At 45.6% G+C, this 72,089-nt stretch overlaps 1 protein-coding gene across 1 annotated transcript; it reads left to right on the top strand.

Moving 5' to 3' along the window:
- Window positions 1-54,235: 54,235 nt before the first annotated feature.
- On the top strand, window positions 54,236-55,118 carry LOC123141070 (ribosomal large subunit pseudouridine synthase B-like). Its single transcript, XM_044560305.1, has one exon. It carries the CDS (start codon window positions 54,384-54,386, stop codon window positions 54,771-54,773), a length of 390 nt encoding a protein of 129 aa, XP_044416240.1. The 5' UTR covers window positions 54,236-54,383; the 3' UTR covers window positions 54,774-55,118.
- Window positions 55,119-72,089: the final 16,971 nt, after the last annotated feature.

The raw sequence follows: 72,089 nt of genomic DNA, 5'->3' as shown, positions 1-72,089 counted from the left end.
CTCGTCATGTCTGTGATCATATCCGGGATTCCGAACTACCTTTGGTACATCAAAACACAAAAACTCATAATACCGATCGTCACCGAACTTTAAGCGTGCGGACCCTACGGGTTCCAGAACTATGTAGACATGACCGAGACACGTCTCCGGTCAATAACCAATAGCGGAACCTGGATGCTCATATTGGCTCCTACATATTCTACGAAGATCTTTATCGGTCAAACCGCATAACAAGATACGTTGTTCCCTTTGTCATCGGTATGTTACTTGCCCGAGATTCGATCGTCGGTATCTCAATACCTAGCTCAATCTCGTTACCGGCAAGTCTCTTTACTCGTTACGTAAAGCATCATCCCGTAACTAACTCATTAGTCACATTGCTTGCAAGGCTTATTGTGATGTGCATTACCGAGAGGGCCCAGAGATACCTCTCCGATAATCGGAGTGACAAATCCTAGTCTCGATCTATGCCAACTCAACAAGTACCATCGGAGACACCTGTAGAGCACCTTTATAATCACCCAGTTACGTTGTGACGTTTGGTAGCACACAAAGTGTTCCTCTGGTAATCGGGAGTTGCATAATCTCATAGTCATAGGAACATGTATAAGTGATGAAGAAAGCAATAGCAGTAAATTAAACGATCAAGTGCTAAGCTAACGGAATGAGTCAAGTCAATCACATCATTCTCCTAATGATGTGATCCCGTTAATCAAATGACAACTCATGTCTATGGCTAGGAAACTCAACCATCTTTGATCAACGAGCTAGTCAAGTAGAGGCATACTAGTGACACTATGTTTGTCTATGTATTCACACATGTATTATGTTTCCGGTTAATACAATTCTAGCATGAATAATAAACATTTATCATGATATGAGGAAATAAATAATAACTTTATTATTGCCTCTAGGGCATATTTCCTTCAGTCTCCCACTTGCACTAGAGTCAATAATCTAGATTACACAGTAATGATTCTAACACCCATGGAGTCTTGGTGCTGATCATGTTTTGCTCGTGGAAGAGGCTTAGTCAACAGGTCTGCAACATTCAGATCCGTATGTATCTTGCAAATCTCTATGTCTCCCACCTGGACTTGATCCCAGATGGAATTGAGGCGTCTCTTGATGTGCTTGGTTCTCTTCTGAAATCTGGATTCCTTTGCCAAGGCAATTGCACCAGTATTGTCACAAAAGATTTTCATTGGTCCCGATGCACTAGATATGATACCTAGATCGGATATGAACTCCTTCATCCACACTCCTTCATTTGCTGCTTTCGAAGCAGCTATGTACTCTGCTTCACACGTAGATCCCGCCACGACGCTTTGTTTAGAACTGCACCAACTGACAGCTCCACCGTTCAATGTAAACACGTATCCGGTTTGCGATTTAGAATCGTCCGGATCAGTGTCAAAGCATGCATCGACGTAACCATTTACGACGAGCTCTTTGTCACCTCCATAAACGAGAAACATATCCTTAGTCCTTTTCAGGTATTTCAGGATGTTCTTGACCGCTGTCCAGTGATTCACTCCTGGATTACTTTGGTACCTCCCTGCTAAGCTAATAGCAAGGCACCCATCAGGTCTGGTACACAGCATTGCATACATGATAGAGCCTATGGCTGAAGCATAGGGAACATCTTTCATTTTCTCTCTATCTTCTGCAGTGGTCGGGCACTGAGTCTGACTCAACTTCACACCTTGTAACACAGGCAAGAACCCTTTCTTTGCTTGATCCATTTTGAACTTTTTCAAAACTTTGTCAAGGTATGTGCTTTTTGAAAGTCCTATCAAGCGTCTTGATCTATCTCTATAGATCTTGATGCCCAATATGTAAGCAGCTTCACCGAGGTCTTTCATTGAAAAACTCTTATTCAAGTATCCTTTTATGCTATCCAGAAATTCTATATCATTTCTAATTAACAATATGTCATCCACATATAATATTAGAAATGCTACAGAGCTCCCACTCACTTTCCTGTAAATACAGGCTTCTCCAAAAGTCTGTATAAATCAATATGCTTTGATCACACTATCAAAACATTTATTCCAACTCCGAGAGGCTTGTACCAGTCCATAAATGGATCGCTGGAGCTTGCACACTTTGTTAGCTCCCTTTGGATCGACAAAACCTTATGGTTGCATCATATACAACTCTTCTTCCAGAAATCCATTCAGGAATGCAGTTTTGACATCCATTTGCCAAATTTCATAATCATAAAATGCGGCAATTGCTAACATGATTCAGACAGACTTAAGCATCGCTACGGGTGAGAAAGTATCATCGTAGTCAACTCCTTGAACTTGTCGAAAACCTTTCGCAACAAGTCGAGCTTGGTAGACAGTAACATTACCATCAGCATCAGTCTTCTTCTTGAAGATCCATTTATTCTCTATGGCTTGCCGATCATCGGGCAAGTCAACCAAAGTCCACACTTTGTTCTCATACATGGATCCCATCTCAGATTTCATGGCTTCAAGCCATTTTGCGGAATCTGGGCTCACCATCGCTTCTTCATAGTTCGTAGGTTCGCCTTGGTCAAGTACATGACCTCCAGAACAGGATTACCGTACCACTCTGGTGCGGATCTTACTCTGGTTGACCTACGAGGTTCGGTAGTAACTTGATCTGAAGTTTCATGATCAATATCATTAGCTTCTTCACTGATTGGTGTAGGTGTCACAGGAACCGGTTTCTGTGATGAACTACTTTCCAATAAGGGAGCAGGTACAGTTACCTCATCAAGTTCTACTTTCCTCCCACTCACTTCTTTCGAGAAAAACTCCTTCTCTAGAAAGGATCCATTCTTAGCAACGAATGTTTTGCCTTCGGATCTGTGATAGAAGGTGTACCCAACAGTCTCCTTTGGGTATCCTATGAAGACACACTTCTCCGATTTGGGTTCGAGCTTATCAGGTTGAAGCTTTTTCACATAAGCATCGCAGCCCCAAACTTTAAGAAACGACAACTTTAGTTTCTTGCCAAACCACAGTTCATAAGGCGTCGTCTCAACGGATTTTAAGAGACATCATAGATCGCACCATATCTAGTAAAGTACGATTACGATGTTCAGACACATCATTACGCTGTGGTGTTCTGGGTGGCGTGAGTTGTGAAACTATTCCACATTGTTTCAAATGAAGACCAAACTCATAACTCAAATATTCTCCTCCATGATCAGATCGTACAAACTTTATTTTCTTGTTACGATGATTTTCCACTTCACTCTGAAATTCTTTGAACTTTTCAAATGTTTCAGACTTATGTTTCATGAAGTAGATATACCCATATCTGCTCAAATCATTTGTGAAGGTGAGAAAATAACGATACCCGCCGCGAGCCTCAATATTCATCGGACCACATACATCAGTATCTATGATCTCCAACAAATCTGTTGCTCGCTCCATTGTTCCGGAGAACGGCGTTTTAGTCATCTTGCCCATGAGGCATGGTTCGCAAGTACCAAGTGATTCATAATCAAGTGATTCCAAAAGTCCATCAGTATGGAGTTTCTTCATGCGCTTTACACCAATATGACCTAAACGGCAGTGCCACAAATAAGTTGCACTATCATTATCAACTCTGCATCTTTTGGCTTCAATATTATGAATATGTGTATCACTACTATCGAGATTTAATAAAAATAGACCACTCTTCAAGGGTGATGACGAAAAGATATTACTCATATAAATAGAACAACCATTATTCTCTGATTTAAATGAATAACCGTCTCACATCAAACAAGATCCAGATATAATGTTCATGCTTAACGCTGGCACCAAATAACAATTATTCAGGTCTAAAACTAATCGCGAAGGTAGATGTAGAGGTAGCGTGCCAACCGCGATCACATCGACTTTGGAACCATTTCCCACGCGCATCGTCACCTCGTCCTTAGCCAATCTTCGCTTACCCCGTAGTCCCTGTTTCGAGTTGCAAATATTAGCAACAGAACCAGTATCAAATACCCACAGTACTAGGAAAAGGCCTACTAGTGGCGCACCAGTTTTGCCTACTAATGGCGCACTACTGGTGCGCCACTAGTACCACGCCACTAGTATTAAATACTAATGGCGCACCACTCATGCGCCATTAGTATCTGGTATACTAATGGCGCATCACGCACTACTAGGAAAAGGCCTAATAGTGGCGCACCAGTTTTGCCTACTAATGACGCACTACTGGTGTGCCACTAGTACCACGCCACTAGTATTAAATACTAATGGCGCACCACCGGTGCGCCATTAGTATCTGGTATACTAATGGCGCATCATGCCGTGCGCCATTTGTATAGACCAACATGCGCCATTAGTGTGCCTCCCAGGGGGCGATATGTACACATGTGCTTTGCCATACTAATGGCGCACTGCGGGGTGATGCGCCATTAGTATCCTTTGGCATACTAATGACGCACGTTGGGGTGATGCGCCATTAGTATGTATATTAGGGATTTTTTTTCTTTTCTGATATTTGCACAGATTACAAAATATATTATTGGACAGAATATAGACAGCACCACACAGCAACAGCAGATTCATCGAATACAATAGAAGATTAGTCTCCGAATACAATTCATCATATTAGTCTCCGAATTCAAAAGACCGAACAAAGATAGAACATTACAAGTCTCGAGACCGCGAGTAGCGAGTTTGTCTTCACATTACAAGTCGATATCGATCATCTAAACTACCATCACATAGAAGAGAGCTGCGGTCATCACGATGAGCATCATCGCGATGAAACTGGTCTTCATCCGGTTCCTCCAACGCTCCCTCCTCTCTCCCGCTAGATAGCGCGCGTATCTAGATTCCGCCTCCGCCCTAGTGGTGTACCCTTTGTAACTGTTACCGCTGAAACGGTGAACCTGTCTCCGACACTCCTCCCAGTCGTCGTAGACTCCGGGAACCTTACCCTTGTACACGACATACGACGGCATCTCTATGCACTAGCCAAACAACAGACAATACATAAGCAATATATAAGTATGCAACAAAAGGATCGGAAGAGAAAAGCAAGACATTAATAGCACGATTCATGGTCCTACTAATAAATAGCATCGATTACATCTAAGTTGAACGACTGTCCAAACCAAAGAGACATACAAGTTCATTAAAGTTTAATTACAACATGAGCTAATCGATGTTTCAGAACTACACATAGCATCACTACTTTCGACTCGACTCATGGGACCGGAGCGTGGATGAAGCCGCCGTCTGTCGTGATGGTCATGAAGTCGCGGGCGTTGTCAGCCTGCATTTGTAGCGTTGTGTCTATCTCACTGTTGGACGGTTGATATTTGAGGTAGAACTGCCCCGAGGTACGAAGGACATCTTGATGGATGATTTCTGCAAACTCCGACTGGATGCGAAAGAATTCTTGTCGGATGTCCGCGTCCTGGATTGCCGCCAAGCTTGCGGCCCAATCTTTGAGATTATTTGGTAGCAGAAGGTGATTATGGTCCCGTACGATCGCCCGCATGTGATGGAGGGCGTAGTAGGCATCCTTCTGACCGCCAGGCGGCTGCTTGACGCAGGGGAACGTCGTATTGTGGGTGAACACGTGCCTGCCGTACCTACGAGCTGGCCTCTTAAAGGTGCCTCCAGATGCGGCGTAGCCGGGGAGAGCATCATCAAGAACTTTCTTGATATTTGTGTAGTCTATCTTGGAGTCACGGTCCGGGTCGAAATACGTGGCCATGGAATATTTCGGGCTTAAGAGGATGAGTGTGCAATGTGTGTCACTGCACAGAACACGGAATGTTAGAAAAAAAAGAACGATCGAAATCTAAGAAATCATATGTTACGGGGCGGTTAGGGGATGACTTACTCGGGAAAGTAAGGCACGAGGAAGTTATCCTTATCTGGGTTTGCCAGAATGACGCCTTCGAGGTGTGAACTCGCGACTTGCCGGTCCCCAGCGCTGCCCAAGATCTTGGCACGCATGTAGAAGGGGTCGACTATCACAATGTCCGGGGTCTTGTCTCTAATGATCCGCATCTCCATACTCAGCGAAAACAGCCGAACGAAGGTGTAGTGCAGCGGATGAAGGTTAAACATAGCAAAGATGTCATCAAACCGCAGGACGATCGTACCCCCGACGGCGCTATCCACAAAGCCCTTGCCCTCTGGCACCTTGGCCACGAAAACCGGGTATGCCACATCATTCTCTCTGAGACGCCGCTTCTCCAAAGAAAGAACACTGTCATGCAGACTCCGCATAGCACCGGTTGCAGCATTGAGCATATTTGTCGGTAGCATCGCCCTACCCGCCACATGCACCCTCCTCGAGATATCCTTAGGTGAAGGTGGCCCGTCCTGAGCACGGATCGTACTCGGTGCCGGCTGGCTCGCACAGGCGCCCTTGTTAGTCTTTCGTTTCCGTCCCTTCTTCCTGATCTGCTGTAATGGGATCGAGTTCTGCTCACAGACCGCCTTCTTGAGCGTGTTGGGGCTGATAATATTTCGCACCTCAGCTATCTGAGGCTTGGTGAAGGCGGCAGCTGGAGGCGTCTCCTGAGAACTGAACGCCAGACGACGCCTGTTGCAATTGGGTTTCTCCGCCGTACCAGCTAGATCGCGGTCGTCTTTTTCAGGGTTGGGTTCTTGAGAAGGAGGCCCGCAGAACTCGTCACCGTACCCATGTTCGGCAAAGTACTTATCGACGTTGGAAAATGTACCGTCGTCGTTGTCGTCCGGATCCTGTGCCATATGCATGTCCGGATCCTATGCCATAGGGATGTCTGGCATGTCCGGTAGCGTTGCGGCGTTCTTGCCATGGCTTGGCACTGGCACGACTGGCGGTCTTGTCTGTGGGGTGGTGTCCCCCGCCCCCAAACGAATCTGGCTCTTCGGCCAAAGCAGGGGCCAGCTTACGCAGGCGCTGAGGGTCATCACATCATCTTCGTCGGCCCCAGCGGGTCGAATCGGAGGTAACAACTCGTCGCAGCCTGGCAGCACCCGAACCAGTTCAACCCTATACAAGGTGGGTGGCATCGGATTACTGTCGAACACGCGGTTGCCCGGTTGAACGATTCTGCCCTTGGCGACATCGACCAACTCGCCGCCCACGAAGTGCAGGAGAGTGCAAGGAACGTCGGCGGCACCCTGCGAAAACATGTAGGGCGTCAGGGATGCCCAGTCAAAGGCAAGGAGATGAAGTCATCGGCCGAGAGGCTTAGTTACCGTGATGCCGTCGAGCTCGGCTAATGTCGAGGCACCGCCAACGGCGGGCGTGCAACTGACGGAGGGGCCGCTTGCTAGCGAGGTGCCGGCCGGCGTACACCCGGGTGCATTAAGCTCCAATGCCCGTGCCGGCGCCGGAGACATGAATACCGCCTCCGCCGGAGACACCAATGGCGCTGTCTGCGCGTTGTGCGAGTTGTTGGCCGTGAAGCTGGGAACCGGGGGAGGCCCCTGTTGGCCGCCCGCAATCCACGTCGTCAGCCCCTGAATCAAGGTAGGCACAATGGCAGTTAGCGTCGTTCCCAGTTGTTGTTGCACTTGCTCTTGTACAATCTCCGGAATCCGCGCCACTTGTGCCTTGAGTTCTTGAACCTCGGGCGACTGGCTTTCTGAGCTGGTCTTTTCTCCTTTCGCCCACCAGCGGTATAGTATGACGACCATTTTGTGGACAAGCCTTTGCCGGCCACACGACCAGCTGACGACGGCTTACTGAGCTTATCGTTGTTTTTCATTACGTTCAACGCCCTATTTAAAGGGGTGTCAAAAGCCCTCTGAGACGACCCCGCGCTACTGTTTTCAGCCTCCTGCGGAAGGAATGTGAACCATTTAGAAATTTGGCTTCATTAATTAGAATGCAACCATATGGAGCTAATTACGCGGGGGTGTATTCCTTACCAGAACAAGCTCAAGCACCCTGGTCTTCGAATCCGTGGTAAGCTCCTTCGTTACCAGGTCCTCCTTGTACCGGGCCCTGACAAAGTTCCTGGTCTGCTTGTCACGGAATTTCTCGAAGCGGGGCGGTAGGCCTTGCTCGGCACGCTCCGCGTCCTCCTTGTCCCATATAGGCTCCGCCACTCTGTAACCGCCGGGACCGAGTTGGTGGACCCCTAAGTTCAACTGCCGCATTTCTTTCCCCCACTGACTTGATTCGGAGGTTGCGCTGCTCTCGCACTTGATCTTGAACTCCTTGTAGTCATCTTCGCTCATCAAAGGATATTTCGCCTTGATCTTCTCATAACTATCACCTTTTTCAATCATTGCCTTCACCGTGCTTCTCCATGTAGACAGGGCCGTGCTCATCCTCGTGAGGGCGGCACTGTTCACTTTATTCCCTGAGAGGCGTGTGTTTGCAAACTCAGCGGGGAACTTGTATCGTTCGTGCAGCTTCGTGAAGAGGAGGCTGCGCAAATTCCCTCGGTCCTTATGCCTTAGGTTCTCGGTGTTGATCGAGACGGTGCTCCGGAGAATGCACCCGAGCTGAACCGAGTACCCCTTGACTACTTGTTTGGGCGCCGTTGGATGCCCGTCGGAGTTCACTTCAGTAAATTCCTCCTTGACGGTGCCGAGCACGCTCGGGCGCCGGTCCTTCCGTTGCCTCTTCGGTTGGCTGCCATCTGTGCGTGCGCCGCCATCATCAGTGGTGGCATCCTCGGCGGCACCATCAGTGGTGTCATCCCCGACGGTGTCTTCCGCGGCGTCGTCCTCATAGCGGTGAGGTTCTTCCTCCAGCTCCTGGGACAGCTCCCAGAATTGCTTGCCGCCCGAACCGCCGGCCTCATCGTTGTGGGCCATGTTTCGCTCTAAATAGGAAAAAAGTTTGGTCAAAAAGTTGGTTATTGTCAAGGAACAAGATCTCTAAGTTGACCAAATAACCTAATTCTCGAGGAATGTCGCCAAAAAGTTGGTTATTGTCAAGGAACAATTGAGAGATGTTTGTGATATTGCCTAGGTGTTTTGGGATGGAACCTGTTAGTGTGTTGTTGCTAGGTGTTGTGGGATGGAACCAGTAGCTTCCTTGCAACCCACAAAAGACAAAGGAAAAGGGGTGAAAAGGGGGAGATGGTTAGCTTTGATGAGCAGGCAGCATCTTCCTAACCCCCTTCTTCTTGTCTCCTCTCACTATCTCTCTCACACACATGGCAAGCAAGGGTGTCTGAGTGTGTGAAAAAATACTAAACTAATCCAACCACTAAAGCACTAGATCACTACTATTGGTTGATGTCAAGATACATGCTGATTAATTTTTGTTTCGGTTGAGAATCGGGCACCTTCTAGGTCAAGAAAATTGGGCATGACCTTTGCTAATTTTCTTGACCTAGGAGGGCCCCAATCTCAACTGAAACGGAAATTAATCAACATTTCAGGAGAAAGGGGCAACGAAGTGATGGGGCAAATGTGCCAGGCACCACAATGTGATCACAGAAACAAAGCAGCACCACTGGTGTTGGATTCACAGTGTAAATGATGGATGAAAAGGCCACAGACCATATGGTCCTCTGCTTTCATATGGACAAAATAAAAGTTCACATGAATGGCTACATGACTGAATGGTGCCAGGTAAACAGCAAAGTCCACTAGCAGATCCAAGATCTAATTCTATTACACACAACATAGCAATTTAAGAGAATTAGAATAAGGGTAGTAGGAAATGAAAAAGAATTATGCTCAAAGAACAATGGTTACAGCAAAATATTGAAACCTTTGGTAAGCATTATATTACAAAAAACAAGATATGTAGTACTATACAATATCCATAACCAGAAAACAAGACATGCATATTCTTAGGCAGAGTAAAATAGTCCTGCATTCTTGGCAGTTGCCAGAGCGTGTAAACCTTCCGCCGTTTGGTTCTACAGGAAATTTCACTACCAAAACTAAGGGAGAAACAAAACAATGCAACAGAAATGAAAGACCATGTGGATTTTCTCAGAACTTTAAGCGCAAATGTCAAGAGCACAGAGTACACATTCTCAAAGAGAAGTTCAGTTCTGCAATCGACAAACCAGACACTTTAATTTTTATCAAGGAAGGGTTTACCCCTCCGATTTCCATTAAGAGAAACCAACAGCAAACTACAAGAACCAGTTATCTTACAAAGATAAAACCAAAAGCTACTTAGGAACCGCACCAGGCAACGCAGCAAATCCCGCAAGCCGCAAGCGCAAAACCCAACAAGGGGGGAATTGTCACCGCAACATCCAACCGCACACATGAAGACTAGGAGCAGGTCTATTACAAGTTTTATCGCAGGACCACCAAAAGCAATATCCAAAGTAGACAAACGCAAAGCCTACAAGACTGCTACTGCTTCGAGGCGGAGGATGCAACCATGCCCTGCCTGACAGACAAACCAGACACATGATAAAAGAAAATCAATATAGGTTCTGCTCATACTCCTGACGGTGGCGCGACCCTCTCTAAAATGTCCATCATAATCCATGGGCAGCTTGCTGTGAGATGCTTGAATCCATCAGTCTCCTTGACATGCATATTCTTGGCAGAGAAAAATAAATCTAGGCTTTCTATATGTGCCACTCAGACAGGATTTCAGATTGCACAACTTTCTGTCCCTTACTATCTGGCCAGATTCTAATTGCCCAAATGTTAAACTTGTTAATTCTTTTTCCTTCTCTTTTCACCAATGCACACATACAGAATGATCCATCCATGTCTCGAACTAATGGTCAGAGCTCAGAACAGTGTGTCTACAACTGGTAAATTGTAGTACAATACATTTGTTGTATGAATTGGTGGTTCTGATCTTCACAATTAGAAAGAGCTATCCTAGAGAGATACACGCTCCTAGAGAGATACACTATCCTGGGGCAACAATGCAGCACACAAGAGACACAGAACAGGGCAACAGGTCAATGGCCTGCGGGGTGGTGCTGCTGGAGATGCTGTCGGGGCGGCGGGCGCTGGACAAGAAGGAGGAAGGAGGAAGGAGGAGAGGTACCTGGGCGGGCGCGGCCGGTCGCCGGAGGGGTCGGGGTCGGGTTGGGGTCGGGGTCGGCGGCGGGCGTCGAAGGGATGGCTCGAGGGCGTCCGAGCTCGTCCGGGTCCTCGTAGTCGAAGAGGAAGACGGCGGCGGTCCTCCTGGGCGCCTCGGTTGGTCGTGGGGAGGCCGGCGGCCACGTGCTTCGCGGGTCGGCGCGGGGCGGCGGCGCGGGGAGCTGCAGTGGTGGGGGCGCGGGGGCGGCGGCGCGGGGAGCTGCAGTGGTGGGGGCGCGGGGGCGGCGGGGGTGGAGTCCGGCGGGGGTCGGGGCGGCGGCGTCGTGGGTCAGGTGAGCGCGCGGGTGGACTGGCGAGGGAGAGGGACGAAGGGGATCTGGCGAGGGAGAGGGAGGAATTAGCTAGGGGGAAACTTACTAATGGCGCACCCCGAAGCGGTGCGCCATTAGAATGTTTTTTTAGATAGCAATGGCGCACCCACGATCGGTGCGCCATTAGTAATCTTTTTTTATATAGCAATGGCGCACCAGCCAGAGGTGCGCCATTAGTAATCTTTTTTTATATAGCAATGGCGCACCAGCCAGAGGTGCGCCATAAGTAATTTATTATTATTATTTTTGTTGCATCTAATAATTTTTTAGAAAATGAATATGAATATGAAACAGTAATAATTTTTATAAAAACAGTAATAATTTTTTAAAAATATCATCAAATTTGTTATTTGAAAATATTTATTAATATGAAAAAATATCATCAAATTTATTATTAGAAAATATCATCAAATTTGTTATTTGAAAATATAATCAAATTTGTTTTTTTTTGCAATTTTAGTTGCATTCATTTGTGACGGTGGAGCGGGCCGGGGAGGGTGCGGGGGGTCGTCGGCGGCGGTGGAGCGGGCCGGGGAGGGTGCGGTGGGTCGTCGGCGGCGGTGGAGCAGGGGAGGGTGCGGTGGGTCGTCGGCGGCGGTGGAGCGGGGGAGGGTGCGGGGGGTCGGCGGCGGCGGCCGGTGGAGCGGGGTAGAGGGTGCGGGGGGGTGCTCGGCGGCGAGGGGGACCGGATCTGGCGAGGTGGGATAGCGATCGAGATGGAGGGGGATCGAGATCGAGTGTCCATGAAATTTAAAAATATTCATGAGTTCAAAAAGTGCCCATGAAATACAATCGAGAAATGAAGGCTACAATTTAAATACAATCGATCTTAGCTAGCTATCTGTTCACAATCTTCTTGCCCTTATTTTTCGTAAATGGAGTTCTTCTCTTGAACGGACGTCCTTTAGGTAGGGTGGTCCTGCTTCTTCTTGTGGTGTATGCTGATACTTCATCGTCGTCGTCATGTTCCATCTTCGGGTCGCCGTACTTGTCGAAGTCTTGCTCATTGGCGACTCCATCCATTCCGATGATCTTCCTTTTGCCTCTCCTCACGACAACACGACTGGGCTTTGACGGGTCGGTAATGAAGAAGCATTGGTCCACTTGGGAAGCCAGTACCCATGGCTCATTTTTCGCGGTGACGTTCGCGCCTGCGGTCTTGGATTTGGCTTCGGGTATAACCATGGTGGTGAAATACCGGTCTTCTTTTATGACGCTCTTGGCCCATCTGACACGGAACATCGGGACCTTCTCTCCAGCGTAGCTCAGCTCCCAGATCTCCTCGATCCTTCCGTAGTATCTGTCCTTGTCGTTACCGGTGTAGGATTCCATCGTTACCCCGGAGTTCTGATAACCATCGCTCTTCATGTCCTTGTCCTCGGTGTAGAATGTGTAGCCGTTGATATCGTACGCCTCATACGTCATCAGGTTGTGCTCGGCGCCCTGTGACAAGGCGAATATGAGTTGTTCTTCCGCGGAAGAATCCTCATGTAAAGGGTACGACAGAAGCTTCTGCTTGAACCAACGCGTGAAACATGAGTTGTGCTCTTTGATTATATCTCCGTCCGTCCTCTGTTGGCCTCGGTCATTGTACGTCTTCTCAATAAAGGTTTTGTGCTCTACCACCCAAGGATCGACCACGTCTATGTGTTGTAGCGCGACTAGGTTTGCTCTTTCAAAGTCGGCGAGTCGACCCTCGAAGTCGACATGCATTTCGCGGCGACCCTCACGGTGACCCCATCCAGCGAGCCTGCCGAGGTGCCTGTTGACGGGCAGACCAACGGGGTTCTCGATGCCTAGATAATTCGTGCAGTAGGAGATGCACTCTTCGGTCAGAAAGCCCCTGGCTATGCTTCCCTCTGGACGTGACATGTTGCGAACGTATCCTTTGATGACACCATTCATCCTTTCGAACGGCATCATGCTGTGCAGGAACGTCGGCCCGAGTTGGATGATATCCTCCACGATATGGACCAGCAGATGCACCATAACGTCGAAGAATGCGGGCGGGAAGTACATCTCAAGCTCGCATAGTATCACCACGATCTCTTCCTGTAGCCTTCTGAGTTGCCTCACGCCAACCGACTTCCGAGAGATGACGTCGAAAAAGTTGCATAGGCCAAATAGCGTTTCACGGACGTGCGCGTCCATGATCCCACGGATTGCAACTGGAAGTATCTGCGTCATCAGCACGTGACAGTCGTGAGACTTCATCCCGCTGAACTTCTGCTTCGCTGAGTCTAGGTATCTGCTTATCTTCCCCGCGTAACCGTAAGGAAGTTTTACTCCTACGAGGCAGGTGAAAAACTGATCGATCTCCTCCTGACTTAGAGTGAAGCACGCGGGAGGGAAGTCATTTCCGGTCTTCTTGGCCTTTTTGCCTTTGCGACGACTTTCCGTGTCCTGCTTCGCCTCTCATCATCATCATTAGCGTGAAGCTCCTCCCTGATGCCCATTGATTTCAAGTCTGCCCTTGCTTTCGGCCCATCTTTGGTCCTCTCTGGCATGTTGAGCAGGGTACCAAGCAGACTCTCGCACACGTTCTTCGTGATATGCATGACATCAAGGCTGTGAGGCACACGGTGGATCTTCCAGTACGGCAAGTCCCAGAAAACAGACCTCGTTTTCCATACCTTCAGCAGCGGCTCTGGCGCCTTTCGCTTCTTTCCCGGCTCTGGCGCCTTTTGCTTCTTTCCCGGCAGTGGGCAATCTTTCCAATTTTTCAACAGCTCGTCTATTTCCTCGCCGCTCCTCGTACGCGGGCGTCTTCGGGGTTCGGTTTCACCATCGAACAGATCCTTGCGTTTCCTCCACGGGTCATCGTCGCGAAGCCACCTTCGATGTCCCATGAACACGGTTTTCGAAGACCCGGGATCTCTATCTAGCTGGCGATACGTTGTGTCATCCATGCACCTGACGCATCCAGAAAATCCGTGGACCACCTGCCCCGCGAGATATCCGTAACCGAGATAGTCGTGCACCGTCGTGAGCAGTGCGGCTCTCATAGGGAAATATTCTTTCTCTGCGGCGTCCCACGTATTGGCTGGCGTTTTCCACAGCGTGTCTAGCTCCTCTTTCAGCAGCCCCAGATACAGATTGATGTCGTTCCCTGGTTGTTTCGGCCCTTCAATTAGCATACTCATGTGAATGTACTTCCTCTTCATGCACAACCAGGGGGGAAGGTTGTACATCCACACAAACACAGGCCAGGTGCTATGTGTGCTTCTCTGGCTGCCAAACGGATTGACTCCATCGGTGCTCGCGCCCAGCACGATGTTCCTTGGATCCTTCCCAAATTCTGGGTGTTCGAAGTTCAACGCTTGCCACTGGCTCCCATCCTTAGGGTGACTCAGCATCTTGTCTTTTTTATTTATCTCCGGATCATTTGCGTCATCTTCTCGCTTCTTCTCCTCCCTATCCGCGTGCCAACGCAGGAGCTTTGCTACCTTAGGGTCCGCGAAATACCGCTGCAGACGAGGAGTGATCGGAAAGTACCACACCACTTTTCGAGGAGCTTTCTTCCTCTTCTTGTATCGAGTGACGCCGCACACCGGACATATGGTAGACTCCGCGTGCTCGTCCCGATAAATGATGCAATTGTTCATGCACACATGGTATTTCACGTGCGGTAAATCCAGAGGACACACGATTTTCTTCGCCTCCTCGAAACTGGTCGGGCACTTGTTCCCCTTGGGAAGACGTTCGTGCCAGAATGACATGTTCTCGTCGAAGCATGCGTCGGTCATTTTGTGTTTTACCTTCATCTCCAGAGCCATGAGCGTTACTTTCAGGCGGGTATCCTCGGGCCTGCATCCTTCATACAATGGAGTAACCGCGTCTATCTCCAGTTGATCCAGCTTGGCTTTCTCTCGGGCGGCAGCTCTTGCGTTATCCGTCTGCTTGAGAAGCAGCTCTTGAATATGAGGGTCCTGCACCCAGCCCATCGATGGTCCATCGTCGTCTGCTCCGCCGGCATCTTCATCTTCATGATCATGCCCTTCGTCTGCTCCGGCATCTTCCTCATCATCATGTCCGGCATCTTCTACATGATGACTGTGTACAGCATCACCGTCGTGATCATGTCCTGGAGATTCTTCGTCTTCTCGCCCGCCCGAGCCGCGGTGGTTGTCTTGCTGCCCTTCCTCATTTCTTGCCCGGCCCCCATGGACGACTTCATAGTCATCTTCATCACCTTGCCACCGATAGCCATCCATGAAACCACGCAAGAGCAGGTGGTCCCGCACCTGCCCGGAATCCGGGTCCGCAATAAGGCTCTTCAGCTTGCATCTTCGACACGGACATCTTATCTCCGTCTCGTTCTTTTCAAGCATCTCGGCCTTCGCGGAGCTCAAAAACCTATTCACGATGCCTTCGGTCATCGTGCGGACCATGGTCGCCTGCGGGGTAGAGCAAAACGATATTTTAGAACCAAGAAAAAATTTGGCATGACTTTCCCTAAAAATAGGACCAAAAAGAATGCATAGTGCCAAAATTCTCGCCGAAACGGAAATGAATCAACATTCCGGCAAAATATTGGCAACTATCGCATTTCAAATACCGGTACCTGCAAACACAAACATATATGCAACACCACAAACATACATAGATCTAGCTAGGCCATAAAAAGTGCATGTGCACGTTGTTGGAGGGAGAACAACATAAAGATAGCTTCCCCCTTACTTACCTATCAAAAAAAGGTAATTTAACCACTTAATTTGGATGAATTTATGGTGCAAATGAGGTGAGGAGGAGGAGGCAGCCGAGACAAGCTTGGAGGAGGTGGTGGAGAGAATGAAGTGGGGAAAGTGAGTGGGTAGGTGTGGCTGTCCAAAATATCTAGCTGGTCCCAGGTTACTAATGGCGCACCACCTACAAATGCGCCATTAGTAACCCTGGTTACTAATGGCGCACCTGCTGGTGGTGCGCCATTAGTAGTTTTGCAAAAAAAAAAAATTATAGTAGTGGCGCACTATGAGGCTGGTGCGCCATTAGTATGTTTGGAAAAAAAAAATTTTGTTACTAGTGGCGCACCGTGTGTGTGGTGCGCCATTAGTGTCTTTCACACTAATGGCGCACCAGCGCATGGTGCGCCACTGCTATATAGTAGTGGCGCACCACATGTCTGGTGCGCCATTAGTGGCCATTTCATCTATAGCCCTTTCCCTAGTAGTGACGCCATGCGCCATTAGTATAGACCAACATGCGCCATTAGTGTGCCTCCCAGGGGGCTATATTTACACATGTGCTTTGCCATACTAATGGCGCACTGTGGGGTGATGCGCCATTGCTATTTTTGAATTTTGAATTTGGATCTAGATCATGATTTTTTTGCCCATTTTTTGCTCGTTTTTTTGCTCGTTTTTTTGCACGATATTTTTTCAAATTTTGTTCTCGTTTTTGGATCTTGTACGTTCTTTTGCCGTGTTCTTTTGCCGGAGAGGAGTTCGCCGGAGAGGAGGGCCGAGATCACGGGAGAGGAGGAGGAGGAGGTCACTTGAGAGGCGCTCGCCTACATCGCCGGAGAGGAGGAGGAGGTCACCTGAGAGGAGGTCACCGGAGCATCGAAGAGGAGGAAGGAGAAACCATGAGGGGAGGGGAGGAGAGGAGAGGAGGAGCTCACCGGAGAGGAGGGAGGAGGAGATCACCGGAGAGGAGGGAGGAGGAGATCACCGGAGAGGAGGGAGGAGAAACCGTGAGGGGAGGGGAGGAGAGGAGGGAGGAGGAGGTCGCCGGAGAGGAGGAGGAGGAGGTCGCCGGAGAGGAGGAGGAGGAGGTCGCCGGAGAGGAGGAGGGGAGTATGGTGGAGGAGAGAAGGGGAAATGGAGTGGAGGAGAGGAGGAGATGGAGTGGAGGAGAGGTGGAGTGGAGGAGAACAATGAAGAGGTAAGGAGGAGAGGACCCCGCCCAGCCATATATACGACATAGTAATGGCGCATCGTGGGCAGGTGCGCCATTACTAACTTTTATTTTTATTTTTTTTTGATTTATTTTGAATTTTGAAGGCGGGAAGATAGTAATGGCGCACCGTGGGCAGGTGCGTCATTACTAACTTTTTATTTTTATTTTTTTGATATAGTTTGAATTTTGAAGGCGGGAAGATAGTAATGGCGCACCATGGGCAGGTGTGCCATTACTGAGTTTGTTTCTTTTTGAATTTTTTTGCCTCTCCGGATCTTAAAAGCCTCGTAACTTTTTTTCTGTTAGGTTTTTGAGGATTCTGAAAATGTTTAACGGGGTTCCCCCAGTTAAATTCGGATGTATCTTTTCGAGTAGATGATTTTTCATATAGAAAACTTTTTAATCCGAGTTCGTATGCAAAAGTTATGCCCATTTTACAAATTCCAGAGAGATTTTGCAAATAAAGTCGAAATTCATATTTGTAAATTTTCCCAACAAGTAGACCACATATCACATGGGAAACTTATTTTCTTTTATTTTTTTGACATTTCCATCATTTTCTTTTATTTTTTCTAAAACTGAAAAGGCGGTCCACTAGGGGGGGGGGTGCATTTGGTGGAATTTTTGGGGCAAGTTACTAATGGCGCATCGTGGGAGTGGTGCGCCATTACTAACTAGTAATGGCGCACCACTCCCATGGTGCACCATTAGTAGTTTTGAAAAAAAAATAAAAAAAATTGAAAAAAATTACTAGTGGCGCACCGTGGATGTGGTGCACCATTACTAGTTTTGAAAAAAAAAATTGTTACTAGTGGCGCACCGTGGATGTGGTGCGCCATTAGTATTTGGACACTAATGGCGCACCAACACATGGTGCGCCACTGCTATATAGTAGTGGCGCACCACATGTCTGGTGCGCCATTAGTGTCCATATCATCTATAGCCCTTTTCCTAGTAGTGCCAGGTGCTACTGCGAGCATTAGTAAGGTACACATCAATAACATGTATATCACATATACCTTTGTTCACCTTGCCATCCTTCTTATCCGCCAAATACTTGGGGCAGTTTCGCTTCCAGTGACCAGTCTGTTTGCAGTAGAAGCACTCAGTTTCAGGCTTAGGTCCAGATTTGGGTTTCTTCTCCTGAGCAGCAACTTGTTTGCTGTTCTTCTTGATGTTCCCCTTCTTCTTCTTACCTTTCCCCTTTTTCTTGAAACTGGTGGTCTTGTTGACCATCAACACTTGATGCTCCTTCTTGATTTCTACCTCCGCAGCCTTTAGCATTGCGAAGAGTTCGGGAATTGTCTTATCCATCCCTTGCATATTATAGTTCATCACAAAGCTCTTGTAGCTTGGTGGCAGTGATTGAAAAATTCTGTCAATGACACTATCATCCAGAAGATTAACTCCCAGTTGAATCAAGTGATTGTTATACCCAGACATTTTGAGTATATGTTCACTGACAGAACTATTCTCCTCCATCTTGCAGCTGTAGAACTTATTGGAGACTTCATATCTCTCAATCCGGGCATTTGCTTGAAATATTAACTTCAACTCCTGGAACATCTCATATGCTCCATGACGTTCAAAACGTCGTTGAAGTCCCGGTTCTAAGCCGTAAAGCATGGCACACTGAACTATCGAGTAGTCATCAGCTTTGCTCTGCCAAAAGTTCTTAACGTCGTCAGTTGCATCTGCAGCAGGCCTGGCACCCAGCGGTGCTTCCAGGACGTAATTCTTCTGTGCAGCAATGAGGATAATCCTCAAGTTACGGACCAGTCCGTGTAATTGCTACCATCATCTTTCAACTTTGCTTTCTCAAGGAACGCATTAAAATTCAACGGAACAACAGCACGGGCCATCTATCTACAACAACATAGACAAGCAAAATACTATCAGGTACTAAGTTCATGATAAATTAAAGTTCAATTAATCATATTACTTAAGAACTCCCACTTAGATAGACATCCCTCGAATCATCTAAGTGATCATGTGATCCATCTCAACTAAACCATGTCCGATCATCACGTGAGATGGAGTAGTTTTCAATGGTGAACATCACTATGTTGATCATATCTACTATATGACTCACGCTCGACCTTTTGGTCTCAGTGTTCCGAGGCCATATCTGCATATGCTAGGCTCGTCAAGTTTAACCCGAGTATTCTGCGTGTGCAAAACTGGCTTACACCCGTTGTATTTGAACGTAGAGCTTATCACACCCGATCATCACGTGGTGTCTCGGCACGACGAACTTTCGCAACGGTGCATACTCAGGGAGAACACTTATACCTTGAAATTTAGTGAGAGATCATCTTATAATGCTACCATCAATCAAAGCAGAATAAGATGCATAAAGGATAAACATCACATGCAATCAATATAAGTGATATGATATGGCCATCATCATCTTGTGCTTTTGATCTCCATCTCCAAAGCACCGTCATGATCATCATCGTCACCGGCGCAACACCTTGATCTGCATCGTAGCATCGTTGTCGTCTCGCCAACTATTGCTTCTACGACTATCGCTACCGCTTAGTGATAAAGTAAAGCAATTACAGGGCGATTGCATTGCATACAATAAAGCGACAACCATATGGCTCCTGCCAGTTGCCGATAACTCGGTTACAAAACATGATCATCTCATACAATAAAATATAGCATCATGCCTTGACCATATTGCTACCTCTTGAGCACTGCGTTGGTTTTCCCTTGAAGAGGAAAGGGTGATGCAGTAAAGCAGCGTAAGTATTTCCCTCAGTTTTTGATAACCAAGGTATCAATCCAGTAGGAGACCACGCACGAGTCCCTCGCACCTACACAAACAAATAAATCCTCGCAACCAACGTAATAAAGGGGTTGTCAATCCCTTCACGGTCACTTACGAGAGTGAGATCTGATAGATATGATAAGATAATATTTTTGGTATTTTTATGATAAAGATGCAAAGTAAAATAAAAGGCAATAAAAATAGCTAAGTGTTAGAAGATTAATATGATGGAAGATAGACCCCGGGGCCATAGGTTTCACTAGTGGCTTCTCTCAAGATAGCATAAGTATTACGGTGGGTGAACAAATTACTGTCGAGCAATTGATAGAATGAGCATAGTTATGAGAATATCTAGGCATGATCATGTATATAGGCATCACGTCCGCAGACAAGTAGACCGACTCCTGCCTGCATCTACTACTATTACTCCACACATCGACCGCTATCCAGCATGCATCTAGAGTATTAAGTTCATAAGAACAGAGTAACGCATTAAGCAAGATGACATGATGTAGAGGGATAAACTCAAGCAATATGATATAAACCCCATCTTTTATCCTCGATGGCAACAATACAATACGTGCCTTGCTGCCCTTCTGTCACTGGGATCGAGCACCGCAAGATTGAACCCAAAGCTAAGCACTTCTCCCATTGCAAGAAAGATCAATCTAGTAGGCCAAACCAAACTGATAATTCGAAGAGACTTGCAAAGATAACCAATCATACATAAAAGAATTCAGAGAAGATTCAAATATTGTTCATAGATAATCTTGATCATAAACCCACAATTCATCGGATCTCGACAAACACACCGCAAAAAGAGTTACAGCAAATAGATCTCCAAGAAGATCGGGGAGAACTTTGTATTGAGATCCAAAGAGAGAGAAGAAGCCATCTAGCTAATAACTATGGACCCAAAGGTCTGTGGTAAACTACTCACACATCATCGGAGAGGCTATGGTGTTGATGTAGAAGCCCTCCGTGATCGATTCCCCCTCCGGCGGAGCGCCGGAAAAGGCCCCAAGATGGGATCTCACGGGTACAGAAGGTTGCTGCGGTGGAAATAGGGTTTCGTGGTGCTCCTGGTTGGTTTCAGGGTACATAGGTATATATAGGAGGAAGAAGTAGGTCGGTGGAGCTATGAGGGGCCCACGAGGGTGGGGGGCGCGCCCAGGGGGGCAGGCGCGCCTCCCTGCCTCGTGGCCTCCTCGTTCGTTCTTGACGTCCACTCCAAGTCCTCTGGATCACGTTTGTTCCAAATATCACACTCCCGAAGGTTTCATTCCGTTTGGACTCCGTTTGATATTCCTTTTCTGCGAAACACTGAAATAGGCAAAAAAACAGCAATTTGCACTAGGCCTTGGGTTAATAGGTTAGTCCCAAAAATAATATAAAAGTGTATAATAAAGCCCATTAAACGTCCAAAACAGAATATATATAGCATGGAACAATCAAAAATTATAGATACGTTGGAGACGTATCAAGCATCCCCAAGCTTAATTCCTGCTCGTCCTCGAGTAGGTAAATGATAAAAACAGAATTTTTGATGTGGAATGCTACCTAGCATATTTCTCAATGTAATTTTCTTTATTGTGGCATGAATGTTCAGATCCGAAAGATTCAAGATAAAAGTTTAATATTGACATAAAATAATAATACTTCAAGCATACTAACAAAGCAATTATGTCTTCTCAAAATAACATGGCCAAAGAAAGTTCATCCCTACAAAATCATATAGTTTGGCATGCTCATTTTCGTCACACAAAATGCTCTCATCATGCACAACCCCGATGACAAGCCAAGCAATTGTTTCATACTTTAGTAATCTCAAACTTTTTCAACTTTCACGCAATACATGAGCGTGAGCCATGGCCATAACACTATGGGTGGAGTAGAATATGATGATGGGGTTGTGTGGAGAAGACAAAAAAGAGAAAGTCTCACATTGACGCGGCTAATCAATGGGCTAGGGAGATGCCCATCAATTGATGTCAATGCAAGGAGTAGGGATTGCCATGTAACAGATGCACTAGAGCTATAAATGTATGAAAGCTCAACAAAAGAAACTAAGTGGGTGTGCATCCAACTTGCTTGCTCACGAAGACCTAGGGCATTTGAGGAAGCCCATCGTTGGAATATACAAGCCAAGTTCTATAATGAAAAATTCCCACTAGTATATGAAAGTGACAAAACAAGAGACTCTCTAGCATAAAGATCATGGTGCTACTTTGAAGCACAAATGTGGAAAAAGGATAGTAGCATTGTCCCTTTTTATTCTCTTTTTTTGGGCCTTCTATTTTTTTGGCCTTATTCTCTTTTTTTGGGACAATGCTCTATTAATGATGACCATCACACTTCTGTTTATTTACAACTCCATGATTACAACTCAAAACTAGAACAAAATATGACTCTACATGAATGCCTCCGGCGGTGTACCGGGATGGGCAATGAATCAAGAGTGACATGTATGAAATACTATGCAAGGTGGCTTTGCCACAAATACGATGTCAACTACATGATCATGCAAGGCATATGACAATGATGAACCGTGTCATAATAAACGGAATGGTGGAAAGTTGCATGGCAATATATCTTGGAATGGCTATGGAAATGCCATAATAGGTAGGTATGGTGGCTGTTTTGAGGAAGATATAAGGAGGTTTATGTGTGATAGAGCGTATCGTATCACGGGGTTTGGATGTACCGGCGAAGTTTGCACCAACTCTCAAGGTGAGAAAGGGCAATGCACGGTACCGAAGAGGCTAGCAATGATGGAAGGTTGAGAGTGCGCATAATCCATGGACTCAACATTAGTCATAAAGAACTCACATACTTATTGCAAAAATCTACAAGTCATCAAAAACCAAGCACTAACGCGCATGCTCCTAGGGGGATAGATTGGTCGGAAAAGACCATCGCTCGTCCCCGACCGCCACTCATAAGGAAGGACAATCAAAGAACACCTCATGTTTCAAATTTGTTACACAACGTTTACCATACGTGCATGCTACGGGACTTGCAAACTTCAACACAAGTATTTCTCAAATTCACAACTACTCTACTAGCACAACTTTAATATCACTACCTCCATATCTCAAAACAATCATCAAGCATCAAACTTCTCTTAGTAGTCAATGCACTTATATGAAAGTTTTTATTCTATCCCTTGGATGCCTATCATATTAGGACTAAATTTATATCCAAAGCAAATTACCATGCTGTTCTAAAGACTCTCAAAATAATATAAGTGAAGCATGAGAGATCAATAATTTCTATAAAACAAAACCACCACCGTGCTCTAAAAGATATAAGTGAAGCACTAGAGCAAAATTGTTTAGCTCAAAAGATATAAGTGAAGCACATAGAGTATTCTAATAAATTCCGATTAATGTGTGTCTCTCCCAAAAGGTGTGTACATCAAGATGATTGTGGTGAACTAAAAAGCAAAGACTCAAATCATACAAGACGCTCCAAGCAAAACACATATCATGTGGTGAATAAAAATATAGCTCCAAGTAAAATTACCGATGGACGAAGACGAAAGAGGGGATGCCTTCCGGGGCATCCCCAAGCTTAGGCTTTTTGGTTGTCCTTGGATTTTACCTTGGGGTGCCTTGGGCATCCCCAAGCTTAGGCTCTTGCCACTCTTGTTCCATAATCCATCAAATCTTTACCCAAAACTTGAAAACTTCACAACACAAAACTAACAGAAAATCTCATGAGCTCCGTTAGCGAAAGAAAACAAAACACCACTTCAAGGTACTGTAATGAACTCATTCTTTATTTATATTGGTGTTAAACCTACTGTATTCCAACTTCTCTATGGTTCATAACCTCCGATACTAGCCATAGATTCATCAAAATAAGCAAACAACACACGAAAAACAGAATCTGTCAAAAACAGAACAGTCTGTAGTAATCTGTAACTAACGCAAACTTCTCGAACTCCAAAAATTCAGACAAAATAGGAAGACCTAGAAAATTTGTTTATTGATCATCAGAAATTGGAATCAATATTTTATCACGTTCTGGTGATTTTTAACAATTGTTTTCGTTAACAGAAAGTCTCTGGAATTTTCAGCAAGATCAAATAACTACCATCCAAGAAGATCCTATAGGTTTCACTTGGCACAAACACTAACTAAAACATAAAAAAACATCTAAACAGAAGCTAGATGGATTATTTTATTGAATAACAGCAAGTAAAAATATTGGGTTGTCTCCCAACAAGCGCTTTTCTTTAAAGCCTTTTAGCTAGGCAAAGATAATTTTAAAGATGCTCACATGAAAGACAAGAATTGAAGCACAAAGAGAGCATCATAAAACACGTGACAAACACATCTAAATCTAACATACTTCCTATGCATAGGCATCTTATAGGCAAACAAATTATCAAGGCAAGTAAAAACTAGCATATGCAAGGAAGCGGAAAGAAACAATAGCAATCTCAACATAACTAGAGGTAATTTAGTAACATGAAAATTCCTAGAACCATATTTTCCTCTCTCATAATAATTACATGTAGGATCATAAGCAAATTCAACAATATAGCTATCACAAAACATATGCTTAACACGATCCACATGTATGCAAAGTTGACACTCTTCCAAAATAGTGGGATTAACATTAGCTAAAATCATGACCTCTCCAAACCCACTTTTATCAAAAATACCATAAAATTGAACATTCTCCAAATATGTGGGATCTAAAGTTGACAGTCTTCCAAACCCACTTTCAATATTATTGCAAACACTATTATCAATCTCATATTCATCATGGGGCTTAAATAAATTTTCAAGATCATAAGAAGAATCACTCAAATCATGATCATTGCAACAAGTAGTGGACATAGCAAAACTAGCATCCCCAAGCTTAGGGTTTTGCATATTATTGGCACAATTGACATCAAGAGAATTTATAGTAAAATCATTGCAATCATGCTTTTTATTCAAGGAACTACCAAGTATGGGTGCAATAGCAACGATCTTATGTTTAACATAAGGAATTATAGCAAATTCATCTTCATAAATATTGGCATCATGGCCACAAGAATAGCAAGCATCATGTTCATCAAGGGATATTTCAATCAAATCATCGAATCATCATTATCTATAGAATTCATGCATAATCATTATTTTCTTCCAAAGCAACGGTCATTCTCTCAATAAATTCTTTGACATAGACATTATGAGCATAGTTTTCATAGCTATATTTAAGTATGTCAAAATTTTCTGATTCGTAGAGAGTAGTAGCATACTTTTCAATCAAAGAAGCAACTTCATAAGCACCCTTAAAAGCAACAAATTCTTCAATTTGTTCGATATCATAGTAACTATAAACACCCTTTGCATAAGAAGATAAGATTTCATTATCATTAAACTCACATAGGTAGGGAAGGTGTTTTTAGCGTTCTTTGAGCAACAAGTAAAATCATGAATTTCACAAAGATTCCAAGCATAACACAACAATTTGTTTATTTGATTCCATAAGAGTTTCCCTTTTTCAGACAAACGGTGACACGCAAAATGAGCATGCTCATCTAAAGATTTCCCATCAACTAGGCTAGTTGGGGTTTCAGCACGAGCGCATAAGGATCGAAGATGATCCAAGTAGAACACTTTAAGTGGATCCATATCAATAGATTTCCAGCAAGCGAATATGCAAGCATATAGAAGGCACATGGCAACACGAGCAAACAAAAGGACGAACGGAAGAAGGGCGAATAAAACGGCAAAGGTGAAGTGGGGGAGAGGAAAACGAGAGGCAAATGGCAAATAATGTAATGCGGGAGATAAGGGTTTGTGATGGGTACTTGGTGTTGGGAATATTACTACTAGGTGTAAACCGGCCAAGGAAGTCGGGTTATCCCCATAATGGATTGTTTATACTTAAAAGCCCATGAAGACAAGGAATAAAGCGGTTTACTACAGAGACTCGAAGGCCCGAGGCCCAAAGGTAGATTAAGGCCTGTAGTTATAAACCGCCATATAGTACATAACTTGTATTGTAAGATATGACAAAGTAGAGACTGAGCCTGTATGTGTATAAACCGACATCGGGACTCTGTAAGCCGGCGGCCGTCGACCTGTGTATATAAAGGCATGACCCGGCGGCGGTTCAAGGACAACAGACAACAACTCGACACTCAGGCAAAGCGTATTCGCTCCCAGGTCATCGAAACCACAGCAATTCCATCACAACTAGACGTAGGCTTTTACCTTCATCGTAAGGGGCCGAACTAGTATAAAACTCTCGTGTCCCTTGTCCGGTTTAACCCCTTTAAGCTAACCCATTGCGATGGCTCCACGACTAAGTCCTTTCGCTAGGACATCTGCCGTGACAATTCCACGACAGTTGGCGCCCACCGTGGGGCTATCGCGCGATGGTTTCGAGTTCTTGAAGGGCAATTTTGAAGGGCTCAAGGGATACGCCGTGGGCCGGATGACCAAGAGTCGTCGCGGCAAGCTCTACATCAACGACGCAGGCTGGGGCCCCGAGGCCGGCTCAATCGAGTACGGGTACCGGGTCCCCTTTGGAGAATTCACGTCTTCATCGGCAAGATCAGCGAACCGGGCTCTGAGCCGGACATCTGCACCGACCTCGTCGAGACGGCTCAGCGTGCAAGCCCTGCCCGAGTTCAGCCCGCCGTGAAGCGTGCGTTTGTAGGATTCATCAATGGTGCGGAACTTGAACCGGCGTCCGATGGCGAGACCGTCGTCCACTCAGATGACGAGTCGTCCACCGGGGAGACCGAGTCACTGTACCAACTGCAAGATGGCCAGTTTGGGGGCTATTCCGATGGCGACAGTATTCCGGACCCCTTTGAACTGGCAAACCGGGTTGCGATCTTCATGGCTAGAACTCAGCCCATGTTGCAATCTTGAACCGCGGCAGCAATAATTTCTGGATCGGCAGCTGGGGCGGGAGGCCCCGCGCGCCGGCCAGCCCAAATCTTGTCCGATTTATTGGACGCCTGGACGACCTTACTGACCACACAAGTTACCGCCGACACACAAGATCAGCATAATGCAGAGGTGGCTAAGCTGCAGGATCAGAATACTCAAGCTAAGGAGGACTTAGCGGCTGAAGAAACCAGGATGGCTGAGGAGCGGGCCACTTTAGAGGCACAAGCACAGCGGATTCAGGCGGAAAATTATCGACTCCTGTTGGATCAGAACTCTTCAAACGGCGTGTTAAGGAGAAGGCATCGGTCACGACTACCACCGGTTTATGAGGCAATGAATCTCTTTGGAACGCCAGGAGCAGGAACCAGTAATCCGACAGCGGTGAACCAGATTGAGGCGCCGAGGACCGGAGCACCGGATCAGCCACGGATGACGGATCCCCCTCGACGGACCCATAACCCGCTGCAGATTGTACCGGCACTGCCGGGTCACTTCTCCACCCCTTTGGATAATATGATCGCTGCCGCATCATGATTAGCCGCTATCCCAATGGAGGGTGAATCCCCAGCGGCGGTTGAGACGTGGCGTGCTAGGGATCTTCTTCAGACGGCTATGGTGCAGCAGCAGGCTTATTCATACAGCCGAGACAGAATTCATTCAACTCGATTGAGCCGGCCTCGGTTCCGCGCACTGAGGGCCTAATCCGGCGCGTGGTGGGGCACATGCTCAGGATGTGGTGAACAACGGAGCACGTCGTGAAGCCGAGTTAGCTGCGCAGGACCGTCAGCTCACTCCGGCTCGTCCGGTGGCTTTCGTAGAGCAAGGCCTTACTTTCAGCTCTTGGGGGGTGCCCTGCCTCGTCCCGGCTTTGCGCAATGTATGGCTACCCAAGGATTTCAAGGGCCCCTGTAAGGTGCCTAATTACACCGCTGATTTGCCTCTCGAGTCATGGATTGAGAGTTATGAGATGGCTATGGAGATGTTAGATGTGGATGAAGCGGCCTACGCGAAATATTTCGCTATGATGTTGGATGGAACAGCTCGCACGTGGTTGAAAGGCTTACCAGTTAATTCCATTGAGACATGGGCTGAGTTGAAAGCCCGGTTTATAGCAAACTTCAAAGACACGTGCAAGCAACCTATGTCAATTGTGGACTTAGCCGCCTGCGTCCAGGGAGAAGGCGAGTCAACAACCCATTGGGTGCGCCGGGTTTCAGAGATCTTACATTCTTCGGATCGCATCAAAGCCGACTCGGCGATTATAACATTGGAGGGGAATTGTTGGTTTCAGCCTTTAAAGTTGAAGTTGGGACGGCTCAAGCGTCACTGCAATGACATGGGAACACTTATGGCTGCTCTGGTTAAGTATGTTGATTCTGATAGTACCAAGGACCCCGAGTCTGACGATGACAAACCGGGGAAGGGAAAGAAGAGCGGCAACGCCAAGGGGCAGCAGCATAACCCGACGGGCCACAATAATAATGGTAAGCGGAAAGCAGATCATAATTCAGATTTTGTGGCTAACACCAATACACAGGGTAATGGTCAGCGTCGTAAAGGAAAGCCGCCCCCAAGAAGGGCAGAGCCCAGTCCTAATCCGGAGCGCCTGAATTACCTGTTGAACCAGCCCTGCCCGAAGCATCCTGGAACGCAGGACAAACCGGCCACGCACCTCTGGAAAGATTGTTATATCATGCGAGAATTCAAAAATTCAGACTTCTTCCGGAATGATCATGGACCATCCGGCGGTTCAGGACCCGGGTCCTATGGGCCGGGTTATGGAGGAGGCAATCCCGGTTCAGGATTCCAAGGCAATCAGGGTGGACATGGCAATCAAGGCAATCAGAGCAACCAGGGTGGTTATAACCAACAAGGACCGCAGCAGCAACAGTCAGGGTACCAAAGTCACCCAAAGCAGTTGAATGGTGGACAGTACCACGTTTTCACCACCAGCTTATGCAAACGCGATCAGAAGCTTCATAAACGAGCGGTGAACTCGGTTGAACCGGCAGTGCCTCGTTATTTGCGATGGTCTGAGCAGCCTATCGTCTGGAGCCGAGAGGATCACCCGCCCCGGGTTGACAATCCGGGTCATTTGGCGTTGGTGGTGGCGCCTCAGGTTGGAGGTTATAAGTTCACTAAGGTGCTCATGGACGGAAGCAGCAGTATCAACATCTTATATTATGACACCTTCCGTCGTATGGGGTTGACAGATAAGAATCTTAAACCGTCGAACACTGTTTTCCATGGTGTGGTGCCTGGCAAATCAGCCTATCCGGTTGGTAAAATAGCTCTGGAAGTCGCTTTTGGAGATGAGTATGACTCAAGATCAGAGACATTGACTTTCGAAGTGGTGAAAATCCAAAGCCCGTATCATGCCCTGTTTGGACGGCCGGCTTATGCTAAGTTCATGGCACGACCCTGTTATGTTTATCTGCAGCTCAAGATGCCGGGTCATAAAGGGACTATCACAGTACATGGAAGCCGCAAGATCGCTTTGGAGTGTGAGGAAGGTGATGCGGCCTATGCTGAGTCGGTTTGTGCAGCAGAGGAGTTGAAGTTCTATAAGGACAACGTTGATCCGGCGGACATGACTTCTTTGAAGAAACCAACCACGGAGCATGATCCGGCCTTGAAGTTTAAATCGGCTGATGAGACTAAGATGGTTGATTTTGTGCCCGGCGATTCATCCAAACAGTTCATCATCAGTGCAAATCTGGATCCGAAATAGGAAAGCGCGCTCATCGAGTTCATCCGTGAGAATCGGGATATCTTTGCATGGAAGCCTTCTGACATGCCAGGTGTACCGAGGGAACTCGCTGAGCACACCCTTAATATTGATCCCAAGTTTAAACCGGTCCGACAATTCCTTCGCCGGTTCAATGAAGAGAGGCGCAAGGCTATTGGTGAGGAGGTAGCCCGGCTCTTGGCGGCAGGGTTCATTGTTGAAGTTTTTCATCCGGAGTGGTTGGCTAATCCGGTGCTGGTGCTTAAGAAGAATGGCACCTGGCGTATGTGTGTGGATTACACGGATTTGAACAAAGCGTGTCCGACGGATCCTTTTGCCCTCCCCCGTATCGATCAAATCATTGATGCTACGGCGGGTTGTGAGCGTTTGAGTTTTCTGGATGCTTATTCAGGTTATCATCAGATTAAGATGGCAGTTAAGGACCAGGAGAAGACAGCTTTTATAACTCCCTTTGGAGCCTTCTGCTATGTGTCTATGCCCTTTGGGCTCAAGAGTGCCCAGGCAACTTATCAGCGTTGTGTTCAGAATTGTCTTCATAACCAGATTGGGCGCAACGTTCATGCTTATGTGGATGATATTGTGGTGAAGTCCAGGAAGGAGGAAACATTAATAGATGATTTAAAGGAGACCTTTGATAACCTCCGGGTTTATAAGATGATGCTCAACCCGGCCAAGTGTGTTTTTGGTGTGCCAGCAGGCAAGCTTTTGGGTTTTCTGGTGTCTAACAGGGGCATTGAAGCTAATCCGGAGAAGATCAAGGCTATTACTTCACTGACTAAACCGAAGTGCATCAACGATGTTCAGCGACTGGCAGGCCGGATTGCAGCATTGAGCCGGTTTATAAGTCGTCTCGGGGAGAAGGCCATCCCTTTATATCAAATGCTGAAGAAAACGGACAACTTTGTCTGGAGTGATGCGGCTAATGAAGCGTTTGAGGCTCTGAAGCGGCAGCTTGCCGAACCACCTGTTCTTGCTGCTCCCATGGACAAGGAACCATTGCTGTTATATGTGGCTGCTAATGCTCGAGCTGTCAGCGTGGCTATTGTGGTGGAGCGCAAGGAGGCAGGAAAGGAGTATCCGGTTCAACGGCCGGTTTATTATATCAGTGAGGTGCTCATTGAGTCAAAACAGAGATATCCACATTGGCAGAAGCTTGTATATGGGGTTTTTATGGCGAGCCGGAAGCTGAAGCAATACTTTCAGGGCCATCCCATTACTGTGGTCAGTTCTGCTCCTTTGGGAGATATCATCCAGAACAGAGAAGCGACTGGCCGGGTTGCTAAGTGGGCTATTGAGCTTGGGCCTCACGGATTAAAATATATGCCTCGCACGGCCGTCAAGTCTCAAGCACTCGTGGATTTCATCAATGACTGGACAGAGTTGCAGGTGCCGGAGGATAGACCGGATAACACATACTGGACGATTCATTTCGACGGATCCAGGCAATTGGAGGGCTCGGGGGCTGGAGTGGTTCTTACTTCCCCTCGAGGTGACAAATTTTGTTATGTTCTCCGCTTGATGTTTCCTTGTACTAATAATGCAGCTGAGTACGAGGCCCTGCTCCATGGTCTTCGGATGGCTAAGGAGATGAATCTGAGCCGGGTTAAATGTTTTGGTGACTCGGACCTAGTGGCTCAACAAGTTTCTGGTACTTGGGATTCCAAGGACCCCCTCATGGCAGCGTATCGTCGAGAGGTGGATATTGTTGCAGGTCATTTCAAGGGTTATCAGGTTGATCATGTAGACCGGCGAAAGAATGAAGCGGCGGACGCTTTAAGCCGGTTGGGCTCCTAGCATAAATCGGTGCCGCCCAATGTTTTCTTGATGTTTTGCATAACCCGTCGGTCAAGCTACCCACGGAGGAAGACTTAGCTATTCCTGATCCGGAGGCTCAGTTGGTGGCGGCGCTTCATGTCACCCCGGATTGGACGATCCCATATTTGGCGTATATGAACCGGGGTGAATTACCAGAGGATGAAGTTCTGGCCAGGCAGATAATCCGACGTTCCAAGTCCATGACTATTGTCAACGGCGAGCTACATCATTGCAGTGTCTCAGGGGCTTTTCAACGTTGTGTTTCTCCTGAAGAAGGTCATGAAATTTTACGCGAGATTCACGAAGGTGATTGTGGTCATCATGCCGGTTCAAAGTCCTTGGTGGCTAAGGCTTTTCGTCATGGTTTCTATTGGCTGACGGCTCATGCTGATGCTGAGGACTTGGTCAAAAGGTGAGATGGTTGTCAGAAGTTTGCACGCCGGGCTCATGTTCCGGCTCAGGAGCTGAGGATGATTCCAATTACCTGGCCGTTTGCAACTTGGGGGCTTGATATGGTTGGACCCTTTAAGAGGTCTAAGGATAGGAAGACCCACCTCTTGGTGGCGGTTGATAAATTTACCAAGTGGGTGGAGGCAGAGCCAGTTAGCAAATGTGATGCAGCCACAGCGGTTCAATTTATGAAGAAGGTGATATTCCGTTTTGGTTTTCCACACAGCATTATAACAGACAATGGCACGAATCTTTCCAAGGGTGCTATGGAGGAGTTCTGTCAAAGAGAGCACATCCGTCTTGATATGTCTTCAGTGGCCCACCCCCAGTCTAATGGTCAAGCGGAGAGAGCTAATCAGGAAATCTTGAAGGGGATCAAGCCCCGGCTTATGGTTCCTTTGCAGAGGACGCCGGTTTGTTGGGTTGAAGAGCTGCCTTCCGTTTTATGGAGCATTAACACCACCCCCAATAGATCTACGGGTTATACACCCTTTTTCATGGTTTATGGAGCGGAAGCTGTCCTTCCAAGTGATATTCGTCATGACTCACCACGAGTGGCAGCTTATGTTGAAGCGGATAATGAAAGAGCACGCCAGGATGCGTTGGACCTGTTGGATGAGAAACGGGACGTAGCGGCGGCTCGCTCGGCGATTTATCAGCAAGACCTGCGGCGTTATCACAGTCGCCGGGTTAAAACCAGAACTTTTCAAGAAGGCGATCTAGTGCTCCGGCTTATCCAAGATCAGACCGATATGCACAAGTTATCCCCGCCTTGGGAAGGGCCCTTTGTGGTCAGCAAGAATCTGAACAACGGATCATATTACCTCATTGATGTTCGAGAGCATAAAGACTCACGCAAGTCAGAGGAGGAGACGATCCGGCCGTGGAACATAGCTCATCTACGGCCGTACTACACCTGAGCCATAGGCTCCTATCATGTACATATTTTGACGATGTATATATTATGATCAATACAATAAACCGGAGCCCCAGCTAAAGCGGGGTATCTGTTGTTTTTCTCATATCATGAGTGGTTACACGGAGGATTCTGTTTGTGAAGCGACATCCGGTTTACCCTTTGATTCAGCTTTACAGCTGTCTATTCAATATAAGTCACTTGGGGGCTTGGTCGTATTCGAACCATAGCTACACCTCTTGGCTGGCTCAAAGCCACGAAGTAAGTCACTTGGGGGCTTGGTCGTATTCGAACCATAGCTACACCTCTTGGCTGGCTCAAAAGCCACGATAGTAAGTCACTTGGGGGCTTGGTTGTGTTCAACCATAGCTACACCTTTTGGCTGGCGCAATGCCATTACTTAGGGGCCAAAGAGTGTTGTCAAGAACAACTCAAACATAGGCACCCGTTGAGCACAGCTCAAAATGTTGCTTGGGGATTCTTTGCTATCGCAATGAACAAAGAAATCTACACTTGCAATAGGCTATCAAGCCGTGGCTTGGAAGCCTGGTATATATACCTAAAACCCCAGGTTAACCTGCCTTCATTAAGTAAGTCACTCCGCCCAGGTAAGCCTGGTATGACCCGCCAACTTGACAAGTCAATCGCATATGACCCTGAACTTGTCATGATAGACCAGCGATTGGTTAAAGACTGAGGACCATCTTAAAAGGCTTTGTAAAACGATTTAACTCAGTGGCCTGGCAGGCCATGAAAAGCCTCGCATTTGGGCCTGGCAGCCCTTGAAAAGCCTCGACTACAAGTTTTTCTTTTCTCTCTGGTTTTTATTGGTCAATTTTGTTTTTCTCCCTTGTTAAAGTTTTGAGCTAAACCGGCGTCCAATGGCCCGGCCTGATTGTCAGTCATCCGTATAAACCAATGTTTATTTAACCCGGCGTGGAGTTAACTATAAGTTGCCAGGATGATCATCCGGTGTTTATCATAACCCGGCATCACTTATTATATACCAGCATAACATGGCTTGAGTTATCAATACTCGATATTTGGGTTGTCACCCTTATTACAAGAATGTTGGTAAACCAACAAGGTGATTCAATATCACAGGTATGATATGTTTCATATTTCATTATTTAAAGCTATGGTTATCAACGTTGGCTATATATTGGGCATTATGACCCGTCCGGCAGTAAACCGCCAGGACAGTTTTCACTTTGTTTTATGCAGAAACAGGGCTGTATAAAACCGATAAAGATCATAAGCAAATATAGCATGATGGATTAACAATATTGTGTGCAACAAGTATGCACGATGGCATATCAGATCAGCTGTTCAAGCTAGCCTATTACAAGGCGTTTCGACTGCCCATAAGAATGATTGTTTTTCACAAAGATGACAATAGGCACAAGTTAAACCGGCTTCCGGATTATGATTCTGCCTCAGGTTGATGTGAAGGTTGCGGATCTTCCTGCGCCGGTTCATCCTCCTTCTCTCCACCCAGTGGCTGGAAGTCAACAATTGTCCAATCAATTCCTGATAAGGCTTGAAAGACAGCTTCGTCGTGTATAAGATCAGACGGTTCAACATCAGGAGCATAAGTGTGCTTACGGATCGGCGGGATCAAACTTTCCACGTCATAAGTCGGAGCACTTATTCACTTGCCACTGGCGTCATATACATTCTAGTAAATTGACAAGTTAGTGTCTTCAGCCAACTTACTTGCCAGTGGTCGCATCTCTCTTGTGATAGCCCGGAGACCGTCATTGTTAAATTCTGAACTGTCCTCTTTTTGGCTTGGGTAACCATTTCCAACATCTTCTGGATCAAGGTCAGAGATCCTGGCCTTGGCGCGCGTCAGTGCAGTAAGGGCACCGGACCTAGCAGCGGATTTCTTCAATTCCACAATCCGGGCAGGCATCATAGACAATTTTTCCAGCGTTTCCTTGATTCGCGACGGGGGCGGATGGTTATTGGAAGCTGTGCAGATAGCTCGTTGCGCGCCGGTATAAAGTTGTTCTACCAAAGTATAGACTGCCTTAAATTTTTTGCCCATATCTGTGCCAAGATGAGTAACACAGCTACCTGCACAAGGATCATATTATTATTAAACCGGAAGTTTTTATAACTGGTGTTGTTACATATTGGTGAAGAGATTGTTACCAAAGATGGCAGAGGTCATAGCATCAATCTGCCGCTTCAGGCTGCTCAGCTCTTCTGTGGCCGGTTAAGGGCGTTTTCCGCATCTTCTGCCCGCTTTAACAAGGTGGTCTTTTCAGTTGCCCAATCTGCCCGTTCACCTTTGAATAATTCCTTCAGCTGCTCCATGGTTGTTAAAGCGGTGGTCAGCTCGCTCTTAACTTTGCAAGTTTCGTCTACCTGAGACTTGATGTTTCCTTGGAGATCAGTGATTTGGGAGTCTTTTTTGGACAACTCAGCCTGCAAAAATACAGATAATAAGTTAGCATTACAACATTGAAGTCTCAACCACATAACAAGTTATCTACTTGACACTTGGGGGCTAATGCGGATTGCTTCTTATCAGCTATTACTTTAAAGTCTCAAACACATAACAAGTTATCTACTTGACACTTGGGGCCTAATGCGTATTCGTTCAGATTCAGATGGGTTGTCATTATTATAAGTGGTGAGACTAGTAGGATGTACCGATTCATTCTAAAAGGATATAAGCCGGTTCATGGGGGCTACACCAGCAAAATGCAAATATCAATTCAAGACCCGGTTCAAACCAATGTTATGCACCGGCCCTTGGGGGCTACTAGAGTTGATACATTAGACCAGTTCTAACAAAGGGACTTTTGGAATATTTATGCAAAGGGAAAGTGACATTTACCTCATACCGCTCCTTCATCAGGCCTACTAAACCGGCTTCAAAGTCGCGGCTTGTATACAGGCGGTTTTAAAAACCAGAATGAAGGTCTTCAGCCCTGAGGTTGGTATAATTGGATAACTCGGATTTCAATTTCCCTTTATCCATAGCAGAAATGTCTTCTTTGGCGCTATGCTTTGATAACGCGACAGGACGACCAGGGGAGCTGAAACCAAGGCCAGTTACGACAACATCGTTGTCCGTAGTTTTGGCAGGGCTTGGCGGTTTATTGGATGCTTTAGCCGGACTCGGCGGATCAACAATTGGACTTAATGGATCAGGTGACTGGCTTGTATTATTTTCTACCAGTTCAACAAGCGTGTCGGTTGCTTGAGGTTCCGGATTATCAGTAACAGTGTCAGCCTCCGGGTCAATAGCCTCTCGGGTTTTCTCCGGCTCGGTAGCCGGTTCATGGTCGGTTGGCTTGTTCAATCTAGCCTTCTTGCTTGGTCTGGCTTTAGCACTGAAAAAGAGTAGACACGAAGATCGATATGACAATATGATACAAGACCAAAAAGTTAAAAGTATGTTATGCTTACCCAGGGACGATTTTCAGAGGAGGAAGTTGTGTCGCTGACGACTCGCCGGACGATGAATGGGAAGTTCCCTGATAATTTGAGTCAGACGGATTAAGAGGATATCGGATGTAACCCGCCTTAGGGTAAAGGGTGTCAGGAGTATAAGCAACCTCTTGGCGGCGTTTGCGAACCGGCGAATTTGGTAAACCGGAGGAGGTCACCACTTGGCCACTATGTCGAGTTGTGCGGCGAGCCTCATGCTGCTGCGTCTTTAAAAGAAAGTGCGGGTCCAAATAAGAAAGAGGGCATGAAAATTTTACTTTCTGAATGGCTCGACGGATTCTTGGTACTGGCACAGGATCAGAATCAGAAGAAAGAATAGTTACCTCATCAGCATGGCTGGCTTCCGCTTCATCCTGATAATGATCATTATCAATAAGGTGTATAAAAATGAACCGAGAGAGTCAAGTTCTACCTCTGAATCCGGAATTTCCAGATCATCATCAATAATGGGCTCTGACGGTTCAACGTTCCTTCTTTTCGTAGGCTTTTTTGAAGCCTTGGTCTTAAGCCGAGGATTCTTTACCGGTTTATCTTGTGATTTTTTCTTCCAGAATGGATCTCGGCCTGCATAGACAAATGGTAAGTCATCAAAGGAGAAATTTAACAAAGGATGGATAAAGGCAGAAATACGGTAGATTATACCTTTGGCGGTTTATTGGCAGCATAGAAAGGACTGAGCCCGGTTTTGCTGCATACATCTATTGGCTCATTAAGCATCTTTTTAACAGCTTCGGTGACTTCATCATCAGTCAGCTGGATGTCAACATGGCGTTGCGGGTCTTTCAGATCCCCTGTGTATTCACACATTAAACCGGGCCGCCGGCTTAAAGGTAAAATGCTCCATGAAACCCAGCATCGGACAAAATCCACGCCTGTCAGCCCATTTGCAACAAAGGCTCTGAGCTTTGCCAGTTGAGGGGCATATTTTGCTCGCTCCTGGGCTGTCAACCGTTGAGGAAAGGGATGAGCTTGGGTAAGCCGGTGTAGACGGTAACCCGGCAAAGGATTTTCATTGGCTGGGGCTGTGTTGCGGCAGTAGAACCAAGTCTGATTCCAGTCCTTAGGATGACTATGAAGCTTGGCATGAGGGAAATCAACATCTCTCCTCTTCTGAATTGAAACCCCGCCTAGTTCAGTATTGGGGCCATCCGTAAACTCAGTACGGCGGTTTAGATAAAAGAATCCCGGAACAGATCAACAGTAGGCTCCTCTTGCAGGTACACCTCACAGAATACTTGCCAGTCACAAATATTGGATATGGAGTTTGGACCGATATCTTGGGGATGGATTTGAAAGTCGGCGAGCATGTCACGGAAAATTTTTGATCCGGGAGGAGTGAAGCCTCGGCTCAGGTGATCAACAAATACAATAACTTCTTCGTCTTGGGGTTTAGGAGGAAATTCTGGACAGGGGACTCGCCAGTGGATAGTGTTCTTATTTGCTAAAGCGCCCGTTGCAACACAACCAGCCAGCTGCGCTTCCGTAACCCGGGAAGGAACCCAATTACAGGAACAGAATTGTTTGGCCATTTCTAGTGACAAGCTGGAAAAAAGTACGATATCCGGGTTAAAGTTCATGGTTACAACTTACAAACCGGCGCAATGATGGAAGACGATGATATTTCAAGCATTTGGGTGTACTAAACCGGATTTCAGCATTTAAAGCAGGTTGGCGGTTTAACAGAGGGCTAATGGTATATGATGAGTTATCAAAGTTTAAAGGATAAACCGCCCACAATGGTATAGAGGCTACAGATTCACAAAAATTTCTAAGTATGGCGCAAACAGATTTCACAGATTGGTGGTATAAATTTGGATCTACCACAGTTCTAAAAAGAGGAAATAAATTTAACCTACAATGGTGGCAGTGGAAGAACACGTTTGTCTGATTGGGTCTCACGCAGTAAAAGGTGTTTTCTGAGATTGGTAAAGGACACTAGACTATCATCGCCTGTTTCTGCTATCAGTTGCGAATCAAGTTATGAGATCTAAGAACAGAAAGAAGACGAAACAGGGAAGAACACCGGCAAATGGCGAAACCCTAATACAGATTTGAGGTTGAAAAGGAAAGGAACTCACCGGTGCTGCGGAGCAGCGGAGGAGCGCCGCGTTGCTCTGGTTCGATCAGGTTGATGCGGCGGCCTTGGTTGATGCAGTTACGAAGGTCGACGGCGGCGGCAGAGCTCGGGTTTTGAGACGTCGCGAGGAAGAAGAAGGAGACGAAGAGAAAGGGGGAAATGTAAAGGACCCTCGGCCGTATTTATAAAGACGAAAGGATAAGGGTCAAGCGCAAGAATCGAGGAGCCTAACAAATGGATATGTGACAGATTTGTTGCCTCGATTGTCGGAGGCTCATTAATGAAGGTGAGGAATATACCATTTAAAATGACAAATGACGTCATGGCGGTTTATGATGATTTTGGATGATGACGTCATGGCGGTTTACAAGATTTATGCGAAGATATGGAAGAAATTTTCTCAAGGTTTCGGAGATTGACATGAACCAGTTCAAATCAATCTGGGGCCTAATGTTGGGGATATTACTACTAGGTGTAAACCGGCCAGGGAAGCCGGGTTATCCCCATAATGGATTGTTTATACTTAAAAGCCCATGAAGACAAGGAATAAAGCGGTTTACTACAGAGACTCGAAGGCCCAAGGCCCAAAGGTACATTAAGGCCTGTAGTTATAAACCGCCATATAGTACATAACTTGTATTGTAAGATATGACAAAGTAGAGACCGAGCCGGTATGTGTATAAACCGACATCGGGACTCTGTAAGCCGGCGGGCGTCGACCTGTGTATATAAAGGCACGACCCGGCGGCGGTTCAAGGACAACAGACAACAACTCGAGACTCAGGCAAAGCGTATTCGCTCCCTGGTCATCAAACCCCAGCAATTCCATCACAACTAGAGGCAATAATAAATGGTTATTATTATATTTCTTTGTTCATGGTAATTGTCTATTGTTCATGCTATAATTGTATTGTCCGGAAATCGTAATACATGTGTGAATACATAGACCACAACGTGTCCCTAGTAAGCCTCTAGTTGACTAGCTCGTTGATCAACAGATAGTCATGGTTTCCTGACTATGGACATTGGATGTCATTGATAACGGGATCACATCATTAGGAGAATGATGTGATGGACAAGACCCAATCCTAAGCATAGCATAAAGATCATGTAGTTTCGTTTGCTAGAGCTTTTCCAATGTCAAGTATCTTTTCCTTAGACCATGAGATCGTGCAACTCCCGGATACCGTAGGAGTGCTTTGGGTGTGCCAAACGTCACAACGTAACTGGGTGACTATAAAGGTGCACTACGGGTATCTCCGAAAGTGTCTGTTGGGTTGGCACGGATCGAGACTGGGATTTGTCACTCCGTGTGACGGAGAGGTATCTCTGGGCCCACTCGGTAATGCATCATCTAATGAGCTCAATGTGACTAAGGCGTTAGTCACGGGATCATGAATTGCGGTACGAGTAAAGAGACTTGCCGGTAACGAGATTGAACAAGGTATTGGGATACCGACGATCGAATCTCGGGCAAGTAACATACCGATTGACAAAGGGAATTGCATACGGGATTGATTGAATCCTCGACATCGTGGTGCATCCGATGAGATCATCGTGGAACATGTGGGAGCCAACATGGGTATCCAGATCCCGCTGTTGGTTATTGACCGGAGAGGCGTCTCGGTCATGTCTGCATGTCTCCCGAACCCGTAGGGTCTACACACTTAAGGTTCGGTGACGCTAGGGTTGTAGAGATATGTGTATGCGGAAACCCGAAAGTTGTTCGGAGTCCCGGATGAGATCCCGGACGTCACGAGGAGTTCCGAAATGGTCCGGAGGTGAAGAATTATATATAGGAAGTCAAGTTTCGGCCACCGGGAAAGTTTCGGGGGTTACCGATATTGTACCGGGACCACCGGAAGGGTCCCGGGGGTCCACCGGGTGGGGCCACCTATCCCGGAGGGCCCCGTGGGCTGAATAGGGAAGGGAACCAGCCCCTAGTCGGCTGGGCGCCCCCCATGGGCCTCCCCCCCTGCGCCTAGGGTTGGAAACCCTAGGATGGGGGGGGCGCCCCACTTGCCTTGGGGGGCAAGGCACCCCCTTGGCCGCTGCCCCCCCATCTAGATGGGGCTTGGCCGGCGCCCCCCCTCCCAGGGGGCCTATATAAAGGGGGGGAGGGAGGGCAGTACAATTACAGCCTTGGGCGCCTCCCTCCTCCCCTGCTACACCTCTCCCTCTCGCAGAAGCTCGGCGAAGCCCTGCCGAGACCCGCTACATCCACCACCACGCCGTCATGCTGCTGGATCTCCATCAACCTCTCCTTCCCCCTTGCTGGATCAAGAAGGAGGAGACGTCGGTGCACCGTACGTGTGTTGAACGCGGAGGTGCCGTCCGTTCGGCACTCGGTCATCGGTGATTTGAATCACGGCGAGTACGACTCCGTCAACAACGTTCATTGGAATGCTTCCGCTCGCGATCTACAAGGGTATGTAGATGCACTCCTTTCCCCTCGTTGCTAGTATACTTCATAGATGCATCTTGGTGACCGTAGGAAAATTTTAAAATTATGCTACGATTCCCAACAGTGGCATCATGAGCCAGGCCTATGCGTAGTTACCATGCACGAGTAGAACACAAAGAAGTTGTGGGCATTGATGTTGCCAATTCTTCTTGCCGCTACTAGTCGTTTCTTGTTTCGGCGGCATTGTAGGATGAAGCGTCCCGGACCGACCTTACACGTACGCTTACGTGAGACAGGTTCCACCGACTGAGATGCACTAGTTGCATAAGGTGGCTAGCGGGTGTCTGTCTCTCCTACTTTAGTCGGAACGGATTCGATGAAAAGGGTCCTTATGAAGGGTAAATAGAAATTGGCAAATCACGTTGTGGTCATACGTAGGTAAGAAACGTTCTTGCTAGAAACCTACAAACCACATAAAAACTTGCAACAACAATTAGAGGACGTCTAACTTGTTTTTGCAGCATGTGTTATGTGATGTGATATGGCCAGAAGATGTGATGTATGATATATGTGATGTATGAGATTGATCATATTCTTGTAATAGGAATCACGACTTGCATGTCGATGAGTATGACAACCGGCAGGAGCCATAGGAGTTGTCTTTATTATTTTGCATGACCTGCGTGTCATTGAATAACGCCATGTAAATTACTTTACTTTGTTGCTAAACGCGTTAGCCATAGAAGTAGAAGTAATCGTTGGCGTGACGACTTCATGAAGACACAATGATGGAGATCATGATGATGGAGATCATGGTGTCATGCCGGTGACGAAGATGATCATGGTGCCCCGAAGATGGAGATCAAAGGAGCATAATGATATTGGCCATATCATGTCACTATTTGATTGCATGTGATGTTTATCATGTTTTTGCATCTTATTTGCTTAGAACGACGGTAGTAAGTAAGATGATCCCTTATAATAATTTCAAGAAAGTGTTCACCCTAACTGTGCACCGTTGCGAAGGTTCGTTGTTTCGAAGCACCACGTGATGATCGGGTGTGATAGATTCTAACGTTCGCATACAACGGGTGTTGACGAGCCTAGCATGTACAGACATGGCCTCGGAACACACGCAATACACTTAGGTTGACTTGACGAGCCTAGCATGTACAGACATGGCCTCGGAACACGGAGGACCGAAAGGTCGAGCATGAGTCGTATAGAAGATACGATCAACATGGAGATGTTCACCGATCTTGACTAGTCCGTCTCACGTGATGATCGGACACGGCCTAGTTAACTCGGATCATGTTTCACTTAGATGACTAGAGGGATGTCTATCTGAGTGGGAGTTCATTAAATAAGTTGATTATATGAACTTAATTATCATGAACTTAGTCTAAAATCTTTACACTATGTCTTGTAGATCAAATGGCGAACGTTGTCCTCAATTTCAACGCGTTCATAGAGAAAACCAAGCTGAAAGATGATGGCAGCAACTATACGGACTGGGTCCGGAACCTGAGGATCATCCTCATAGTAGCCAAGAAAGATTATGTCTTAGAAGCACCGCTAGGTGAAGCACCAATCCCAGAGAACCAAGACGTTATGAACGCTTGGCAATCACGTGCTGATGATTACTCCCTCGTTTAGTGCGGCATGCTTTACAGCTTAGAACCGGGTCTCCAAAAGCATTTTGAGAAACATGGAGCATATGAGATGTTCGAGGAGCTGAAAATGGTTTTCCAAGCTCATGCCCGGGTCGAGAGATATGATGTCTCCGACAAGTTCTTCAGCTGTAAAATGGAGGAGAACAGTTCTGTTAGTGAGCACATACTCAGAATGTCTGGGTTACACAACCGCTTGACTCAGCTGGGAGTTAATCTCCTGGATGACGCAGTCATTGACAGAATCCTCCAGTCGCTTCCACCAAGCTACAAGAGCTTTGTGATGAACTTCAATATGCAGGGGATGGAAAAGACCATTCCTGAGGTATATTCAATGCTGAAATCAGCGGAGGTGGAGATCAGAAAAGAACATCAAGTGTTGATGGTGAATAAAACCACTAAGTTCAAGAAGGGCAAGGGTAAGAAGAACTTCAAGAAGGACGGTAAGGGAGTTGCCGCGCCCGGTAAGCCAGTTACTGGGAAGAAGTCAAAGAATGGACCCAAGCCTGAAACTGAGTGCTTTTATTGCAAGGGAAGTGGTCACTGGAAGCGGAACTGCCCCAAATACTTAGCGGAGAAGAAGGCCGGCAACGCCAAAGGTATATGTGATATACATGTAATTGATGTGTACCTTACCAGTACTCGTAGTAGCTCCTGGGTATTTGATACCGGTGCGGTTGCTCATATTTGTAACTCAAAACAGGAACTACGGAATAAACGGAGACTGGCGAAGGACGAGGTGACGATGCGCGTCGGGAATGGTTCCAAGGTCGATGTGATCGCCGTTGGCACACTACCTCTGCATCTACCTACGGGATTAGTTTTAAACCTCAATAATTGTTATTTAGTGCCAGCTTTGAGCATGAACATTGTATCTGGATCTCGTTTAATTCGAGATGGCTACTCATTTAAATCCGAGAATAATGGTTGTTCTATTTATATGAGAGATATGTTTTATGGTCATGCCCGCTGGATAATGGTTTATTCTTGATGAATCTCGAACGTGATGTTACACATATTCAGAGTGTGAATACCAAAAGATGTAAAGTTGATAACGATAGTCCCACATACTTGTGGCACTGCCGCCTTGGTCACATTGGTGTCAAGCGCATGAAGAAGCTCCATACAGATGGACTTTTGGAGTCTCTTGATTACGAATCATTTGACACATGCGAACCATGCCTCATGGGTAAGATGACCAAGACTCCGTTCTCCGGAACAATGGAGCGAGCAACCAACTTATTGGAAATCATACATACCGATGTGTGCGGTCCAATGAGTGTTGAGGCTCGCGGAGGATATCGTTATGTTCTCACTCTCACTGATGACTTAAGTAGATATGGGTATGTCTACCTAATGAAACACAAGTCTGAAACCTTTGAAAAGTGCAAGGAATTTCAGAGTGAGGTTGAGAATCAACGTGACAGGAGAATAAAATTCTTACGATCAGATCGTGGTGGAGAATATTTAAGTCACGAATTTAGTGCGCACTTAAGGAAATGTGGAATAGTTTCACAACTCACGCCGCCTGGAACACCTCAGAGAAACGGTGTGTCCGAACGTCGTAATCGCACTCTATTGGATATGGTGCGATCTATGATGTCTCTTACCGATTTACCGCTCTCATTTTGGGGCTATGCTTTAGAGACTGCCGCATTCACTTTAAATAGGGCTCCGTCGAAATCCGTTGAGACGACACCGTATGAATTATGGTTTGGAAAGAAACCTAAGTTGTCGTTTCTAAAAGTTTGGGGATGTGATCCTTATGTCAAGAAACTTCAACCTGAAAAGCTCGAACCCAAGTCGGAAAAATGCGTCTTCATAGGATACCCTAAGGAAACCATTGGGTATACCTTCTACCTCAGATCCGAAGGCAAGATCTTCGTTGCCAAGAACGGGTCCTTTCTGGAGAAGGAGTTTCTCTCGAAAGAATTGAGTGGGAGGAAAGTGGAACTTGATGAGGTGATAGTCACCCCTTCCGTACCAGAAAGTAGCGCAGCGCGGGAAAATGTTCCTGTGGTGCCTACACCGACTGGGGAGGAAGTTAATGATGATGGTCATGAAGCTTCGGATCAAGTTACTACTGAACTTCGTAGGTCCACAAGGACACGTTCCGCACCAGAGTGGTACGGCAACCCTGTCCTGGAAATCATGTTGTTAGACAACGGTGAACCTTCGAACTATGAAGAAGCGATGGTGGGCCCGGATTCCGACAAATGGCTAGAAGCCATGAAATCCGAGATAGGATCCATGTATGAAAACGAAGTATGGACTTTGACTGACTTGCCCGATGATCGGCGAGCCATAGAAAATAAATGGATCTTTAAGAAGAAGACAGACGCGGATGGTAATGTGACCATCTACAAAGCTCGACTTGTCGCTAAGGGTTATCGACAAGTTCAAGGGGTTGACTACGATGAGACTTTCTCACCCGTAGCGAAGCTGAAGTCCGTCCGAATCATGTTAGCAATTGCCGCATACTATGATTATGAGATATGGCAGATGGACGTCAAAACGGCACTCCTTAATGGCTTCCTTAAGGAAGAGTTGTATATGTTGCAGCCGGAAGGTTTTGTCGATCCTAAGAATGCTAACAAAGTATGCAAGCTCCAGCGCTCAATCTATGGGCTGGTGCAAGCATCTCGGAGTTGGAACATTCACTTTGATGAGATGATCAAAGCGTTTGGGTTTACACAGACTTATGGAGAAGCCTGTGTTTACAAGAAAGTGAGTGGGAGCTCTGTAGCATTTCTCTTATTATATGTGGATGACATATTATTGATGCGAAATGATATAGAATTCTTGGAAAGTATGAAGGCCTATTTGAATAAGTGTTTTTCAATGAAGGACCTTGGAGAAGCTGCTTATATATTAGGCATCAAGATCTATAGAGATAGATCAAGACGCCTCATTGGTCTTTCACAGAGTACATACCTTGACAAGATATTGAAGAAGTTCAATATGGATCAGTCCAAGAAGGGGTTCTTGCATGTATTGCAAGGTATGCAATTGAGCACGGCTCAATGCCCGACCACGGCAGAAGATAGAGAAAAGATGAGTGTCATCCCCTATGCCTCGGCCATAGGGTCTATTATGTATGCCATGTTGTGTACCAGACCTGATGTAAACCTTGCCGTAAGTTTGGTAGGAAGGTACCAAAGTAATCCCGGCATGGAACACTGGACAGCGGTCAAGAATATCCTAAAGTACCTGAAGAGGACTAAGGATATGTTTCTCGTTTATGGAGGTGACGAAGAGCTCGTCGTAAAGGGTTACGTCGACGCTAGCTTCGACACAGATCTAGATGACTCGAAGTCACAAACCGGATACGTGTATATTTTGAATGGAGGAGCAGTAAGCTGGTGCAGTTGCAAGCAAAGCGTCGTGGCGGGATCTACATGTGAAGCGGAGTACATGGCAGCCTCGGAGGCAGCGCAGGAAGCAGTCTGGATGAAGGAGTTCATTACCGACCTAGGGGTGATTCCCAATGCGTCGGGCCCGATGACTCTCTTCTGTGACAACACTGGAGCTATTGCTCTTGCGAAGGAGCCCAGGTTTCACAGGAAGACCAGGCATATCAAGCGTCGCTTCAACTCCATTCGTGAAAGTGTTCAAAATGGAGACATAGATATTTGTAAAGTACATACAGACCTGAATGTAGCAGATCCGTTGACTAAACCTCTCCCTAGAGCAAAACATGATCAACACCAGGACGCAATGGGTGTTCGATTCATCACAATGTAACTAGATTATTGATTCTAGTGCAAGTGGGAGACTGTTGGAAATATGCCCTAGAGGCAATAATAAATGGTTATTATTATATTTCTTTGTTCATGGTAATTGTCTATTGTTCATGCTATAATTGTATTGTCCGGAAATCGTAATACATGTGTGAATACATAGACCACAACGTGTCCCTAGTAAGCCTCTAGTTGACTAGCTCGTTGATCAACAGATAGTCATGGTTTCCTGACTATGGACATTGGATGTCATTGATAACGGGATCACATCATTAGGAGAATGATGTGATGGACAAGACCCAATCCTAAGCATAGCATAAAAGATCGTGTAGTTTCGTTTGCTAGAGCTTTTCCAATGTCAAGTATCTTTTCCTTAGACCATGAGATCGTGCAACTCCCGGATACCGTAGTAGTGCTTTGGGTGTGCCAAACGTCCCAACGTAACTGGGTGACTATAAAGGTGCACTACGGGTATCTCCGAAAGTGTCTATTGGGTTGGCACGGATCGAGACTGGGATTTGTCACTCCTTGTGACGGAGAGGTATCTCTGGGCCCACTCGGTAATGCATCATCATAATGAGCTCAATGTGACTAAGGCATTAGTCACGGGATCATGCATTGCGGTACGAGTAAAGAGACTTGCCGGTAACGAGATTGAACAAGGTATTGGGATACCGACGATCGAATCTCGGGCAAGTAACATACCGATTGACAAAGGGAATTGCATACGGGATTGATTGAATCCTCGACATCGTGGTTCATCCGATGAGATCATCGTGGAACATGTGGGAGCCAACATGGGTATCCAGATCCCGCTGTTGGTTATTGACCGGAGAGGCGTCTCGGTCATGTCTGCATGTCTCCCGAACCCGTAGGGTCTACACACTTAAGGTTCGGTGACGCTAGGGTTGTAGAGATATGTGTATGCGGAAACCCAAAAGTTGTTCGGAGTCCCGGATGAGATCCCGGACGTCACGAGGAGTTCCGGAATGGTCCGGAGGTGAAGAATTATATATAGGAAGTCAAGTTTCGGCCGCCGGGAAAGTTTCGGGGGTTACCGGTATTGTACCGGGACCACCGGAAGGGTCCCGGGGGTCCACCGGGTGGGGCCACCTATCCCGGAGGTCCCCGTGGGCTGAAGTGGGAAGGGAACCAGCCCCTAGTGGGCTGGGCGCCCCCCCCCCATGGGTCTCCCCCCTGCGCCTAGGGTTGGAAACCCTAGGGTGGGGGGGGCGCCCCACTAGCCTTGGGGGGCAAGGCACTCCCTTGGCCGCCGCCCCCCCATCTAGATGGGGCTTGGCCGGCGCCCCCCCTCCCAGGGGGCCTATATAAAGGGGGGGAGGGAGGGCAGTACAATTACAGCCTTGGGCGCCTCCCTCCTCCCCTGCTACACCTCTCCCTCTCGCAGAAGCTCGGCGAAGCCCTGCCGAGACCCGCTACATCCACCACCACGCCGTCGTGCTGCTGGATCTCCATCAACCTCTCCTTCCCCCTTGCTGGATCAAGAAGGAGGAGACGTCGCTGCACCGTACGTGTGTTGAACGCGGAGGTGCCGTCCGTTCGGCACTCGGTCATCGGTGATTTGAATCACGGCGAGTACGACTCCATCAACAACGTTCATTGGAACGCTTCCGCTCGCGATCTACAAGGGTAAGTAGATGCACTCCTTTCCCCTCGTTGCTAGTATACTCCATAGATGCATCTTGGTGAGCGTAGGAAAAATTTAAAATTATGCTACGATTCCCAACAATAAACTCATGCAATATGATATAGACCCCATCTGGTTATCGTCGATGGCAACTATACAATACGTGCCTTGCTGCCCCTACTGTCACTGGAAAAGGACACCACAAGATTGAACCCAAAGCTAAGCACTTCTCCCATTGCAAGAAAGATCAATCTAGTAGGCCAAAACAAACTGATAATTCGAAGAGACTTGCAAAGATAACCAATCATACATAAAAGAATTCAGAGAAGATTCAAATATTGTTCATAGATAAACTTGATCATAAACCCACAATTCATCGGTCTCAACAAACACACCGCAAAACAAGATTACATCGAATAGATCTCCACAAGAGAGGGGGAGAACGTTGTATTGAGATCCAAAAAGAGAGAAGAAGCCATCTAGCTAATAACTATGGACCCGAAGGTCTGAGGTAAACTACTCACACATCATCGGAGAGGCTATGGTGTTGATCTAGAAGCCCTCCGTGATTGATGCTCCCTCCGGCGGAGCTCCGGAAAAGGTCCCAAGATGGGATCTCACGGGTACATAAGGTTGCGGCGGTGGAATTAGGTTTTTGGCTCTGTATCTGGTAGTTTGGGGGTACGTAGGTATATATAGGAGGAAGAAGTACGTCGGTGGAGCAACGTGGGGCCCACGAGGGTGGAGGGCGCGCCCCCTACCTCGTGCCCTCCTGGTTGATGTCTTGACGTTGGGTCCAAGTCCTCTGGATCACGTTCGTTCCGAAAATCACGTTCCCGAAGGTTTCACTCCGTTTGGACTCCGTTTGATATTCTTTTTCTGCGAAACTCTGAAATAGGCAAAAAACAGCAATTCTGGGCTGGGCCTCCGGTTAATAGGTTAGTCCCAAAAATAATATAGAAGTGTATAATAAAGCCCATTAATGTCCAAAACAGAATATAATATAGCATGGAACAATAAAAAATTATAGATACGTTGGAGATGTATCACATATCACATCACAACATGCCCTGCAAAAACAAGTTAGACGTCCTCTACTTTGTTGTTGCAAGTTTTACGTGGCTGCTACGGGCTGAGCAAGAACCGTTCTTACCTACGCATCAAAACCACAAAGATATTTCGTCAAGTTAGTGCTGTTTTAACCTTCACAAGAACCGGCCGTAGTCACACTCGGTTCAACTAAAGTTGGAGAAACTGACACCCGCCAGCCACCTGTGTGCAAAGGACGTCGGTAGAACCAGTGTCGCATAAGCATACGCGTAATGTCGGTCCGGGCCGCTTCATCCAACAATACCGCCGAACCAAAGTATGACATGCTGGTAAGCAGTATGACCTGTATCGCCCACAACTCACTTGTGTTCTACTCGTGCATATAACATCTATGCATAAAACTGGCTCAGATGCCACTGTTGGGGAACGTAGTAATTTCAAAAAGAAATCCTACGCACAAGCAAGATCATGGTGATCCATAGCAACGAGAGGGGAGAGTGTTGTCCACGTACCCTCGTAGACCGAAAGCGGAAGCGTTAGCACAACGCGGTTGATGTAGTCGTACGTCTTCATGATCCGACCGATCCAAGTACCGAACGCACGGCACCTCCGAGTTCAGCACACGTTCAGCTCGATGACGTCCCGCGAGCTTCGATCCAGCAAAGCTTAACCGGAGAGTTTTGTCAGCACGACGGCGTGATGACGGTGATGATGATGCTACCGACGCAGGGCTTCGCCTAAGCATCGCTACGATATGATCGAGGTGGATTATGGTGGAGGGGGGCACCGCACACGGCTGGGAGAGATCAACAGATCAACTTGTGTCTCTAGAGGTGCCTCCGTGTCCCCGTATATAAAGGAGCAAGGGGGAGGCCGGGCGGACCCTTGTGGGCGCGCCAGGAGGAGGAGTCCTCCTCCTAGTAGGAGTAGGACTCCCCTCTTTCCTACTCCTACTAGGTGGGGGAAAGGAAGGGGCAGAGGGAGAAGGAAAGGGGGGCGCCGCCCCCTCTCCTAGTCCACTTCGGACCAGAGGGGGAGGGGCGCGTGGCCTGCCCTAGGGGCCAGCCCTCTCTCTCTCTCTCTCCACTAAGGCCCATAAGGCCCACTATTTCTCCCGGGGGGGTCCGGTAACCCTCCCGCACTCCGGTTTTCTCCGAAACCACCCGGAACACTTCCGGTGTCCGAATATAGTCGTCCAATATATTGATCTTTACGTCTCGACCATTTCGAGACTCCTCGTCATGTCCCCGATCATATCCGGGACTCCGGGACTCCGAACTACCTTCGGTACATCAAAACACAAAAACTCATAATACTGATCGTCACCGAACTTTAAGCGTGCGGACCCTACGGGTTCGAGAACTATGTAGACATGACCGAGACACGTCTCCGGTCAATAACCAATAGCGGAACCTGGATGCTCATATTGGCTCCTACATATTCTACGAATATCTTTATCGGTCAAACCGCATAACAACATACGTTGTTCCCTTTGTCATCGGTATGTTACTTGCCCGAGATTCGATCGTCGGTATCTCAATACCTAGCTCAATCTCGTTACCGGCAAGTCTCTTTACTCGTTACGTAATGCATCATCCCGTAACTAACTCATTAGTCACATTGCTTGCAAGGCTTATTGTGATGTGCATTACCGAGAGGGCCCAGAGATACCTCTCCGATAATCGGAGTGACAAATCCTATTCTCGATCTATGCCAACTCAACAAGTACCATCGGAGACACCTGTAGAGCACCTTCATAATCACCCAATTACGTTGTGACGTTTGGTAGCACACAAAGTGTTCCTCCGGTAATCGGGAGTTGCATAATCTCATAGTCATAGGAACATGTATAAGTCATGAAGAAAGCAATAGCAGTAAACTAAACTATCAATTGCTAAGCTAACGGAATGGTTCAAGTCAATCACATCATTCTCCTAATGATGTGATCCCGTTAATCAAATGACAACTCATGTCTATGGCTAGGAAACTCAACCATCTTTGATCAACGAGCTAGTCAAGTAATACTAGTGACACTATGTTTGTCTATGTATTCACACATGTATTATGTTTCCGGTTAATACAATTCTAGCATGAATAACAAACATTTATCATGATATGAGGAAATAAATAATAACTTTATTATTGCCTCTAGGGCATATTTCCTTCACGACAGATCTTCCAAAGACTTCAAAATGTGTCGACTGGTGGTACTTGGCGACATGGTGTTGAGGTGTATCGGCGGCGACCGCAACGTGCTCAACAGTTCGCGCGCAGGCAGGTACTGCCGTTGGGCACCATGCTGTGGCATCGACGGCAGCTAGACCGGGCAAGGTTGATGCGTTAGTACAGCTCTGAAGATGGTGTGGTGGCAATTGGCGGCGGCAGCCTCTGAGAGCGCGTTGGACCAGTGTGTGCCCCATACCCGGCAAGTGGCTTCGTTGGGGCCTCAGGTCTTAGATGTTAGGTTTCACTGCAAAGTCTGTTTGGTATTAGGCCCAGACTATCAGCATTCCTGCATCAACTGGATAGGAGTAGCGACAGTTGTTGTCTGGACGGTGGCTTTAGACTTACTGTTGTATTTCTTTGTAAGGTCTTTTGTGAATAATTAATAAAGTGGGTGCATGCATCGCCCAGATGCAGAGGCCGGGGGTCCTCCTCCTTTTCTATTTTTTATTGATTTGAGCTATGTCCTTCAAATAATATTTATGTCTAACCTATTTATTTCTAAATCTGAATGATCTATTTCTAAATCTATAAACTATCTCTTCCAAATATTTAAATCAAGTTGAAACAATCAAACTAGGCAAAATATAGGCCGGTTTTATGGAGGAGGACAAATACATGCTATTGGGAGAACAGTTTTAGCGGACAAATGGATATTGTCCACGAACATCTCTAGAGGCAGGTACGCTATTGTACTCTAAGGGCATATCCAACGCCAGCCTAAAAAACAGACATATTTTTTTGTCCACGGACTGGTACGGACCAGTCCGCGGACAGTGATATGGGAGCCGGCCATCTAACCCTGTCCCCCTAAAACTTTCTCTTATTTGTTTTAAGTCTGTGAGTTCAAAATAGCAACATATCCAATCGTCGATGATTAAAGATATTCAAATGTGATAAGTTTCAAATAGAATAGTTCAAACATGAATTTAACTAGCACATATATTCTAGTTGTGCCCTTTAATTGCTCATAGATGCTCAATCAAATCTTCCTTGAACTGCTCATGAGTTGCTCTTGATGCCAAAGTTGTTGATGTATGTGAACAAACTCATCAAACGTGGCCGGATTCTGATGTGGAAGTTGGATAGGATTATCCATGTTCTCAAATTCTAGACCTGCATCAACATCTTCATCCTCATCCTTCACTATCATGTTGTGCATGATCACACAACATGTCATCACCTCCCACAAGGTCTCGGGATACCATTGTTTAGTAGGTCCACAAACAACTACAAAACGGGCCTCGAGCACTCCAACTGCCCTTCCACATCCTTTGTAGTTCCTTCTTGTCTTTGTGCAAAGTGAGACCTTTTCTGACCAACTGGCTTAGAGTTGGTCTTCATCAAGGTAGCCCGCGGAGGAGAGCTACCGTCAACCAGATGGTATCCCATGCTGTACTGATGCTAATTGATAGCATAGTTGCAAGGTGGAGCTTGCCCTCAGTCAACCTAGCTAACAACAGAGATCGCTGCCACACATTGATGTCATTGTGCGACCCACACATGCCAAAGAAAGCGTGCCAAATCCAGAGGTCATGTGATGCAAACGCTTCAAGAATGATGGTTGACTTCTTAACATGGCCCTGATATTCCCCTTGTAGATCTTTTGGGTAGTTCTTCCATCTCTAGTGCATGCGATCAAGAGATCCGAGTAAACCTAGCCACCCTCTCACTTCGGACATTACCAACCTCTTGGTGTCTGCGATGTTGGTTCTCTCAAGTACCGAGATCCAAACACCTCGACCACCGCAATAGCAAATCTGACCATGGCATCTTCACATGTACTCTCAAATACCGGGAGGTACTCGTCCCAAGAATCTGCAGCAGTGCCATATGCAAGCATCCGCATGCAACCGTGCACTTGTGGTAACTAGATAATTTAATTCTTATTACGGCATCCTTCTTCAAGAAGTGGTCAACGCAGGATCGGACACCATTGTAGAGGCGATTCAAGATATTTTTTTGTATCCGAAAAAGTCAGCGAAAATAGTCCACGAATAAGTTATCGGTGGCAAAGTAGTCGTCAAATGCCCCCATTCCCAGCTCTGATTTAGCACCCGACGACCCTTGATCGATCCCTTGAAATTGAGAACATGCTCTTCCGCATGCTCCACGTTTGCAAGGACCACCTGCATCATCATTGTTTCATCCGCATAATCCACCTCGTCGGATGACTCAACCTAGTGCTCGTATATATATTCCATGTTCGAATCCATTTCTTCAAAGAAGGGACAAAAAAATAGCACAGACATTACCAAACACTTGTCGGGCGTGGTGATTCCCATAGGGGCAGCTGGTTCCTGCGCGGCGGACAGACGAGAGGTATAGACCGGTGGTGGAGGACAAGCGGCATGTTGACCGAGTGCAGCGAAGGGCTTGGCGGGCGGCCGGGGTGGTAGGGCGGCAGCATCGGCCATGGAGGAAGCGAGTGTAGAGAAAGAGAAAGAGGAAAGATGGAGGGGCGAGGTCCGGGCGGGGTTTTGGGTGAGGTTTTAGGTGGGCCGGGAATGTCAGGGTTCTACGTGGCGATGGTCCGGACTCCCGCAACCCCCCCCCCCCCCCCCCCCCACACACACACACACTTTGCTTTCGCTTTGCGGAAAATAAACAACCGGACTGGTCCACAAACCGATGGATGACGGTGTTAGATGACAAATTGCATCAGAATATCATGGTCCGGACGGATGTGGGCGATTTGAGGGTTTGCTTTGATGATGCCCTAATGCAGCGCCTCAGCTGGCGTAGCTCTCATACGTGGGTCCAGCTCAACCATGGGTATACATCGAACAGAATTGCTTTCAACATGATCATTTCCCGCCCCATTCTCTTTGTTAATAACCATTTAATGGGTCGAGGTTGTTTCAAAAAAAATTAATGGGTCGAGGCAGTTGAGTGCATGTGCATTTTGTGGGGCGCTTCAGCTAATCGCGATCGACTAATTTTCACACGAACGCATCCACGTCGTTGAACTGAACCGTACGTATACGTCGGAATCCTTCAAACTCTCGAAGTTCTTGCGAGTCGCAAGCGACGGAAGATGGAGCATTCCACGCGGACGGTACGTTTTGGTGGCTCGGACCCGTTCAGTGGCTAACTTGGGTCGCCCCCGAGCTTGCTCCGCGCGCGTCCACGACGTGGCCCCCGTAAATAGAGCTCGTCAGCGGCATCCATGCAAAAGAAACACAGCTAGCGACCCATTAAGGGGACGGAGAAAGGGAGAAAGGAGAGACGACACTTTTACACCGTTGCACGGAGCAGACCGGTCACCGGAAGCTTGTGCTCGTTCCACCTTTGCCGCAGCTAATCGACAATGGCGTCGCCTTCACCTTCGTTCCTCCTCCAGCTGGTCCGGTACGTGTGGTCCCTCCCGAGCCAGTTCATGGGGGCGACGGCGAGGGCGCTTCCAGCCTCGAGGGAAGGCGCCGGTGGGGCGATCCGTCCGTCATTCGCCGCCCCCGCGCCGCAGCGGCCAGGCGCGCCGGCAGAGGGCGCCGGCGGCCAGGGTGGGATCATCCATGAGGCTTCTCCCGTCCCGCTAGAGCTGATGCATGTGGCGGCAAGGGCGGCGCCTCCGATGCAAGGCGCTGGCGGCAACAGGACCCATCCGCGCACGGCCGGACTTATGGGGCCACAGCGGCCCGGGGCGCCGAAAGAAGGCGCCGGCGGCCGCGGCGGGATCATCCACGCGGCTTCCTCTTGATCAGCACACGTCAGGTGCATGCATTTTCGGGATAACACGAAGGCTGAAGAAGAACAAGAAAATCGAGATTAGTTAAAAGTTATTACAGGTTCATCGATTTACTGATTCGGGTACGCACAGTTCGAGATGTAACACATGTCCAGTGTGCGTACGCGCTTCAGGTTCAGATAAATTGCCTGAATTTCGCCGGGAGTCATAGAATCAACAAATCGACGTCACTTCACTAGATCACCCGCTGTGCCAAATGGCCCATGAGACATAAATTGGCGTTGAAGTCTATGCCAAATAATGTGGTGTTACTCTTATGGTTTTTTACGTAAGAGGCAAGAGTTGTTGCTTCATCTATTTCTGAACATGTTTCTATATGCTGTCATAGTTAGGCTGGTGTAATATGTAAAAGATGATGGGACACAAAGTTGAAAACAGCACATAAAGACATGGAATTAGTACTTCTATGATTAAGCATAGGTCCAAATGCGATGAATATTTACATTCAATGATAAAAAAAAATTGCTACCAACCATACGAACTAAACCCAAGCTCGGTAGCCTTAACCCTAATGATAGGTATATTAAACATGTTTACTCAATGGTGATGCTTAAGAGAAATGACGCACATGGAGGGCTTCGTTCTTTTTTTTTTTTTGCGAATGTGGGCTTCGTTCTTTTAAGAACTAGATTTTGGTTAAGTCTAAAAACCGGAATGCCTGCATGGACAAATTAGCAAACTTGATGCATTGGGAGACTGAGAAACTCGCAAAAGAAGTAAAAATGAAGTGCTCAGAAAACAATATATCAATGCAAATGACATTTCAAACATTTCATGGGCGCGCAGTGCCTCATTACCTGGATGTTTTGCAGCTATTTTCCAAATGGAAACAGCGAATAAAACAAATAAGTTCAGATTAGAGTAGCAAAGACTTATTATTGCAATTAACAAGAGAAATAGGATCATAAGAAGTAATCTTTAATCAAACCCACCTCTTGTCTTTATTGTAATAGCAAGAGAAACATAGTCATGCTGTTTAGGGTCCTAATATGCATATAGAAAGTATTGTTCTTTACATTAGCAGAATACTGAAAGATTTCATAACAGTCAAGAAAAGACCCATGAAAGATTTCAATATAGTTGAAAGCTTAGCTACATAAGCATAATGGAACAAAATAACAGCACAAAGCACAATAGATGTTCCTGAAAACCTATTAGAACTCTTTTACAGTTTAAGTACATACACAATAATACATGTCCTATCAAGAGACCAACTAATTCTACATCGCCCAGCCAAAAAGTGTCATTCATGTATATGTCAGAAAAGAAATTTGATAACTTAGCACCTGACATTAAGATCAGTCGATTAAGATGAACCTAAAGTCGCAGGGGTTATGTACAATTAGTCCAACCAAAGTACGCGCCGAACATGAATTCCCCATCTCTGGCAGCCTCCTACTTCAGTCCATCTACTCCGTCATCACCCTTGTGCAGTTACCCATAGTCCTGTCGGTGAACGGTTGGCAGAAGTATAAGAACGAAAGACCTGATCATCTGCAAACCACGAAGGAACATAATCAAGAAACAGGAAAAAAATGGGGTGACATTATGCTGGTCAGCACAACACTAAAAAAGGGTTTACACGGTGGTGAAAGCTCCCACACAAAGTGTGTCTAGGAAAGGACGGTCTTTCCATTGCATAGTAATTCTGCAAGGAGGCCGGTTCGAACCCAGGACCTCCCAGCCACAAGTGGAGATAATCTAGAAATATATCTGTCTGTGCAACTTAAATCAGCGCAACACTCACCTCCTCCCAATTGACGTTGAGCTTCTGGTCTCCCATGGCATTTCTGCATAGTAATATTATACAATAAACGAATATGAAAATCGATCTAGGTTGCACACAAAAAATATTTGGTACAAGAACTCTGTACGGTAACTATTGTTTCATCTAGTAAACAATTTCTTAAGAAAGAGCGACATAGTCTTTCTCCCAACAGAAATGAAAAGGTAAAAGAGAAGGTATTGTGCAGCAACATTAGCTTCAAGAATCTTATCAAAACACCAAAATCTGAAACGTATTTTTTTTTAAAAAGGGGGAGCTAGCTCCCCGGCCTCTGCATCAGAACGATGCATACCACCACATTTATTATAAAGCAAATAAGTTCAACAGAGGTCTTGAAGTCTCAAACAAAAGAACAGAAGATGCTCACAAAGAGCAGAAGAGTAAAAGTAAAGCCACAACCGCCCGGCATAAGAAAGGTAGGAAAACTATATTGCTAACTACCAATGCATTATTCTACACACAAATCATTCAAGTGAATTATTTTGTTTCGATTACCATCAGTTTACAAATTTCCGAACAACTTTGGTGGCACAACAAACATACCATGAGATTGGTTACTCTGTTCACAAAACCAAAGATCGGCATCCTATGAGATTAATTGATTGGTTCACTTAACAAAACATAGTTAATGCAACAGAGCACAGTTTAAGTGGGCAGAATATATAACCTAAAGCAACCTCAATTGTTGTTATAGACAAAGAATCGAATTGACAGTCAAGGGCATGAACAATCATCAAGGGATTTCTCTATCCTCTTCAATTGGGAGAGAGAATGTCTTATAAAGAAATTCAAACTGAACCCAACTAGTAATTTTTTTAACTCGCCACATATTGGTAAGAAGACCATGATATGAAACATAAATAAAAGAGAACACACCTGGCCGGGAAGAAGAACCCACCAATCGGGTTATAGTGGCTTCTATCTTCCCTTTCGCAAGGCGGCTAAGGGAAAGCCTTCCTCCCCTCGATCTCTGCCGGCAAGCCTGTGTATTCGCCTCCCCTCTGCCAGCTGCTCTGGTAGCCGATGGTGGGAAGGGGAATCTTGCTGCCTCGGCTCCGACTAGTAGATAGGTAGGGTTTTATTCCTCGCAGGGGCAACGCTCGAACGGACGGCGGCGTTTCTTCATGTTCATTTTCTGGGCTATGATCTTCCTCAAGTTCGTCCATCGGAGCAGATTAGATGAAGCTCCAACGTAGATTCCTTCCAGTTCCTCGGGGCGGCGACATTAGGGCTCTCGCCTTGCGTACGCAACGTCGGGATTTGGTGTCAAGCTCTTCAGATCGATTCAAGGTTTAAATGGCAACGACTTCGGCTCTGAGGCGCTCGTCCTTAGAGGGCTATACACGAAGAATTCCCAGCTATCATCAATAAGGTCAGCCAGCCCCGTGTATGGGAGTGGCGACAGGGGCGTGTTGGTAGCTTGTTCCGGCGGCGATAATGTTTGTTTGGTGGTCCATAGACCTCATTATAATGTTTATTATGTTTGAGGTGCTTTGTACTGTGATGAATCTTTATAACAGATCTCTGATCTTTTAAAAAATAGCTAAATTCTTGTTAGTGCAGCTGCACTATTTGGTTGCAGCGAGCGCACCCGTCCAAGCCATCCGATCCTAGTATTCTTAATGCGATTGCACTGCTACTAATCCCATGCGTTTGAAAAGACGATACTTGACAAAAGAGGAAAAACAACTGGTTGGCTGGTCCCCTTGGCTCTTCACGTTCCCCTCCGCCCCACTATTCAGCAACATCCACGTGCATGCATTTATTTGGGGCTTCAAAACTTTTTAAAATCCATAACTTTTGACTTGAGCATCGAATTTTAATTCCGTTTTCACCATTGTGTTTGTCGCGATGAGTCCTTCAAAACTAGATCCCATATAGGTATGTTTCGAGAAACCTTTTTTTAAAGCAACTTCGGATGTTGCGGAGGCAACTTTAGTGCTATATAAAAGCAACTTCTTGTTAGTCTCCGTAGTATGATCGCCTATCAACGAAAATCTATTTGAAGTTGACTACCATGACTACCAATTTAACTAGCTTCACCCTTTAAGTTTTTCTACCATAACTAGCAAGTAGTCTATCATATCTAGCTTCGCTTCTAAGTTTATAGTATTGTAGGAAACTTAATTTTCAAGGTAGGCTAACAATATCCTAAGGTGGCTACCATGACTAGCTAGTAGGTTAACATCATCCTTAGTTGCATACAACTTAGTTTCATACATAGGCGACTTTGGACCTAAGATGCTAACGTTACTGAGCACGGGTTTGTTGGCTAGCCAGGTCATGGGTGTTAGATGAGAAATTGTATAGGGGGTAATGAGAAGTTTCATAGGGGGGGGGGCAGATCAGACAATTGCCCACAAATCTATGCAAGTTCTTAATTTTCGGTCGAGTTGCATGTGAAAATCATTAAAATCATCAGACATAATGATGGAAAACACACATGAGTTGGGTAGCCCGGTCGCGACGAGCTTCTCAAAACTAAACCCCACATGGATATATTTCTTTGACTTTTTTTAAAAGAAACTTTGATGCTAGATGAGACAACTTTAGTGCTAAACAGAAGCAACTTCACTCCTAAAAATAACTAATTAGCAACAATAAGCAACTAACTAATAATACAGAACAACTTCAAAACAGAGGTAGAAAATATCACATCACCTTCATAAGCAACTTTCCTTCGACAAGAAGCAACTTTAGTGCTAAAAGCATGCAACTTCAGTACATTTTGTGTCCTAGTTAATTTTATTTAACATTCTCATAACTTCCTCATTGGTACTTCTAAGTTGCCTATTTGTTCATGCTTGTATGTCATTGTTTCCAAATTGCCTATAATACTATGATGTCGTCTACCGATGATGCTCTTGGGTCTTATTACTAGTTATGGTCGACAACATGATGGTGACTCTTGGCCACTTCAGAGTGTTTGTAGGCTTAGGAAAACAATGATAAACAACTTCATAATATTCTAGGCAACTATTTTTGTAAAGTTAGGCAACTGAGAAGCAATTGTAGGTAGCTAATTACCATTAGCAGGCAACTAGGCATCAATTATAGGCAATTTATAGCATTTATAGGCAGTTGAACATCAACTGTAGGCAACTAAGCATCAACAATAGGCAATTGAGCAGCCATGATATACAAGTTGGGATAATGTTAGCAAAACTTACAGATACAAATAGTGCAGTGAAGTTGTTTTGTACATAGCACTAAAGATGCCTTATGTTTTGTATGATTTTTCTAGTTTTTACGCAAATCAACCTAATAATCAGTCCAACTAGGCCAAAAAGAAGAAGTTGTTTTTCTATAGCACAATAGTTGCCTCCATTGCACCAAAAGTTGCCCTAAAAAAAAGTTTGACGAAACCTACTCATATGGTATCTAGTTTTGAAGAACTCGTCGTGAGAAACCTGACGGTGAAAATGAAACTGAATTTTGATGCTTGAATCAAAAGTTATGGCTTTTAAAACTTTTTAAAGCCCAAATAAATGCACGTGGGATATGATTTAGGCCGATTCAATCGGCAGCCATGTGCACTACGGGATGTGGCCAAATAATATTTTTTCTAGTGTACACAACTGGACACAAGGATATGCACTTACTATATATGGTGATGCTCTCTCCCGGAGGCCTTGTTCAGTTAAGATTGAACAAACTATTATGGAATGAAGTTTTATAGTAGTCCAAAGTAGTCTGATGGATTTTCATGCTTGCATTTACACTAAGTGAGATCCACATCCACCTATTTATTTTTATCACACAACTCTGAGCACTAAGCAGGGAAGGAGGCTTCAACTATCCTACTCCGCTTGAGTTTCTGGCATACTGAAAGCCAGCGACTGGATGGAGTAAATAGTATAAAACTACTACTTTACAGGCTACGGTTCCAAAGAACTACTGAAATTTTTTTCGCTGATAACTACCAACTCAAGGGTCAGCTGTTTCAAAAACCCAAATCGTCCATTGCTAACATTTTAAACCGGTTTATGACAGGTAAGACCTAGTCCTAAACAATCTGGTTGTTGACCATTTAGTTTGACCGTTATCCTACATGTGGGACCCATGTGTAAGTTATCTCTTCTTTCTTCTGTCTTTTCTTCTCTCCCTCTGCTCCAGCCACGGCGCAGCAGGGCGGGGCAAGGAGCAGCAGCGACTACCTCTTGGGGCACAGGAGCCGCCGCGCGGGTGCCCAAGATCCTGGGCATGACCGACGCGTGGACTCGCCCATTCGCCGGCCGCCTCCGCCACCATGGTGCCGGCAAGGAGCAGCAGCAGCGTTCGGCCGCGCGGCTTCTTCGGCCTGGGCCGCGACCTGGCCGCCGGCGCCGTTGCTCAGGGCGAGGCCGACAAGGAGTAGCGGCAGCGTTTGCCCGCACGACTTCTTCGACTCGGGCCGCGACCTGGCCGCAGGCGAGCCGTCAGGGCTGTTGCTCAGGGCAGGGCCAACAAGGAGCAGCAGCAGCATTCACCCGCACGACTCCTTCGGCCTGGGCCGCGACCTGGCCGCCGGCGAGCCGCCGCCGCCGCTGCTCAGGGCAGGCTGGCGCAGCTTCTCAGGGACCAATTGCTTTTTTCAAAAACATAGAGGGACCCAGTTGCTTTTTTCAAAAAACATACAAGGTTTATTCTGGAAAAATGAGGACATATATTTGTAAACTTACATGATTTTTTTATTGAAATATGAGGAAGAGACACTGACATGTGAACCACACATGTCAGTTAACGGTCAAATAAACGGTCAAACAATCAGTTTTCTTACATGCGGGTCCCGACTGTCATAATCCCAATCAATTGTAAAGCAGCGGGTGATTTGGGTTTTTTGAAACAGCCGATCCTTGAGTTGGTAGTTATCAGCGGAAAAAAATTCCGGTAGTTTTTTAGAATTCTAACCTGTAAAGTAGTAGTTTTATGCTATTTACTCGACTGGATGTTCTTGGTTTTTTTGGCCAAATTTTTCTTCACCAAACAACTGGAACTGGCTATTTACCCCCAAAGGTGTCAGGAAAGATTCCAACTAGGAGATTACAAATACGAAACACGGAAGCAACACACATTAGGCCTTGGAGACAGGGATTAGAAATAGATCATTAGAGTACAAATTTTGGCCAAACTGCTGATGGGTTCATTTTCGTGCCAAGTTAAACACTTGTTGTTGCACAACACATACTCTAAGTACACCTTAATTCCCCGTTACCTTCCAATTCCTATCTCAACCATTATTTTTTTAGAAAAGGAGGTTAAACCCCGGCCTTTGCATCAATGGATGCATGTGGTCATCTTTATTAATTATTTCACAAAGGTCTATTAAGAACATACATCAATCCACCCGAAGCCACCACTCACACCTACAAACTTTATAATATGGAGTACTTTCACTCGCCATAACTAAAATCGGTGTCATCGCCGATCCATTCAATAACATATCGGGACCAATAGCGGTGCAGCCTATATAAAGCGTACACCACATGCACATGTTTTAGAAGTCGTCATCATCATCGGACCACTGACCCATCTTTAGGAGAGTGATCTGCATCATCCTTGTCAATCCGGACATCCGCCGACGCCACCATGGCGCCACCGCCCTGCACTCGTCCGTCCAGACGCGAAGACTTTCGAAGATCTATCATGCGTAGCACCTACCAACTAGGCATGACTTAGCGTAGCACCTGTCCGTCAGGCATGACTTGACAGCTCCACCGAAGCTTCATGCAAGACGGAGTCGCTCCACCTCTTGCCTCTATCTTTCAGCGCTGCTCAACAAACGATGCTCCCAAGAGAGAAACAGCACCGTAGTACCGTCATCGTCCGATCTGGAAGAACAGATCCTAGGATTTCCCCCAAAGCAGCACGAGTGGGTCAACAACAGTTACACGACGATGCCTTCATCAAGGTAACAACGCAAAATGCCACCATCGCCCGCCAACGGCTCGGTTTTCACTGGCAAGTATGGCCCAGTTCTTTTGGCCGATTCTCCCAGAATCTTGAGAATCAACCCTCCACCAAGCTTCTCCCAGAATCTTGTATCCATTTGTTGTTGCAATCCTAGTTGTTCACATCCTAACTAGTTAGGATTGTAAAAAAAAGCATGGGTTCAAGATTCTGGGAGAAGCTGGGTGGAGGGCCGATTCTCAAGATTATGGGAGAATCGCCCAAAAGAACTGGGCCTATGTCTCCCCGACTCGTAGTCGGGACTAGATGACGAATCTTGAGATCCGACCAGCTAGCTGCAGGTTGACCACCTCTGACGGGAGAGATGACCACCACCGCCGGCTGCACCAGTCAGAACAGATCTGAGCGGAGGTGCCGCCAACGCGATCACCAGGCCCTCCACGCCCCAGCAGCCGATCCAAAGGCAGATGGCGCGCCGTCGCCGCCACCATGCCCGCAGCCCGTGCCGCCTCCGACGCCGCCATGCCATAGCCATCGCCGTGCCGATCGGATCGGGCGCGCCTCCACATGATTCAGGGCCCCATACACTAGTAGTAAACAGGGCTTTGGTCTAGGCAGGGCAAGCCCATTAATCCCGGTTCACTCATGAACCGGGACCAATGGGGCGCACAGGTCCCGGTTCATAAGGCCAGGGCGCGGGCCGGGCCTCGGGAGCCATTGGTCCCGGTTCGTTTGAGACCATTGGTCCCGGTTCCAGACACAAACCAGGACCAATGGGCCTTGCTCCTGGCCCACCACCTTTAGTCCCGGTTGGTTGATACGTCTCCAACGTATCTATAATTTTTGATTGCTCCATGTTATATTATCTTCTGTTCTGGACATTATTGGGCTTTATTATTCACTTTTATATTATTTTTGGGACTAACCTATTAACCAGAGGCCCAGCCCAGAATTGCTGTTTTTGCCTATTTCAGAGTTTCGCAGAAAAAGAATATCAAACGGAGTCCAAACGGAATGAAACCTTCGGGAGCGTGATTTTTGGAACAAACGAGATCCAGGAGACTTGGATCCTACGTAAGAGAAGCTTCCAGGAGGCCACGAGATAGGGGGGCGCCTACCCCCCACGGCGCGCCCTCCACTCTTGTGGGCCCCCTGTTGCTCCACCGACGTACTCCTTCCTCCTATATACACCTACGTACCCCCAAACGATCAGAACAGGAGCCAAAAACCTAATTCCACCGCCGCAACCTTATGTACCCACGAGATCCCATCTTGGGGCCTGTTCCGGAGCTCCGTCGGAGGGGGCATCCATCACGGAGGGCTTCTACATCAACACCATAGCCTCTCCGATGAAGTGTGAGTAGTTTACCTCAGACCTTCGGGTCAATAGTTAGTAGCTAGATGGCTTCTTCTCTCCTTTTGGATCTCAATACAATGTTCTCCCCCTCTCTCGTGGAGATCTATTCGATGTAATCTTCTTTTTGCGGTGTGATTGTTGAGACCGATGAATTGTGGGTTTATGATCAAGATTATCTACGAACAATATTTGAATCTTCTCTGAATTCTTTTATGTATGATTGGTTATCTTTGCAAGTCTCTTCGAATTATCAGCTTGGTTTGGCCTACTAGATTGATCTTTCTTGCAATGGGAGAAGTGCTTAGCTTTGGGTTCAATCTTGCGCTGTCCTGTCCCAGTGACAGTAGGGGCAGCAAGGCAATAATTGTATTGTTGCCATCGAGGATAACAAGATGGGGTTTTTATCATATTGCATGAATTTATCCCTCTACATCATGCCATCTTGCTTAAGGCGTTACTCTGTTTTCATGAACTTAATACTCTAGATGCATGCTGGATAGCGGTCGATGAGTGGAGTAATAGTAGTAGATGCAGGCAGGAGTCGATCTACTTGTCTCGGACGTGATGCCTATATACATGATCATACCTAGATATTCTCATAACTATGCTCAATTCTGTCAATTGCTCAACAGTAATTTGTTCACCCACTGTAAAATACTTATGCTCTCGAGAGAAGCCACTAGTGAAACCTATGGCCCCCGGGTCCATCTTCATCATATTAATCTTCCAACACTTATTTATTTCCTTTGCTTTTTACTTTGCTTTTATTTTACTTTGCATCTTATCATAAAAATACCAAAAATATTATCCTATCATATCTATCAGATCTCACTCTCGTAAGTGACCGTGAAGGGATTGACAACCGCTTATCGCGTTGGTTGCGAGGATTTATTTGTTTTGTGTAGGTACGAGGGACTCGCGCGTAACCTCCTACTGGATTGATACCTTGGTTCTAAAAAACTGAGGGAAATACTTATGCTACTTTGCTGCATCACCCTTTCCTCTTCAAGGGAAAACCAACGCAGTGCTCAAGAGGTAGCAAGAAGGATTTCTGGCGCCGTTGCCGGGGAGGCTTACGCGAAGTCAAGTCAAGATTTGGACTCCCGACAATGAGCCATTTCTGGCACCGTTGCCGGGGAGGCTTACGCGAAGTCAAGTCAAGATTTGGACTCCCGACAACGAGCCATTTCTGGCGCCATTGCCAGGGAGGTCTACGCAAAAGTCAACATGCCAAGTACCCATAACAATCCCTTATCTTCCGCATTACATTATTTGCCATTTGCCTCTCGTTTTCCTCTCCCCCACTTCACCCTTGCCATTTTATTCGCCCTCTCTTTTCCATTTGCCTCTTTTTCGCTTGCTTTTTGTTTGCTCGTGTGTTGGATTGCTTGTTTGTCACGATGGCTCAAGACAACACCAAATTATGTGACTTTACCAATACCAACAATAATGATTTCCTTAGCACTCCGATTGCTCCTCTTACCCATACTGAATCTTGTGAAATCAATGCTGCTTTGTTGAATCTTGTCATGAAATATCAATTCGCCGGCCTTCCTAGTGAAGATGCCGCTACTCACCTTAATAACTTCGTTGATTTGTGTGATATGCAAAAGAAGAAAGATGTTGATAATGATATTTTTAAATTGAAGCTATTTCATTTTTCGCTTAGAGATCGTGCTAAAGCTTGGTTTTCGTCTTTGCCTAAAAATAGTATTGATTCATGGAATATGTGCAAAGATGCTTTTATCTCTAAGTATTTTCCTCCCGCTAAGATCATCTCTCTTAGAAACGATATTATGAATTTTAAGCAACTTGATCATGAACATGTTGCACAAGCTTGGGAGAGGATGAAATTAATGATACGTAATTGGCCTACTCATGGTTTGAATTTGTGGATGATTATACAAAATTTGTATGCCAGATTGAATTTTGCTTCTAGAAATCTTTTAGATTTGGTCGCGGGAGGCACTGTTATGGAAATCACTTTAGATAAGCTACTAAACTCCTAGATAATATTATGGTTAATTATTCTCAATGGCACACTGAAAGATCTACTAATAAAAAAGTGCATGCGATAGAAGAAATTAATGTTTTGAGTGGAAAGATGGATGAACTTATGAAATTATTTGCTACTAAGAGTGTTTCTTCTGATCCTAATGATATGCCTTTGTCTACTTTGATTGAGAATAATAATGAATCTATGGATGTGAATTTTGTTGGTAGGAATAATTTTGGTAACAACGTGTATAGAGGAAACTTTAATCCTAGGCCTTATCCTAGTAATTCCTCTAATAATTATGGTAATTCCTACAACAACTCTTATGGAAAATTTAATAAGATGCCCTCTAAATTTGAGACTAGCGTTAAAGAGTTTATGAATTTGCAAAAGAATTTCAATGCCTTGCTTGAAGAAAAATTGCTTAAAGTTGATGAATTGGCTAGGAACGTTGATAGAATTTCTCTTGATGTAGATTCTTTAAAGCTTAGATCTAAGCATGATATCAATGAGTCTCTCAAAGCAATGAGAATTTTCATTGATGAGTGCAAAGAAAGAACCGCTAGGATGCGTGCTAAGAAAGATTGCTTTATGAAAGCGTGTTCTTCAAATTTCTATGAAAATAAAGATGAAGATCCAAAAGTTATTGATGTCTCCCCTATTAAATCTTTGTTTTGCAATATGAATCTTGAAAATGATGGGACTGAATATGATCCACCTTTACCTAGAAGGCGTTCCAAAAAATTAGAGTTTTTAGATCTTGATGCTAAAATCGATAAAAGTGGGACTGAAGAAATCAAAACCCTAGATGTTAAACCCACTATTTTGGATTTCAAGGAATTTAATTATGAAAATTGCTCTTTGATAGATTGTATTTCCTTGTTGCAATCCGTGCTAAATTCTCCTCATGCTTATAGTCAAAATAAAGCTTTTACAAAACATATCGTTGATGCTTTGATGCAATCTTATGAAGAAAAACTTGAGTTGGAAGTTTCTATCCCTAGAAACTTTATGATGAGTGGGAACCTACTATTAAAATTAAGATTAAAGATCATGAGTTCTATGCTTTGTGTGATTTGGGTGCTAGTGTTTCCACTATTCCCAAAACTTTGTGCGATTTGCTAGGTTTCCGTGATTTTGATGATTGCTCCCTAAACTTGCACCTTGCGGATTCCACTATTAAGAAAAACCTATGGGAAGAATTAATGATGTTCTTATTGTTGCAAATAGGAATTATGTGCCCGTAGATTTTATCGTTCTTGATATAGATTGCAATCCTTCATGTCCTATTATTCTTGGTAGACCTTTCCTTAGAACGATTGGTGCAATTATTGATATGAAGGAAGGGAATATTAGATTTCAATTTCCATCAAAGAAAGGCATGGAACACTTCCCTAGGAAGAAAATAAAATTACCATATGAATCTATCATGAGAGCCACTTATGGATTGCCTACCAAAGATGGCAATACCTAGATCTATCCTAGCTTTTATGCCTAGCTAGGGGCGTTAAACGATAGCGCTTGTTGGGAGGCAACCCAATTTTATTTTTAGTTTTTTTTTGCTTTTGCTTCTGTTTAGGAATAAATCTTTGATCTAGCCTCTGGTTAGATGTGTTTTTATGTTCTAATTAGTGTTTGTGCCAAGTTAAACCTATAGGATCTTCTTGGAAGATAGTTATTTGATCTTGCAGAAATTTCCAGAAACTTTCTGTTCACGAAAATAATTGTTAAATATCACCAGAACGTTATAAAATACTGATTCGAATTGCTGCTGATCAATAAACAAATTTCCTAGGTCGTCTTATTTTGGCTGATTTTTTGGAGTTCCAGAAGTTTGCGTTAGTTACAGATTACTACAGACTGTTCTGTTTTTGACAGATTCTGTTTTTCGTGTGTTGTTTGCTTATTTTGATGAATCTATGGCTAGTAAAATAGTTTATAAACCATAGAGAAGTTGGAATACAGTATGTTTAACACCAATATAAATAAATAATGAGTTAATTACAGTACCTTGAAGTGGTCTTTTGTTTTCTTTCGCAAACGGAGCTCACGAGATTTTCTGTTGAGTTTTGTGTTGTGAAGTTTTCAAGTTTTGGGTGAAAGATTTGATGGATCATGGAACAAGGAGTGGCTAGAGCCTAAGCTTGGGGATGCCCATGGCACCCCCAAGATAATCTAAGGACACCAAAAAGCCAAAGCTTGGGGATGCCCCGGAAGGCATCCCCTCTTTCGTCTACTTCCATCGGTAACTTTACTTGGAGCTATATTTTTATACACCACATGATATGTGTTTTGCTTGGAGCGTCTTGTATGATTTGAGTCTTTGATTTTTTCGTTTACCGCAATCATCCTTGCTGTACACACCTTTTGAGAGAGCCATACATGATTTGGAAATTATTAGAATACTCTATGTGCTTCACTTATATCTTTTGAGTTATATAGTTTTGCTCTAGTACTTCACTTATATATTTTAGAGCACAGTGGTGGATTTGTTTTATAGAAACTATTGATCTCTCATGCTTCACTTAGATTATTTTGAGAGTCTTAAATAGCATGGTAATTTGCTTAAATAATCCTAATATGCTAGGTATTCAAGTTTAGTAAAAACTTTCTTATAAGTGTGTTGAATACTAAGGGAAGTTTGATGCTTGATGATTGTTTTGAGATATGGAGGTAATAATATCAAAGTCATGCTAGTTGAGTAGTTGTGAATTTGAGAAATGCTTGTGTTGAAGTTTGCAAGTACCGTAGCATGCACGTATGGTAAACGTTATGTAACAAATTTGAAACATGAGGTGTTCTTTGATTGTCCTCCTTATGAGTGGTGGTCAGGGACGAGCGAAGGTCTTTTCCTACCAATCTACCCCCCTAGGAGCATGCGCGTAGTGCTTGGTTTTTGATGACTTGTAGATTTTTGCAATACGTATGTGAGTTCTTTATGACTAATGTTGAGTCCATGGATTATACGCACTCTCACCCTTCCATCATTGCTAGCCTCTTCGGTACCGTGCATTGCCCTTTTTCACATTGAGAGTTGTTGCAAACTTCGCCGGTGCATCCAAACCCCGTGATATGATACGCTCTTTCACACATAAACCTCCTTATATCTTCCTCAAAACAGCCACCATACCTACCTATTATGGCATTTCCATAGCCATTCCAACATATATTGCCACACAACTTTCCACCATTCCGTTTATCATGACACGTCCATCATTGTCATATTGCTTAGCATGATCATGTAGTTGACATAGTATTTGTGGCAAAGCCACCATTCATAATTCTTTCATACATGTCACTCTTGGTTCATTGCATATCCCGGTACACCGCCAGAGGCATTCATATAGAGTCATACTTTGTTCTAGTATCGAGTTGTAATCATTGAGTTGTAAATAAATAGAAGTGTGATGATCATCATTTTCTAGAGCATTGTCCCAAGTGAGGAATAAAAAAAGAGAAAGGACATAAAAAAATAGAAGGCCCAAAAAAAATGAGAGAAAAATAGAGAAGGGACAATGTTACTATCCTTTGCCACGCTTGTGCTTCAAAGTAGCACCATAATCTTCATGATAGAGAGTCTCTTGTTTTGTCACTTTCATATACTAGTGGGAATTTTTCATTATAGAACTTGGCTTGTATATTCCAACAATAGGCCTCCTCAAGTGCCCTAGGTCTTCGTGAGCAAGCAAGTTTGATGCACACATACTTAGTTTCTTTTGTTGAGCTTTCATACATTTATAGCTCTAGTGCATCTGTTGCATGGCAATCTCTACTCCTTGCATTAACATCAATCGATGGGCATCTCCATAGCTCATTGATTAGCCTTGTTGATGTGAGACTTTCTCCTTTTTTTGTCTTCTCCACATAACCCCCATCATCATATTCTATTCCACCCATAGTGCTATGTCCATGGCTCGCGCTCATATATTGCATGAAGGTTTATAAGTTTGAGATTACTAAAGTATGAAACAATTGCTTGGCTTGTCATCGGGGTTGTGCATGATGAGAGCATTCTTGTGTGACGAAAATGGAGCACGACTAAACTATATGATTTTGTAGGGATGAACTTTCTTTGGCCATGTAATTTTGAGAAGACATAATTGTTTAGTTAGTATGCTTGAAGTATTATTATTTTTATGTCAATATGAACTTTTATCTTGAATCTTTCGAATCTGAATATTCATACCACAATTAAGAAGAATTACCTTGAAATTATGCCTAGTAGCACTCCGCATCAAAAATTCGGTTTTTATAATTTACCTACTCGAGGACGAGCAGGAATTAAGCTTGGGGATGCTTGATAGGTCTCCAACGTATCTATAATTTTTGATTGCTCCATGCTATATTATCTTCTGTTTTGGACATTATTGTGCTTTATTATTCACTTTTATATTATTTTTGGGACTAACCTATTAACTGGAGGCCCAGACCAGAATTGTTGTTTTTTGCCTATTTCAGAGTTCCGCAGAAAAAGAATATCATACGGAGTCCAAACGGAATGAAACCTTCGGGAGCATGATTTTTGGAACGAACAAGATCCAGGAGACTTGGATCCTACGTAAGAGAAGCTTCCAGGAGGCCATAAGGTAGGGGGGCGTGCCTACCCCCCCAGGGCGCGCCCTCCACCCTCGTGGGCCCCCTGTTGCTCCATCGACGTACTCCTTCCTCCTATATATACCTACGTACCCCCAAACGATCAGAACAGGAGCCAAAAACCTAATTCCACCGCCGCAAACTTCTGTACCCACGAGATCCCATCATGGAGCCTATTCCGGAGCTCCGCCGGAGGGGGCATCCATCACGGAGGGCTTCTACATCAACAGCATTGCCTCTCCGATGAAGTGTGAGTAGTTTACCTCAGACCTTCGGGTCCATAGTTAGTAGCTAGATGGCTTCTTCTCTCTTTTTGGATCTCAATACAATGTTCTCCCCCTCTCTCGTGGAGATCTATTCGATGTAATCTTCTTTTTGTGGTGTGTTTGATGAGACCGATGAATTGTGGGTTTATGATCAAGATTATCTACGAACAATATTTGAATCTTCTCTGAATTCTTTTATGTACGATTGGTTATCTTTGCAAGTCTCTTCGAATTATCAGTTTGGTTTGGCCTACTAGATTGATCTTTCTTGCAATGGGAGAAGTGCTTAGCTCTGGGTTCAATCTTGCGGTGTCCTTTCCCAGTGACTGTAGGGGCAGCAAGGCACGTATTGTATTCTTTCCATCAAGGATAACAAGATGGGGTTTTTATCATATTGCATGAATTTATCCCTCTACATCATGTCATCTTGCTTAAGGCGTTACTCTATTTTCATGAACTTAATACTCTAGATGCATGCTGGATAGCGGTCGATGAGTGGAGTAATAGTAGTAGATGCAGGCAGGAGTCGATCTACTTGTCTCGGACGTGATGCCTATATACATGATCATACCTAGATATTCTCATAACTATGCTCAATTCTGTCAATTGCTCAACAATAATTTGTTCACCCACCGTAAAATACTTATGCTCTCGAGAGAAGCCACTAGTGAAACCTATGGCCCCCGGGTCTATCTTCATCATATTAATCTTCCAACACTTATTTATTTCCTTTGCTTTTTTACTTTGCCTTTATTTTACTTTGCATCTTATCATAAAAATACCAAAAATATTATCCTATCATATCTATCAATCTCACTCTCGTAAGTGATCGTGAAGGGATTGACAACCCTTATCGCGTTGGTTGCGAGGATTTATTTGTTTTGTGTAGGTACGAGGGACTCGCGTGTAGCCTCCTATTGGATTGATACCTTGGTTCTCAAAAACTGAGGGAAATACTTACGCTACTTTGCTGCATCACCCTTTCCTCTTCAAGGGAAAACCAACGCAGTGCTCAAGAGGTATTATTCCGTTTCTTGACGTCCACTCCAAGTCCTCTGGATCACGTTTGTTCCAAAAATCACGTTCCCGAAGGTTTTATTCCGTTTGGACTCCGTTTGATATTCCTTTCCTTCGAAACACTAAAATAGGCAAAAAACAGCAATTTGGGCTGGGCCTCCGTTTAATAGGTTAGTCCGAAAAATAATATAAAAGTGTATAATAAAGCCCTTTAAACATCCAAAACAGAATATATAATAGCATGGAACAATAAAAAATTATAGATACCTTGGAGACGTATCAGCTATGTGGGTGAAATGATGATACCATGCCAACTTTCAACCTTTTCAGATATCATTTGTAGTGCTTTTCAATTTCATGGTCA

This window comes from Triticum aestivum, chromosome 6D, assembly GCF_018294505.1.
Source record: "Triticum aestivum cultivar Chinese Spring chromosome 6D, IWGSC CS RefSeq v2.1, whole genome shotgun sequence".
Classification (NCBI taxonomy): Eukaryota; Viridiplantae; Streptophyta; class Magnoliopsida; order Poales; family Poaceae; genus Triticum; species Triticum aestivum.
Note: the sequence above shows the minus strand (reverse complement) of the source record. Positions and strands in the feature narration are given on the sequence as shown.

Bases quoted from the DNA above. Each gene is read 5' to 3' on its own strand.
- LOC123141070 (XM_044560305.1), top strand. From the start codon at position 54,384: ATGGCGTCGCCTTCACCTTCGTTCCTCCTCCAGCTGGTCCGGTACGTG.